This window comes from Hordeum vulgare, chromosome 6H (genome assembly GCF_904849725.1).
Source record: "Hordeum vulgare subsp. vulgare chromosome 6H, MorexV3_pseudomolecules_assembly, whole genome shotgun sequence".
Lineage (NCBI taxonomy): Eukaryota > Viridiplantae > Streptophyta > Magnoliopsida > Poales > Poaceae > Hordeum > Hordeum vulgare.
The window spans coordinates 2,236,872-2,308,960 of record NC_058523.1 but is presented as its reverse complement, the minus strand read 5'-3'; positions in this window follow the sequence as shown (position 1 = coordinate 2,308,960).

Below are 72,089 nucleotides of genomic sequence, written 5' to 3'. Positions count from 1 at the left end.
AGATTTTGTTTGGTTATCGTGCGTTGCACGTGCAAGCTTACTAGTGAAGATAAATTGGTGAAACAGTTGCATGAAAACATATATTTTGCTAAGTTAAATTCTTGTTACTAGCAGGTGTTGAGCTATGGATCCCCAAGAGCCACATGATCAGCACGCCGATCAGCTCGCGGGAATGGGTGAGGCGGAGAAGGAAAGATACATGTGCCAGATGATTTTTAAAGATGCAACGGCCATATATCATGATGACGACGGTGGAGAGGCGTTTAGCAATCAATTTCTGAACGACTCCGGTGACGGAGCTGAGAATATAGAACATGTAGTAGATGCAGAAGTGCCCTCCGGAACAAACTCTGCCAATGTATATCTCAAGTCACTGTTGACGCAACAATTAATTTGTATTGCACTTACTAACGAATCATTATTTCTCCGTTTAGGCGCCCTCCGGAACAGCTAGCGCAAGTACTGAGACAAAGTCGAAACAAGGCCCGGCCGCAAGGTTGAAAGATACTGCAAGGTACTCGATCGATAAAGTTGCTGCTGATGGCAAACCACTGGAACCCCCAGAAACTTATCGCAAATTTGTAAATCAGTGCGGAGTTGTTGTAAGAGACCTGGTCCCGATCAACTTAATAGAATGGAATAAGCCGAAGACTGGCGCCAACGTTGGAGCTACTTATGTCGATGACAGATTGAAAAGAGTGCTTTGCGACACGGTCTGGCTAAATTTCAGCGTAGCGGAAGATAAGAAGAAGAAAGTCGAGGAGTGGGCTTTGAAGAAGATGGTCACACAATTCCAGAGGTGGAAGAAAGACTTGTGGAAGAAATATAAGGAGGAAGATCCAGTTTTCACTGGGAACCTAGTGAAGATAAGAGACGCTTGGCCTGATTTTAAGGCGTACAAGAAATCGGGTGTCTTTACATCCCGATCAGCCACAAATACGGAGAATGCGAAGAAGAAGAAATATCACCATATTTTGGGGTCAGGTGGCTACATGACTGCCCTACCTAGGTGGCGAAGCTATGAAGATGCTCTTCTGAAAAGAAATATCATTCCACAGACACATGACTGGCCCGATAGGTCCAAGTTCTGGTTGTTCGCGCATGGGGCAACATTGGACGCTGAGACTGGGATGATTGTTCCGGAGGGACCATGGGCGGAAAAAATAAGACAAGTCGTATTAGATCTAGAGAAGGCAATAGAAGCTGTTCGAAAAGGAACTTTTGTTCCCGATAGAGAGAACGACGAGTTGACGAAGGCACTCGCGAACCCCGAAAAGTGGGGACGAACACGAGGCTTTGGAGCCACTACCCCGTGGAACCAAGGGTTTCCGGCGGACCTTGGCACTTACAGAAGCCGTAGTAGAAGCAAGAGGAAGGCGCTGGAACGGATATCGACATTAGAAGAAAAGGTGGCGTTTCTCTTGAAGAAAGGGGGACACCCTGTACCTGACACTGAAGAGGAGGAAGAAGATCCTGCACCTGACGCTGATCACCAGCAATTAGAAGACGATCCTGTAGCAGATCCCGTCCCATCTCAGCATAGAAGCAGCGTGGGTTCCACGCAGCTGCAGCTAGAAGACGGTCCTGCAGTCGAACCGTCGGCGCCTCACTACCCCGTGGATGATGTCACGGAGAAGACAAACTGTGAGATACATATGCCAATGGGGAACATATCCTTCATGGTGGCGTCAGGCTATGCTTTACCGAATCAACCTGGAGCAACCTACCATGGTGGTCAGATTCCAGCATCCCATGCTCGTGTCGGGTTATCAACAATTACGCCGGGATGCCAGTCAATTGAGCTTGATATTCCTGGAGGTGAAGGCGAGAAGACACTGGGAGAAATGGAGCTTGGTATCATCTTGTGGAAGAAGAAACACATCGTGTTTCCTAACGCGGCGCCAAGGCCACCGACTCCTCCAGGTACAAATGCACCACCTCCAACAATTACTGAATGTTGCACCACATGTAAGCCTATTTTTAATAGTTTTTTCACTTTCGTACAGAGAATGCAAGACCTCCAAGTCCACCCCCCAACGCACCTCCAAGTCCACCCCCCAACGCACCTCCAAGTCCACCCCACAACGAAGATTGGGAGCCCGAGGCCGAGAGTCCATCGCCCGTGCACTCCAGTGAGCCGACGGATGCGCCCACTACGGGTACGGCAAAGCGGAAGCTGCAGTTCAGAAGAAACGGGTCTCCTCCCAAGAAGAGAGAAAGGAAACCCAAGAAAGTCAAGACTCCCCCGAAGTTACCAGGCCTGATGACTCCGGAGGAACTAGACGAGGCCGTGAAAGCCAAAAACAAAGCATGGTTCGCACGGTTTCCCCTGAAGCCCCCTCCAGACATCTGGAAAGAAACTCTGAAGAACATACCAAAGTGGAAAGTTGAGCGCACCATCGACAACTTATATTATCCTGAACCGCCGCCACCGCCGGAACTTTCAGACTATGAACGGTACATTGAAAAGATGCACACCGCACAGATGAACGAGGCGGAGCAGATGAAGCAGGCGGAGCAGATGAAGCAGGCGGAGCAGACGAAATGCGGGAAACAAGTTCCCCAGCTCGGACAACAAGAAGCACAGTCAATTGCCCCGCTCAAGGTGTTATCTGACCAGGCTTCAGTGTCCGGTCCACGCATGTGCGACGTAGGTTACGCTATTGCTGATGTGGTATATAAATATAAGCCCGAGCACCCTCTGGTCGAAAATCCTAGTGCTCTAACAACCCAACTATGGAATTTACATGTTTGGTACTTGGTGGCCGCAAGGCAAAAGAGAGACTGTATCATGGCGGCAGTTCAGGATCAACACTACTTCGGAGAGTACGGTGTGGAGATTGGGTTCGATGATTTTTTCCAGATGTACAATCAACGTGCCCTCGACAAAGCTATCATCAGCTGCTACTGTTTGTAAGTGATTTATTTGTGTAATTTAATTATTTAGTTAAGCTCGTGTTCATTGCCCGTATAATTATCACTCACGAGACATTCTTTTTGTACGCTACTATGCAGAATGAAGATTCGTGAATGCAGGCTGGCAGGAATCTGGGACTTTAGGTTCATTGACCCGTATTCGTTTCATCAAGAGACAATAGAAAAGTTCAACAAGGATACACCGGATGATTTGCTAAGGTTTTTGAAGCGACAAAGTACCAAAAAAGAAATACTTTGGCCCTTCGGATTCAAGTGAGTGTTACTCTCTTGTACACATTCCATTTTGCTTACCTGATGTTAAGTGTAATTGATGAGTATGCATGACTGCGTGTGTACACGTGCGCAGGTCCCACTTCATATTGTTCATCATTAGAATCGATCAAGGACAAGTTGAAGTCTGGGACCCGTTAACCTGGGATGCTGACACATGAAAGAGCGCGCGTCAGATGCTTCAAAGGTATATATATATCGGCCTCTTTCGTTCATCGGCCTCTTTTTCGTTCATTTCCTGATATCAAGTAAGTAATAATTAACTCTTGTATTCATTTTTCTTTGTCGGCCAGGGTTTGGCAAATGTTCATCAAGGAAGAACCCGGTACATGGGCAGACAAGCTTCACTTTCAGATTAACAAAGTAAGTAGTACTACGTACCCTGGTTTCAATACCATTACCATTCTCTTGATTATTATTAATTTGACTGAATTATGTTCTCGTATATAGAGCGTCCCGCAACAACCACGGGGCACTGATTATTGTGGATACTACGTTAACGAATACATTCACAGGATTATCAATGAGAAATCCCGTACTTCCAGAAATCTAGAGGTACGTAACCGGATTTTCACAACTTTATTTATGTTGCCATCAATTATGTTTAGTTTTGTTCATAACTTAATTGTTTTCATCTACTTGTTTTAAAGCTGCAACGAAAGCGGGCGATGCTCAGACCAATCCAACGTTGCAAGGCAGTTGCAGAGGAATTGGCAGGATTTCTCTACACGCAAGTCATAGATAAAGGCGGAGAATTTTTCCATCCTATGAACCAATAGCCAGCTCCCTTCTCTATGCAAGTATACAGCTATAGGAAACGAACTTCAAATTATGTAATGATAATCGGTCGAGTACTTCGTGTTACATGTATATATGAAATTTTATTTGGTGCATCAACATTTAACCGCAAACACGGAATCGGAAACACTTAACCGCAAACATGGAATCGGTGTTTCCGGATACGTGTTTCCGATTACGTGTTTCCGATTCCGTGTTCGTAAAAAACGGAACACGGACACACGGAATCGGAAAGACGTAAACGGAAATACGGAACCGGAAACACGTAAACGGAAATACGGAAAATACGGAACACGGAAACACCGAAATATGGAATCGGAAACCCTGAAAAGAAAAGGAAAAAAAGAAAAGAAAAAAAAGCATTAGGACCGGTTGGTGTTACCAACCGGTTCTAAAGGTCCTCCCCTGCGCGCACTCTTCGGCGCCCACGTGGATGCCTTTACCACCGGTTTGTAAGAGACCGGTGCTAAAGTGGGGGGCCTTTAGTCCCGGATACGTAGCACCGGATGTGTATCCGGGTCCAAAGGCCCTTACCAACCGGTTCTAATGCCCTGTTTTCTACTAGTGCTCTTGGTGAAGGAAACCATTAAGGAACGCTCTATTGACATCCATCCGACAGATTTCATAATTGAAAAATGCAGCTATCGCTAACATGATTCTAACGAACTTAAGCATCACTACGGATGAGAGTCTCATCGTAGTGAACTTCTTGAACTTGTGAAAACCCCTTTGCAACAAGTCGAGATTTATAGGAAGTAACATTGTCGTCCGCGTCCCTCTTCTTCTTAAATATCCATTTGTCCTGAAGAGCCTTTTGACCTTCGGGTAATACTTCCAAATTCCACACTTCGTTTTCAAAGATGGACCCTATCTCGGATTTCATGGCCTCTAGCCATTTGTTTGCATCCAAGCCCACCATCGCTTCTCCATAGGTCGTGAGTTAATCGTTGTACAACAACATGACCTCTAAGATAGGATTACCGTACAACTTAGGAGCTATATGCGTCCTTGTCGACCTACGAGGTTCGGTATTAGCTTGATATGAAGCTTCATGATAATCATCATTAGCTTCCTCTTCGACTAGTGTTGACGCCGCAGGAACATCTTCTTTCGAGAGAAACTCTTTTTCGAGAAAGGACCTGTTCTTAGCAAAAACACTTTGCCCTTGAATATTTCCTTTGGGTATCCTATGAAGACGCATTTGCCTGCTTTGGGTTCGAGCTTATTGATACGACAATTTTGCATCATGATTTGTTACAGTTATTTATAATGTTCTTATGCATTTTTCCACTTGGTGGAGAAATTCTAATGCCTTTTCTCTCGCGATATGCAAGGTTTACATCAAGTGTGAGAATGTCGGCAGATGGGATTCTGGATCTAAAAAATCTACGCGAGAGAAACCTATTATGCACATCTCCAATTGAGCTGAAAATTTATGGAGATTTATTTTATAATAAATAAAAAATACTGCAGCGAAGAAGTGCCGGAGGGGGACAACTAGGCGCCCACTAGACATTAGGGCCCACCAAGCCCCCCTAGCGCGGCCTGATGTCTAGTGGGCCCTGCTACCTCTTGAGCTTCTGTTGGTTTTCCCTTGAATAGGAAAGGGTGACGCAGAGAAATAGATAAGTATTTCTCTCAGTTTGTTGAGAACCAAGTTATCAATCCAGCCGGAGGAACAAGCAAGGCTCCAATGGTAGTACCTACACAAAGAATCAAAAACTCGCACCCAACGCTATAAAGGGGTTGTCAATCCCTTCAGAGTTATTTGTAAGGATGAGATCCGATAGAGATAGGTATAAAATATTGATAGATCTGAAAGTAAAACTAAAGTAAATAAATTGCAGCAAAGTATTTTTGGTATTTTTGGTTTATAGATCTGAAAATATAATATGGAAAATAGACCCGGGGGCCATATGTTTCACTAGAGGCTTGTCTCATAAAGGAAAATAATACGATGGGTGAACAAATTACTTTCGAGCAATTGATAGAAAAGCAAATAATTATGAAGATATCTAAGGTAATGATTATGCATATAGGCATCACATCAGTGTCAAGTAGACTAAAACGATTCTGCATCTAGTACTATTAGTCCACACATCGACAGACTCCTGCCTGCATCTACAGTATTAAGTTCATGAAGAACAGAGTAACGCATTAAGTAGGATGACATGATGTAGAGGGATAAACTCAAGCAATATGATGAAAACCCCATCTTTTTACCCTTGATGGCAACAATACAATATGTGCCTCGCTACCCCTACTGTCACTCAGTGAGGACACCGCAAGATTGAACATAAAACTAAGCACTTCTCCCATTGCTCAAATTACCAATCTAGTTAGCCAAACCAAACAAATAATTCGAAGAGACTTGCAAAGATATGAAATCATGCTTATAAGAATTCATAAGAGACTCAAATAATATTCATAGATAACCTAAACATAAACACACAATTCATTGGATCTCGACAAACACACCGCAAAAGAGTATTACATCGGATAGATCTCCATGAAGATCATGAAGAACATGGTATTGAAAATCAAAGAGAGAGAAGAAGCCATCTAGCTACTAGCTATGGACCCGTAGGTCTATGGTGAACTACTGGCACATCATCGGAGGGGCAATGGAGTTTTATGTAGATGCCCTCCATGATCAATTCCCTCTCCGACAGATTATCGAAAAACGCTCCCAGATTGGATCTCTCGGGAACAGAGGCTTCAGGCAGTGGAAAAGTATTTTCGTTGCCCTTTTTCGCGATACCGGAATATTTGGGAATTTATAGGCCAAGAATTAGGGTTAGGAGACCTGTAGGGGCCCCACAAGCTAGGGGTGCGGCCACCCCCAGGGCGCACCCTACAGGCTTGTGGGCTCCTGACAATTGCCTTGCCCCCTACTCCAAGTCTGTTGCGTGTCTTCTAGTCCAAGAAAAATCTTTCCGGAGATTTTGTTCCGTTTGGACTCCGTTTAATATTCCTTATCTACAATATTCAAAAACATGGAAAAACATAAACGTCACTAGGCTCTAGATTAATAGGTTAGTCCCAAAAATAATATAAAACAACATATAAATGCATATAAAACATCCAAAACATATAATATAATAGCATGGAACAATGAAAAATTATAGATACATTGGAGACGTATCAAGCATCCCTGAGCTTAATTCCTGCTCGTCCTCGAGTAGGTAAATGATAAAAACAGAATTTTGGATGCTGAATGCTACCTAGCATATTTATCCATGTAATATTCTCTAATGTGGCATGAACATTCAGATCCATAAGACTCAAAACAAAAGTCTATATTGACATAAAAACAATAATACTTCAAGCATACTGATGAGGTAATTGCTTCCTTTCAAAATAGCATGGTCTTAACAAGTTTTCCCTACAAAATCACATGGTCTGGCTGTGCTCCATCTTCACCAAACAAAGTATCTAAATCCTACACAACCCCGATGAAAATCAAGTACAATACATGAGCGTGAGCCATGGATGTAGCACTATAGGTGGAATAGAATGTGGTGGACGTTGCAAAAAGAAAGGAAGACGATAGTCTCACATCAACTAGGCATACCAACGGGCTATGGAGATGCCCATAAATATATATTAATGTGAGTGAGTAGGGATTGCCATGCAACAAATGCACAAGGGCTATAAGTGTATGAAAGCTTAAAAAGAAAAATAAGTGGTTGTGCAAAAGATGTAATTCCACTAGTTATATGAAAGTGACAAAATAGGAGACTCTCTATGAACAACATGGTGCTACTTTGAAGCACAAGTGTGCAAAAAGATAGTAGCATTGTCCCTTCTCTCTTTCTCTCTCTTTTTTGGATGGTCTTCTATGGCCTCTTTTACTTATTTTTTGTAAAGTCCGGAGACTCATACTGAGGGAATCATCTCTTCCATCATCCTTTTTCTCACACGGGACAATGATCTAATAATGCAAATCATCACACTTTTATTTACTTACAACTCAAAAGATTACAACTTGATATCTATAACAAAGTATGACTCTACAAGCAATATGGAAGTGATGGTGCGTGTCATAAAAACGAGTCGGTGGTGTTGCATGGAAATATATCTCGGAATGGCTACAAAAATGCCATAATAGGTAGGTATGGTGGTTGTTTTGAGGAAACTATATGGTGGTTGTTTTGAGGAAGGTGGGTTTAATGTACCGGCGAGAGTTGTGCGGTACAAGAGAGGCTAGCAAACGTGGAAGGGTGAGAGTGCATATAATCCATGAACTCAACATTAGTCATAAAGAACTCACATACTTATTGCAAAAGCCTATTAGTTATCGAAGCAAAGTATTAGATGCATGATCCTAGGGGAAGGGTTGGTAGGAGTTAACCATCGCGTGATCCTGACTTCCACACAAAGGTTGACAATCATTAAACAAGTCATGCTCCGACTTCATTACATAATGGTTCACCATACGTGCATGCTACGGGAATCACAAGCTTTAACACAAGTATTTTTTCTAATTCACAATTAATTCTTAGCATGACTCTCATATTACCATCTTCTTATCTCAAAACTATATGCGAGGAATCAAACTTCTCATCATATTCAATGCACTTAATATAAAAGTTCTATTATATCCCTCTTGGATGCCTATTATATTGGGACTAAATTCATAACCTAAACCAATTACCATGTTGTTTAAAGAACTCGCAAAATAATAGGAGTGATGTACGAGAGTTCAATAACTTCATAACACCACCGTGCTCTAAAAGATACAAGTGAAGTACTAGAGCAAAAATGAATACCTCAAAACATATAAGTGAAGCATAATGAGTATTCTAATAAATTAACGATTCAGTGTGTCTCTCTTTCTCAAAAGATGTGTGCAGCAACGATGATTGTGGCAAACTAAAAAGTAACGACGCATATCATACAAGGCGCTCCAAGCAAAACACATAACATGTGGCGAATAAAAATATAGCCTCAAGTAAATTTATCGATGGATTGAAGACGAAAGAGGGGATGCCTTCCGGAGCATCCCCAAGCTTTGGCTCTTTGGTATCCTTGAATATGGCTTAGGTTGCCTTGGGCATCACCAAGCTTAGGCTCTTGGTACTCCTTATTCCATAGTCCACCAAATCTTTACTCAAAACTAGAAAACTTCACAACACAAAACTCAACAGAAAAGTCATGAGATCCGTTACTATAAGAAAGATAAATCACCACTTAGGTATTGTTGTGAACTCATTATTTATTTATATTGATGTAATATTTAATGTATTCTAACTTTGCCATGGTTCATACCCCCCCCCCCCGATACAACCCATAGATTCATCAAAATAAGCAAACAACACAAAGAAAACAAAATCTATCAAAAACATAATAGTCTATAGCAATCTGTTTACTTCGAATACATATGTAACTCGAAAATTTCTGAAGAATGAGGACGATCTGGGAAATTTGTAAACAAATCGTGTGTAAAAAATTCAGATCAAAAGTACGTTCCAATGAATTTATAAAATTCCTCGACTGAGAGAGAAAGTTTCTGTTTTTTAGCAAAATCAACTTGCAACACCATAGACCGTCCCAAAGGTCTTACTTGGCTCAAACACTAATTAAAAAAATAAAACTCAGTTATTACAGAGGTAATAATGTGTGCAGCACACAAAAACAGAAACAAAAACAAAATGAAAAACAAATAAAATTGGGTTGGCGCCCAGCAAGCGCTATTGTTTAACGCCCCTAGCTAGGCATAATGTAATAGATATATGTTTTATCATCTTCGGTATGCAATCCATAGGTAGCTATCATTATAGATTCATAAGGTAATCTTATTTTATTTCTAGGAAAGTGCTCCATGCCTTTCCTTGATGGGAATTGGAATCTAATATTACCTTCCTTCATATCAATAATTGCACCAATCATTCTACGGAAGGGTCTTCCAAGAATAATAGGACATGTAGGATTGCATTCTATATCAAGAACAATGAAATCTACGGGCACATAATTCCTATTAGAAACACTAAGAACATCATTAGTCCTTCTCCAAGGTTTATTAATTGTAAAATCCGCTAGATACGAATTTGGAGAACAATCATCAAATTCACGGCATCCTAACACATCACATAATGTTTTTGGAATTGTGGAAACACTAGCACCGAAATCACACAAAGCATAAAGTTTCTGTTTTTTATTTTAATATTAATGGTAGGTTCCCACTCATCATAAAGTATTCTAGGTATAGACACCTCCAACTCCAGTTTCTCTTCAAAAGATTTCATCATGGTATCCACAATATGTTTAGTAAAAACTTTATTTTGACTATAAGCATGCGGAGAATTTAACATGGATTGAAACAAGGAAACACAATAAATTAAAGAGCAATTATCATAATTAAAATCAAGGGAGCAACACAAACAAGGAAACACAACCAATTACCTACACCTGTCCCGGGATCGCAACAGTTTTCGAGTGTAGAGTATGCAACCCAAATTTATTGATTCGACTCAAAGGGAGCCAAAGAATATTCTCGAGTATTAGTAGCTGAGTTGTCAATTCAACCAAGCCTGAGAGACTTATATCTGCAGCAAAGTATTTAGTAGCAAAGTACTATGGAAGTGACAGTAATGGTGGCAAACGTGACAGTAGTAGTTTTGTAGTGATTGTGACAATATCTGCAGCAAAGATCAATATGTAAAGATCGTAGGCAATGGATCAGTGATGGATAATTATGTCAGATGGCATTCATAATGCAAGAGTCATAACAAAGGGTGATACAGAACTAGCTCCAATTTATCAATGAATAGAAATATACCTCCAAGAAATATATACCGACAGTGTTGGAGACGAAAGAGGGGATGCCTTCCGGGGTGTCGCTAAGCTTAGACGCTTGAGTCTTCATTGGATATTACCATAGGGGTGCCTTGGGCATCCCCAAGATTAGGTTTTTTCTGCTCCTTATTCTCATCATATCGGTATCTAATCCAAAACATGAAAATTTCAATGACACAAAACTTAATAGAACTTGGTGAGATGGGTTAGTGTAATAAATATAGATCATTCACTTAGGTATTGTCAGGACAAGATTCATAATTGTCCTCACATAATACCCACTATATTCAGTCGTTCCCATAATTTATAGCGCCGAATATAAGCTATGGAAACACTCAAATAAGTTAACTATGCGTGTATAATAGAATCTGAATGAACACAATACTTCCCCGACGCTTAAAATCCTGAAACATTACGACAACATAGATAATTTTCATACAAAATCTTTGTTAAACATTGGATGTTTTATATGCCTTTTATCTTTTTTGGGACTAACTTATTAACTCAGTGCCAAGTGCCAGTTCCTGTTTTTCCGTCTTTTTGACCCTCTTCAGAGGAAGATTTGAAACGGAGTCCAAACGAAATAAAATCCCCGACAAGATTTTTTCCGAAAGAGAAGAAGATCGGAAGACTTGAGAACCAAGGCAAGGGGTCCCTAGGGACCCCACAAGCCCCCCAGCCCCTGCCAGGGGGGAGGCCGGGCCTCATAGGCTTGTGGGCCCCCTGGACATCCTCTGCCCTAGGTTTTGCGCCTATATATTCCCTAAAATCCCAGAAAAAATCAGGAGTTCATCGAAGATACTTTTCCGCCGCCACAAGCTTCTGTCTCCACAAGATCCCATCTGGGGCACGTCCTGGTGCCCTGCCGAAGGGGGATTCGGACACGGAAGGCTTCTCCATCAACACCATGACCTCTCCGATGATGCGTGAGTAGTTCACCATAGACCTACGGGTCCATAGGTAGTAGCTAGATGACTTCTTCTCTCTCTTGGATCTTCAATACAAAGTTCTCCATGATCTTCATGGAGATCTATCCGAGTTTCTTCTGATCTCTCTTATGCATGATTTCATATCCTTATAATTCTCTTCGAGTTGTGGGTTTTGTTTGGCCAACTAGATCTATGATTCTTGCAATGGGAGAAGTGCTTGGTTTTGGGTTCATACCGTGCGGTGACCTCACCCAGTGCTAGAAGGGGTAGCGAGGCAGGTATTGTGTTGTTGCCATCAAGGGTAAAAAGATGGTGTTTTCATCATTGGTTTGAGATTATCCCTCTACATCATGTCATCTTGCTTAAAGCGTTACTCTGTTCATCATGAACTCAATACACTAGATGCATGCTGGATAGCGGTCGATGTGTGGAGTAATAGTAGTAGATGCAGAAAGTATCGGTCTACTTGTCTCGGACGTGATGCCTATATGCTAGATCATTTCCTTAGATATCGTCATAACTTTGCGCGGTTCTATCAATTGCTCGACAGTAATTTGTTCACCCACCGTGATATTTGCTATTTTGAGATAAGCCTCTAGTGAACACTATGGCCCCCAGGGTCTACTCCACACCATATTTTCAGCCTTACACTTTTCACTTCGTTGCACATTCCTCCTTCAGATCTCACTTTTGCAAACAATCTTGAAGGGATTGACAACCCCTTCGAAGCGTTGGGTGCAAGTTTGTTTGTGTTTGCGCAGGTACTTTGGACTTGACGAGGCCCTCCTTCTGGATTGATACCTTGGTTCTCAAACTAAGGGAAATGCTTACTGCTCCTGTGCTGCATCACCCTTTCCTCTTCAAGGGAAAAACCAACGCAAATCACAGAAGTAACAAGAAGAATTCCTAAGCGCCAGGGAAGGACTCTTGTTGCCGCAACAATTGTCATCCTTTGTGTTGATGTCGGGATCGCGCGATAGTTAACACCTACCAACGGTTCCCCTAGGAGTATGCGTTTAGCACTTTGTTTCGATTACTAATAAAAACTTCCGCAACAAGTATGTGAGTTCTTCATGACTAATGTGAGTCCATGGTATAGATGCACTTTCAACTTCCACCATTGCTAGCCTCTCTAGTGCCGCGCAATTCTCGCCGGTACACAAACCCACCATATGCCTTCCTCAAAACAGCCACCATACCTACCTACTATGGCATTTTCATAGTCATTCCGAGATATATTGCCATGCAACTCCCACCGTTCCATCTCATGACTTGTGTCGTTACTCTTATATTTCCATCGCATGATTGTAAAATAGCTAGCGAGATGTTTCAACGTCATACACCAAGCTAGATCGTTGCACTTCCGGGTACACTGCCGGAGGTATTTCCTATAGAGTTATCATCATCTTGAGCTGTGAGTAAATAAAACTGTGATGATCATCATTATTAGAGCATTGTGCCGTGTGAGGAAAAAAAAAGAGGCCGAAGATCCCAAATAAAAAAAATAAAAATAAAAAAAAGAGGCCCAAGAGCCCAAATAAAATAAAAAAAAAGAGAGAAAAAGAGAGAAGGGACAATGCTACTATCTTTTTCCACACTTGTGCTTCATAATAGCACCATGTTCTTCATGATTGAGAGCTTCTTGCTTTGTCACTACCATATTCTAGTGGGAATCTTCATTATATAACTTGGCTTGTATATTCCAATGATGGGCTTCCTCAAATTGCCCTAGGTCTTCATGAGCAAGCAACTTGGATGCACACCCACTAGTTCTCCTTTTGAGAGTTCACATACATATAGCTCTAGTGCATCCCTTGTATGGAAATTCCTACTCATTCACATTGATATCTATTAATGGGCATCTCCATAGCCTTTTGATACGTCGAGTCAATGTGTCCATCTCCTCCTTTTTGTCTCACAACCACCGCCACACTCTATTCCACTTATAGTGCTATATCCATGGCTCACGCTCATGTATTGCGCGATAGTTATAAAAAGTTTGAGAAAGTAAGAGTGCGAAAACAATTACTTGGATCATAATTGATCTATTGATTGTCATCCTTTGTGTTGAGGTCGGGATCGCGCGACGGTTTACACCTACCAACCCTTCCCCTCGGAGTATGTGGTTAGCACTTTGTTTCGATTACTAATAAAAACTTTCGCAATAAGTATGTGAGTTCTTCATGACTAATGTTGAGTCCATGGTATAGATGCACTTTTACCTTCCACCATTGCTAGCCTCTCTAGCAGTGCGCAATTCTTGCCGGTGCACAAACCCACCAAATTCCTTCCTCAAACAGCCACCATACCTACCTACTATGGCATCTTCATAGCCATTCCGAGATATATTGCCATGCAACTACCACCGTTCCGTCTCATGACTTGTGCCGTCACTTTCATGTTGCCATTGCATGATCATACTAGATCGTTGCACATCTCGGTACACTGTGGAGGTATTTCCTATGGAGTCATCATCATTGTGATTTTTGAGCTTTGAGTAACTAAAAGTGTGATGATCATCATTATTAGAGCATTGTCCCATGTGAGGAAATAAATAATAAAAAATAAATAAAGAGGCCAAAGAGCCCAAAAACAAAAAAAAGAAAAATAAATAAAAAAGAGTCCTAAGAGCCCAAATAAAAAAAATGGGAGAAAAAGAGAGAACGACAATGCTACTATCTTTTTCAACACTTGTGCTTCATAATAGCACCATGTTCTCCATGATTGAGAGCTTCTTGCCTTGTCACTACCATATGCTAGTGGGAATCTTTGTTTTAGAACTTGGCTTGTATATTCCAATGATGGGTTTCCTCAAAATTGCCCTAGGTCTTCGTGCGCAAGCAAGTTGGATGCACACCCACTAGTTTTCCGTTGAGCTTTCACATACTTATAGCTCTAGTGCATCTCTTGTATGGCAATCCCTACTCATTCACGTTGATATCTATTAATGGGCATCTCCATAGCCTATTGATACGCCGAGTCAATGTGACCATCTCCTCCTTGTCTCACAACCACCACCACACTCTGTTCCACCTATAGTGCTATATCCATGGCTCGCGTTCATGTATTGCGTGATAGTTATAAAATGTTTGAGAAAGTAAGAGTGCGAAAACAATTACTTGGCCAATACTGGGGTTGTGCATGATTTAAATTAGTTGTGTGAGGATGATGGAGCATAGCCAGACTATATGATTTTGTAGGGATAACTTTCTTTGGCCTTGTTATTTTGAAACTTCATGATTACTTTGCTAGTGTGCTTGAAGTATTATTGTTTTCATGTCAATAGCAAACTATTGTTTTGAATCTAACGGATCTGAACATCCATGTCACATGAAAGAAGTTGAAAAGGACAACTATGCTAGGTAGCATTCAACATCAAAAATTCAGTCTTTATCACTTCCCTACTCGAGGACGAGCAGGAGTTAAGCTTGGGGATGCTTGATACGTCTCCAACGTATCTATATTTTTTGATGGTTTCATGCTATTATCTTGTAAAACTTTGGATGTTTTATATGTCTTTTATATCTTTTTTGGGACTAACTTATTAACTCAGTGCCAAGTGCCAGTTCCTGTTTTTCCCGTGTTTTTAACCCTTTTCAGAGGAAGATTTGAAACGGAGTCCAAACAGAATAAAATCCCCGAAAAGTTTTTTTCCGAAATAGAAGAAGATCGGGAGACTTCAGAACCAAGGCAGGGTGTCCCCAGGGACCCCACAAGCCCCCCAGCCCCGGCCAGGGGGGAGGTCGGGCCTCACGGGCTAGTGGGCCCCCTGGACATCCTCTGCCCTAGGTTTTGCGCCTATATATTCCCTAAAATCCCAGAAAAAATCAGGAGATCATCGAAAATACTTTTCCGCCGCCGCAAGCTTCTGTCTCTGCAAGATCCCATCTGGGGCACGTGCTGGTGCCCTGCCGGAGGGGGGATTCGGACACGGAGGGCTTCTTCATCAACACCATGACCTCTCCGATGATGCGTGAGTAGTTCACCATAGACCTAGGGGTCCATAGATAGTAGTTAGATGGCTTCTTCTCTCTCTTTGATCTTCAATACAAAGTTCTCCATGATCTTCATGGAGATCTATCCGATGTAATCTTTTTTTGCAGTGTGTTTGTCGAGATCCGATGAATTATGGATTTATGATCAGATTATCTATGAATCTTATTTGAGTTTCTTCTGATCTCTCTTATGCATGATTTCATATCCTTGTAATTCTCTTTGAGTTGTTGGTTTTGTTTGGCCAACTAGATGTATGATTCTTGCAATGGGAGAAGTGCTTGGTTTTGGGTTCATACCGTGCGGTGACCTCACCCAGTGACAGAAGGGGTAGCGAGGCACGCATCGTGTTGTTGCCATCAAGGGTAAAAAGATGGGGTTTTCATCATTGGTTTGAGATTATCCCTCTACATCATGTCATCTTGATTAAAGCGTTACTCTGCTTGTCATGAACTCAAAACACTAGATGCATGCTGGATAGCGGTCGATATGTGGAGTAATAGTAGTAGATGCAGAAAGTATCGGTTTACTTGTCTCGGACGTGATGCCTATATGTATGATCATTGCCTTAGATATCGTCATGACTTTGTGCGGTTCTATCAATTGCTCGACAGTAATTTGTTCACCCACCGTAATACTTGCTATTTTGAGAGAAGCCTCTAGTGAACACTATGGCCACCGAGTCTAGTCCACACCATATTTACAGCCTTACACTTTTACTTCGTTGCACTTTCCACCTTTAGATCTCACTTTGCAATCAATCTTGAAGGGATTGACAACCCCTTTATAGCGTTGGGTGCAAGCTCTTTTCTGTTTGCGCAGGTACTCTGGACTTGACGAGATTCTCCTACTAGATTGATATCTTGGTTCTCAAACTGAGGGAAATACTTACTGCTCCTATGCTGCATCACCCTTTGCTCTTCGAGGGAAAAAACAAACGCAAGCTCAAGAGACGACAGAAGGATTTGTGGCACCATTGCCGGGAAAGGACTTTTGTTGTCGTAGCACATCATTAAGGAATTCAACAATATAACTATCACATAAATGATTATCTTCATGATCCATGAGCATAGAAAATTCATCACTCTCCAAATAAGAAAAAAATTCTCCTTCATAATAGTGGTGGGAGCAAAGTGAACAAAATAACTATCATGTGATACTTGATTGGAATAATCCAATTAATCAATAAAATCATGATGACAATTTTCATGGTTATTATTACTATTCATAGCATATATGTCATCCCCATAATCATTATATATAGAAACTTTGTCTTCATAATCAATTAAAATCTCCTCCAAAATAGTGGACTCATCATTAAATAGAGTCATGACCTATCCAAATCCACTTTCATCATTATTTGAATAAGATTCGACACCCTCCAAAATAGTGGGATCATTAGTACCTAGAGTTGACACTCTTCCAAACCCACTTTCATCAATATAATCATCATAAATAGGATTCGTGCTTTCATCATAATACATTTTCTCATCAAAACTTGAGGCCTAAAAATATCATCTTCATCAAAACAACATCCCCAAGCTTGAGGCTTTGCATATATTTAGCATCATCGATACTGAGAGAACTCACACTAACAATATTTCTACCATGCTCATCATTCAAGGATTTGACATTAATCATTTCTATAAATTCTTCCTCTAACAACTGAGCACAATTTTTTGAACCATCATTTTCACGAAAGATATTAAAAAGGCGAAGCAATTGAGGCAACCTAAATTCCATTTTTTCTATAGTTCTTTTTGTAAAACCAAACTGCTAAAAAACAATAAACTAAAATATTTAATTGCAAGATCTAAAGATATACCTTCAAGCACTAACCTCACCAGCAACAGCGCTAGAAAAGAGCTTGATCTCTACTATGCTACTTTAATCTTGTAGACGTTGTTGGGCCTCAAAATGTAGAGTTTTGTAGGACAACAAATTTTTTCCCTCAAGTGGAGACCTAAGGTTTAGCAATCCGAGGGGGTGAAGAGGTTCTCTCTCAAGAAATCCTGCAATCAAATACAAAAAATATCTTGTGTCCCCAACGCACCCAATATAATGGAAAAATGTATAGGTGCACTAGTTCGGCTAAGAGATTGTGATACAAGTGTAGTATGGATAGTAGAAGTAGATTTTCATAATATGAATAAATAAAAACAGCAAGGTTACAAGTAGTAAACTGCGAGCAAAGCGTTACATAAATGTTTGGAAATAAGATCTAGGGTTCATACTTTCAGTAGTGCAATTTCTGAGCAATGCTAAAAAAGTAGAATCATATGGTTATCGGTCAACATGCACCAAATAATTACTCCAAAGTTCCTATGGGCGGAGAACATAATAAGAAGTTGTTGTAGGCAGTGAACTACCTCAAAGTTATTAAACTCTGATCAATCTTTTGGTCTATTCCTATAGGTGTCACAAACAACCTTGTAGCTCGTACTAGAATAACACCTATGATACATATCAAACAACCCCAATGTCACCTAGATACTCCAATGTCACCTCAAGTATCCATGGGTTCATTATTCGACATGCATCAAACAATTTCAGATTCATCATATTCAATCCAAGACAAAGAACTTCAAATAGTACCCCAAGATTTCTATCGGAGAGTGTGGGATGAAAACTTGCAATCAATTACTATGCATAGATCCCCAAGGTCACCAGAATCCACAAGTTGATGCCATAACATATATCAAGTGAATCAATAGAATATCCCCTTTTCACCATGGGTATCCACATGCAAGACATATATCAAGTGTTCTCAAACCGAAAATATTCAATCCAAAATAGCAGATTAAACACATAGCTACTAGTACATACCCTCAACCCCGAGGGTGAACTACTCCCTCCTCATCATGGCCTCCGGCGGGATGATGAAGGGAGTTGCTGCGGAGGAGCATAAGTTCTAGGTTAACTTTGGGGTGTTTCGGGATTTATAGGAATTTTTAGTGTTGGAATCACGTCAGGTAGAGCCACGTGGTCCCCCCATGCTAACGGGGTGTGCCGGGGGGGGGGGGGGGGCTGGGTGCGCCTTGTTGGCTCATGGCCCGTAGGTGCCGACCTTCCGGTGTTTCTTCTATACGGTATTTCTTATTTTCCCGAGAAAAAATCATAAAAAAAGTTTGGGGTGATTCCGCGATCTTTTATTTCCTGCACAAAAACAACACCGCGGAAATTCTGGTCAAAATAGCACCAGTCCGGGTTAGTTGTAAATAAATCATATAAAGTGCATCAAAACCATATAAAGTGTTGTAAACATAGGCAAATATGGAATGAATAGTTCATAAATTATTGTTACGTTGGAGAGGTATCAAGCTTCAATTTATCAAGATTGACTGCCCTCGTAAGGTTCGTTCCATACCCATCAGGGAACAACAATGTTTTGAACCACACCCCTTGGCATCCCTTCTTTTGTTCCCTTTTAAGAACAAACCTATCCCTTGGCAGCCTCCAATTTTTCATGCGCTCAGGTTGTCGCAAGTTTTGTTCGGGTCTATCACATAGCTTCATCACATAAAGTCTAGCCTTAGTATTATCCTTCGCCTTCGAAGCAATATTGAACAACGTGCGAAAAATGGCCTTGGTGATATTCTTTTCAGTGTGGATTACATCAATGTTATGTGGAAGCTCGAGCTGGTGAAAGTATGGGGGAACCCATAAGCATGACTTATGAGTCCAGGCGTGTTCTTCGTTATATCCCAAGAAATACCCTTGACGGTTGGGATCAGGTTGGAGAGCATTTAGTTGATCACCAAATTGTTCACCCGTCATCTCAGATTGTGCCGAGTGTTCGACGACTACACCTTTCATGAAGTTGTTCTTGTCTTGTCTGAATGGATGGTCAGGAGGCCAATGTTGTCGATGGAAATCGATGCAAGAATACTTGTCACCATGCTGCGACCAATGGCACTGCATGTTTGTCTTGCACCTTGGGCATGGGAACCTCACATACACAGACAATCCCATCAAAAGTCAATAAGCTGGTAGGTCATAAAATGAGTACTAGTACGAAACATGCATTGTTACGTTTTTTCTGCTAGAAGCATCGTATGTTCGTATCCCATTAACCCAAGCTTCTTTCAACTCATCTATCAGTGGTTGCATGTACACACTTATATTCTTCCCGTGATACTTAGGCCCTGGAATTGTCTATGACAGGATCATGTACTTATGTTGCATTATGACGTCGGAAGGAGGTTGTGGGGAACAAAAAACATGGGCCAACAACTATATGTCTTTGGCACCATACCAAACGGATTGAACCCATCGACTCCAATGACAGTTTGTGGACTTCTTGCCTATGTTGCTTTCTTCATGATGTATTCGGTCGAAACTCTTCCATGCTTGGGCACAGGACGGATGTATCAGCATCTGTCTTCCATGATCACCCTTGTCGTGTCTCATCCCATATTTTTTACATCGCATCTGTTTGGTTGTATCTTTGTTCAAGTAAAGTCGTTCAAGTCTTGACAAGATTTTAAAATATCGAAGAACACTTGCGGGGACTTTGCTCTGCTTCTTTGCACCATTACCATCGTCTCTTTCGACGTATCTAGAGGCTTTGCATTTGGCACAATGCTTGACGTCTGCATACTCTTTCGTAAACAATACATATCCGTTTGGATAGGCATATATATCCTCATAGGGCATCTTAAGTGCACGAAGTGTTTTCTTCACTTCGTACCAGCTTTTAGCCAGTTTATGACATTCCGGGAGAGAGCGAACCCAAGACGTCACTATCGCATTAAAGCCATCTTTGTTCATGTTGAAGTGGGTGTTTATAGACATTGCTTGTGCGATGGCATGTAGCTGACATTGCTTTGTGTGGACGTTGCTGTGTTTAATTCAACGTTTCTAAGTAGGCCCTCACAGCCTTCTCCGGTTCTTCCTTCAATCCCTCTCCATGTGTTGAAGTCATCTACCATGTCAATGAGTCTGGTACCATTATTGTCGGCGACGTCGGTTCGCTGATGCATCACCTCCGCTCTGCTACGTTCAGGCGCGCTATGAAGAGTCCACTCGGTATACCCACACTTAAACCCATGCTTCTGCAGGTGTGCACCCATCATCTTCTTAGATTGTTCTCTGTTGTTGCCGCACTTCAAGCAGGGGCACTAACTTTTTCTTTGGCCCCTAGCAAATGCTGCCTTCATGAATTCATTGGTCCTCGTCAACCATTCAGGGGTCATGTCAGCCTGACTATGGTGGCTAGTGTACATCCACGTACGATAACTCATACTGGTACTTGCGCTGACAGTAGGTGCACCAAATTCATATTCATCAAGTTATATAGAATGTAATTGCGACTAGATACAAAACTAATTACTTTTGTCATATTATTTACGTCACAGTTATATTTTTTCTCGTACAAAAGGGAAGCCAACATTGATGGATTGAATATATCTCTAATACGCAAATACATGGCTGCAAGTTCTGGCAGCAAGTTGGACTTATTGGTTCCTCTGGATACGCAAATACATGATGATCTTTGTGGCCTGCATCCAATGGTGTGGTCATGATGATCTTTGTGGCCTGTATCCAATGGTATGGTCATGGAGGCTGCAAGGCTGTGTATCGATCGGCCCTAGATGGAGAGTGTAAGCGGCCACCTCTCCGGAAGTCTGGATTCTACAAGACCACCATTACAAAGAAATGATTAGATCGATGGTAGATATGTTTAAAAAAGTGGAAGATAAGTTATTTTGAAAAAAGAGGAGATAAGTTTTACGTTTTTCTATAACATAAGGATATATGTTATAAGTGATAGCAAGGAGGGGAGATATTTCTTATGATTTCAAAGGTGGGTAATTTTTCCATAATTGAATATAATGGATACGAATTTTAAGTCCAGCAAATCAATTATCCGTATATCATGCGCTCTTCTAGCATATTTATCCATCTTTTGACCTGTATTTTGCTTTTAGTGTATAATAGAAAGTATATCAGTTTCTACTTACTAGTCGTGTGCTATTAGCCGCATGCCACCGGTAGTGATCTATTAATGGTGTGTGCCTTCTTTTTCCGATACCACTGTCATGCTACTTTATGGGCACGCTAATAATTTTACGGTATCGAAATAAAAATCAAGTGATACTCTTTCATGAGGGATGTTTTGAATTCCCCGTCGGTGGGCGTCAGTTGTGTGTCGTTGCGGATTGCCGAGTTGGGTGGTCAACCTACGAAGTAACAGGGTTAAGTGGCAAACGTCACCGCAGACATTTTGTCCAACGTAAACGTTTACAGCCGATGCGTCGGTCGAAGGCTCAGGCCGGTGGCTTCGTCATGCTGGCGCTTCAACTATTAGGAAGACAACACGTGTAAGTTATCCTTTTCCTAAACGCCCACGTCCGCTCTTTTTCTTCTTCCTCGCGACTTTTGCGGTCAGCAAACTTCATGGATCCAGGAAGCCTCGGCTTCTGCCTCATATGTCATTCGTGCGCCTCTTGAGCACTGCTGACGTGCCGTTTTCATGGTCCCGCTCGTCGCCATGGCCGCGCTATTCGTGATGACCGCGCCGTCGTCCTCGATTTTTGCTACAAACATGCAAGCGGGGAGATGCAACCATCGGTACAAGAGCTGGTACCGTAGTCGAGTGGAGGTGCAACGGCGGTCCGATGAAGTTGCATGGTCATCACGGTCCCATCGAGTTTTGCTACAACTACCATCCAAGTTACATCCAAGTTCGTCAGAGTTGCAAACCCGAGTTCGTCGGATTTTTTTCCTACAATCGGTGTCGATTTTTGCTACAGCCGGTATCAATTTTTTCTACAACTGTACATTAAAAATGCTGCATCCACGATCATCTGAGTTGCACCCCGAGTTCTTTCAATTTTTTTACTACAACCGATATCGATTTTTGCTACAATGACTGCAGTTGGCGTGAAACGTGGCACGCGCCGCCGTGGGGGAGTAGGCCGTGCTGAGTGCGTGCAGACGGCTGAAGGAGTTGACCTTGAGGAGCATCCCGGTGGCCGCCGCGGGCGACGACGCGAAGGGAAGGCGGAAGACGGTGTCCCAACCTCGGAGGAGCGAGCGTCGCGTCAAGCTCGAAGTTGTAATGCGAAGGACAGGGAAGGAGCGAGGAAGACACGGCTCAGGGAAGGAGCAAGGAAGAAGACACGCTAATAGTTAGTTAGCTTATTATTTTAATAAATTAAAATAATTATAAAAAGATTAAAAGCGTGTGGTATTTCTTTCTTCCGTTGCAATGCACGAACCCTTTTGCTAGTATGAATAAAGGCATCACGTATACACGTGGCTAGATAGGCCTGCTTAAAAAAAGTAGAACGGAGTTGGTACTCACGTTCATAAAAAAAAACGTTGGCTACACAGCATACGAGTCGGAATCATAGAAAAAAAAACGTTGGCAACGCAGCATACGAGTCGGAATTATGCCCAAAGCACAAGTTCAACCGGACATCTATCTCCCCTAATAATAAAGCGCGGAGCGCTTCTGTCGTCCGTCGCGACGTTTTTGCGAAAATATCCCTGTCGTTTCGGGTAATTAACCCGCAGTCCTGTTTTAAGTGGATACTTTGAGAAAACGTTTCATTCTTACACAAAACTCCCTGTAGTTTTACCTACTCAACCCGCGATCCTTTTTACCTGAATCTGGATCGGGTCAACGCGGCGGCTCGAGCGGCTGGGGCGATGCGGCGGCTCGAGCTCCCCCTCCCTTCCCGATCCCAGCCGCCACCGGGCGGACGACCCCGGCAACGCTCGATCCGGTACTGCCCCGGCCGGCGCCCTTGCCTCCCGATCCCAGCCACCAAGAGGCGACCGAACCCGATGACCATGGATCCGACATTACGCCGGCCGCCGGTTGACTCGACGGCAGGCGGCGGAGCAACCTCGGCGACGCTATCTCCCCTAATAATAAAGCGCGGAGCGCTTCTGTCGTCCGTCGCGGCGTTTTTGGGAAAACATCCCTGTCGTTTCGGGTAATTAACCCGCAGTCCTGTTTTAAGTGGATACTTTGAGAAGACGTTTCGTTCTTAGACAAAACCCCCCTGTAGTTTTACATACTCAACCCGCGATCCTTTTTACCTGAATCTGGATCGGGTCAACGCGGCGGCTCGAGCGGCTGGGACGATGCTGCGGCTCGAGCTCCCCCTCCCTTCCCGATCCCAGCCGCCACCGGGCGGACGACCCCGGCAACGCTCGATCCGGTACTGCCCCGGCCGGCGCCCTTGCCTCCTGATCCCAGCCGCCAAGAGGCGACCGAACCCGATGACCCTGGATCCGACATTACGCCGGCCGCCGGTCGACGCGATGGAAGGCGGCGGAGCAACCTCGGCGACGGAGGGCGGCGCTGGTCAGTCCATTATCCTCTCCATGCCCTCACTCCTCCCTATCTCCCCTCCATGGCTCCATGTGCGGCACCCCTCATCCTCATTCTCCGTTCATTACTTTCAAGAGAATCAACATGCATAGCCCCACAAGCCTCAGCAGCAATGTCGTCCCCCGCGACATCCCCAAGCCCGCCTCCGCCGACGAGCACGCTAAGAATGGCAATAAGAAGAAGTCCTTCATGTCCAACATCTTCCGCAAGAAGGGCCGCAGCGGCGCCGGCGCCGGCACCTCCAACAAGCGCCCGCCGTCCCGCCGGGACCGGGACTTCCTCTTCGGTGCGTGCGTTGCCGTCATCATTTTTCGACGGTCATCGTTCTCCTTTGTTTCTGATGGGCGCGCGGTTTCCTTGCCATGGCAGATTTGGAAGAGAAATGCGGCGAGAGGGCGGAGTTCCTCGACGCGACCCCCACCGTCCGCAAGAGCGTCTCAGGTGAGCTCTCGTCGTTTGTTTGGGGGGGGGGGGGGGGAGAAATGTGCGTGTGTGTACGCTCATCCTGATCCCATGGATGACATCGTGTTTCTTTCTAATAATCTGTGTCATGTCAGATCGGCATTGCGCGTTGCGAATCGAGAGCCTGGCCCTCAACTGCCTGGACTCGCCCAACAGGCAGGACGTCGACACACGGGAGTACAGGTAAAACAAACAAGAGAACACGGTCTTCAGCCCTCATCTTATTGATTTTGTTGGATCGAAAGAGAAGAGGTTGACATTCTACTTTCATGGCCCCTGATATGCAGCTTGTGGGGCTATGCATGCTACTTTCAAGAGATGTGGATACTTCCATGCTTTGTCTACTATAATTCTATTGCTGAAAAAAATGTCCACGAATATACATGAAGTTTGTTATTCATTTTTTCAACTGTTTTGCAATAGATACTATTCTTGAAGGTAGGTAACACCCAATAGATAACCCTGCAGCAGCCCTCTCTCTAGCACATCAGCTATCATGCATCCATTGATTCACATAGTAGAAGTGTTAGGGTCACTATATACATGAATGGAGCTAGATCTTATGGAATTTAGGATGGTAAAAAGTTAATTACCAGTTTACTTTATTCGATACATTGAACTTCTTTTTGGTTTACGTTTATGATGAAAAATGGTTTCTTCACAATTTAGTGTACGGTAAAGTAAATTATGTGCCATGCTTAACTGCTTAGTGCTTTATATCTATGAGATCCGAATGTGTTCCTTAACTGCACCTCTCCTCATGTTCTTCTAATTGCAAATTGTTAGTTTCGGTGTTATGTGCCCATTATTGTTAAAATCGGTAGTGTCTATATTGCCTGAACATGCAATGTTTATTGAAATTTGAAATGCAGAGATGGGCCGTGGCCTCACGGGTGTATACATGTTGCTCATGCCAATATTATTACCACTCAATATAAAATAAAATTATTATTAAAAAAGGAATCCAATTTTTAAGTAAGCATTATATTTCAAAAACTTAAAAAGAAACTCTTTCCGTCCAAAAATAGATGTAGGTTCTGCATTTTTTTCTAGCCCGATGCAACACACGGGCATTTGTACTAGTTTAAAAAAACGTTGTCAACGTGGAAGTTACTATGTAAAAAGAAGATGCCATTTTGTCTTTGATTTCCGAGTGAGCTAAATTTGTCAAGTCATACAATTACATAATGTCTATTTTTCTGCACGCCTGTTTGCATTGTGCATGTCATGTGTACATGATGAAGAGCCTGATAAGATGGGTCACGTATATATACTATGAGAATATAAAACAGTGGTGCATGTTTTTCTAGGGTCACAACTTTAGTGCAAAACTGTTTTTTCTAGGTTACCATTTTAATGTAGAATACTGTAATGGTGCAATGGTGCAAACAAAAAAGAAAAACCAAACTTTGTCAGTTTTTGGGAAAGTTTGCGAAATACCGTAATGGTGCAATGGTGCAATAGTAACTTCCACGCTGATGGGTTAAAAAAAACTTCCACGTTGACAACGTTTTTTTTAAATAGATGCCCGGTTGGACTTGTGCTTTGGGCATAATTCCGACTCGTATGCCGCGTTGCCAACTTTTTTTTCCGATGATTCCGACTCATATGCTCCGTAGCCAACGTTTTTTTTTTCTATGACCAGCCGTGTTAATCTAGTCCGTTCATTTTTCTTACCTTTTGAGCGGTCAATCTTTATTGTTTATAAGTATATAATAGATAGATAGATAGATGGGAAATTCTATCTCTAAGCACCGCACCGTGGACATCCGGTGCGACGGCTTGTGTGTTCTGTTGCAGCATGCATGCATGCACAAACTTCTATCTCTTGATCCGTTTTCATCGTTGACTTTGTTTTACCAAAATCTTCTAAACTAGATTCCATGTCGACATGTTTTAACAACTTTTCTTTTCTCATAATTACCATATTTGTTGCACTTACTTGTCATATTAGTAAGTACTTACTTGTCTGATAAAAGATAACTTGATCGCTAAATTTTTGAAAATTGCGTATAAATATGACATCTTGACATAATCAAAATGGCAAGCACAAACAACTTTTTTAGGAAATTACACGCAAAAATATGACAACTCAACATATTCAAAACCGGTGACCACAAAAAAAATCCTTTGTAAATATGACAACTCTGCATAGTTAAACTAGCATCTTGACAACTAAGTTTTTGTAAAATTGACAACTATGCAATTTTAAACTATTACTAGCAGCACTAGTACTAACCAAATGCATTTAGCTAGTGAATAAGGTCTGTCAACACATGTTTTGTGTGAGACACTTTTTTTACCGATTTTCTGTGTGACGCTTTGCATGTAATGCATATTTTTGTGATGTCATCTGCATATCCTTCTAGCCCATGCTGTTGTGTGCTGCAATATGGATACATGCGGCACATTGATTCAAATCAAGAAAAAAATGGCAATTAAGTTTTTTTTGACAAGTAAGTGGCTAATAATACGAAAGTAAGTCTAAAAATGTGGCAATTATGGATGGAGAAAAAAAGTTCTCGAAACATGTCGATATGGGGTCTAGTTTTGAAGATCTCGTCGCGACAAAGGCAACGGTGAAAACGGAATGTCAATTAAATTAATGGTTTTAGACATAAAACTTTTAAATTTCAAGTCAATAGAGAAACTTGATGACGTCATTGCATGCATGCATGGTAGGGAGATGGAATTAGCCGCCGCATGGGATGGCTTGCATGCGGTAGTTAAGTCCTAAAAAGATAGATGGTGTGGGATTACAATTGGATAATGAAGTACTATCAATAGTTGTTTTACATGAGATTACATTATTAGGACAGAGCCTAGTAATAGCGTTGGTTTTACCCTTACCAGTAGCGCTGTTGGCCTGTTAGCAATAGCGTCGGAATTCCAGCACTACTAGTACTTACGTTAGTAGTACCGTTGGGCTAAACAAAGCGTTGTTGCTAAGCCAGCGCTACTTCTAAGCAAGCGCTACCGTTAATATTCCTTCTTTCAAAATAAACATGAATTATTCTCATCATATGATACACATAAAATAGTCTCTTCATTTATACCCTCATTATCATTATCCAACACAGATATCATCAAATCTCAAAAATAGCGATAGACACAAGTCATGACACATCCACAAGTTTCATCATCCCTAACTAAACCATCATCCCTAACTAAACCATGATGTAGTACTTCTTGAGGCAACGGTTTCGCTCCGTCTCTTGCCGTAGCATCCAACTCAAGTAAATCTTTTGTGCTTCGGCTCTGGTGTCGAACCCTCAGTGGCTAGCACCCGGATACCTGTCCACCTGGGTGTGAGCGTTTGGCCATTCGTCGTACACTCCTGAAATCCTCCCAATGAATACGACATAGCAGTCTTTCGCCATCTCCGATCTGTGTACCTGCATCGTAAGTTGATGAATTGAACGACATATAATATACAAGATAATGTACTTGAGAAACACAAAGAGGCATATTAGCAGAATGCAAGCAACCTATGGTAAACATAAATAACAAAGTTTCTCATACACGAACTAATTAACTAGAGGGATTACGCTAGTTCCTAGAAAGACAGTAGTACTAATTAAATATAAACACACGTTATCATCGTCAATCACTACTCCATCTCGACGCTCCAATCTTCATTGACAGGGATGAACGACGCGAGCTTCTTGAAAGGATTCAGGTCCAGACGCTGAGCGAGTAGCATCTGTCGTACATTCTCCCACCTCATTGGTCCATGGAAGAACATCCCTCCTTGTTCGACGACCTGCTCCATGATCAACTGGGCAAGTTCACACCGAATGTGATAGAACTCAGCTCAGATTCGATGATCCCGTGTGCTTCCTATGCTTGTGGCCCAGTTGACAATCTCGGCATCGCCAGAATTAGCTGACATGCGAAGGTGTTGTCTATCCGTTCTGTACTCGATCATGTGATGCATCATGTGGAATCCATCAGCCTTACTATCGTTGGGTTGCTAGATGTAGTAGAAGTCGATCATATGGCCGAAAGCCGACACTTTATTACTGTACTTTTCACCTGCATATTTCCACCAGTAAGGCTGATGGTTTAAATGGCACTATCGTGAACACTCTTTATGTGCTTGTAATCATTCTTCTTGATGTTCTTCACTGAGTCCAAGTACATAGCATTGGAGTATATTGGGTACACACAGATGAGGATGGTGCACCCCTCCCCCTACGAAAAATAAGTACACCTCAACTTAGCCTCCATGCTTGTAGAGGAATTGTCAAAACTTACGAAAGGATATCCGTCGATAACTTACGTGGGATGATAAGGCAGGACAATCGTTTCCTAGTTCTTATTAGCGATCATGAAATCCCTGATGTAATCGCTCGTAGAGTCACGGTGCTCTTTGCAGGCTGCCAAAAATCTCTTGTCCATATAGTACGAGTCCGCGACGCAGATATATTATATGATCTCGCGGCTGCTGATGTAGTTGAGATACAGCCCATACAGACAGATGAACTGAAAATCCAACCAGGTCATGTGGAACATGTTGTAGATGTAGTTAAATCGTAGGACGAACCTCTCCGTGGGCCATGTGTCGACGTATGAACTCGCAACCGGAACCTGAACCGCCTAAAGCGGGTATCCTGGTTTTTCTGAGATGATGAGTGTTTTCTCTCTGGCCATCACATCATCATGAAGTCTCCTTACATCATTGTTCATTATGCTCTCTAGCACGTTCTCAGGTAGTATTGGGTGGCCGGCGACATGGAAAAGCTCTGCACCTATGACAGGTATTATGTCTACCTCCTGGGGCTTCAGAGGGGGCTGGCTGCTTGAAGCAGCTCTGGCGCCTTTAGAACCTTTCTTGTCCCGTCTCCTCCTTTGCTTCTTGGCGGGTGGCGGTATTGAGTCCGCCATACCTTCCGTAACCACCACCCCCAGCGTCGTCGGGCTAATTATCAGTGGACGGCCCCCGTGTTGTTCTTGCTGGGTAGAGGCAGCATGTGGAGGCGTCTCCTGCGAGGATAGCATGAAGAGAGAGTTTTTGCAATCAGTCGTCGAACGTTCCGGCTACGGCAAATCAGGCATCATCAAGTCATCTCCACGCTCATGGCCCGAGTCATAGTCTCGAGCATCGCCACAGCTGGTATTGATATACTGGTTAGGGTCATCAACATCCTCCTCCATGACATCATCATCATTTGCTTCTTCGAGGGGGCGACGTCATCTCGCACTAATGGAGGCTCTCCCTCGCCGCGTCGTCCACTATCACTCGCCACGACATGTGAATGTAATTGGGTAGGTGGGGTGGTGTTCATAACTTGTTGAGGAGTTCCCGTTGGTGTGCTACCGGGCGCCTTGACACGAAGGTGAGTCTTCGGCGAAGGCAAGAACCAGCTCTTGCATTCGCCAATCCGTTTAGGGGTCTCATCGTCATCGACTGCTGCCTCGAAGACCTCTTTGACACTGGCCACGCAAGCTTTGAAGACGCCATGGGGCATTTATGATTTGTGGAGCATGCGGTCCTTCGGCTTCATGATCGTTGCATTTCCCACATCCACCTTCTGGCCTATGATATCGTAAAGTAGGGTGCATAGAGTTTCGTCGGCCTGCGAATACATGACTACGATGTCAGACATCCGAAAAGACTATATAGATATGCTGGTGAAGAGTGTGTCATGCGTAATTACCGGGATGGCGTCGAGCTCAGCCAAAGATGAAGCCCCGTCGAGCACGCCAGAGACGGAGGACGGGCTGCTGTGAAATGGAGCGATACCACGTACGGGAGCATGTGCGGTTGCGTGAACAGGTGCTGGTGGTGTGATGTTTGAGGAATTGCTCCCGACAAAGCCGATAAGGGGAAAGTTCTCCAGCCCTATTTCTAGATTCCTCTTCACAAAATCAAAAACTGCCGGAACCAATTGTCCCAAGAAAGCTCCCCACAGCTGCATTGACCTTATCATCGAGTACCTTGACCACCTCTTCTTTGGTCTCAGCTTTGTTTTGATCAACCGCCCGCGCGACCTTCTCGTTGATGGTCAGTTGAGTAAGGACGTGTCTCTTCTTTTTTTCCTCTGGCTTCTCGTCGTAGCACTTCTTCCACGAGGCGCCATCTTCGAAGCCGTGCACACGTCCATATGACAAAGTTTTGTCCATCGAAACATTTTTTAGTATGTTCAGGGCCCGGTTGAACGAGTTGTCCCACTTGGGTCTCGCCGACGCCTGAGACGACTCGTCTCTTTCGGCTGCCTTTTGGTGTTGCTCTTTCTACAAAAGGAATGACCATGGTTTCCAAATATGACTAAACTTGTTGTCGAATTGATGGGAAGCTAATTAATATAAGGTGGTAATACAACAATTACCAGTAGTATCATGAACTCCCTCGTATTCGGGTCCGTGTAAAAGATCTTCTTGACGGGGCCCACTTTTGTTGGGCCATGATCCAGTCATGCTCCCGCGGGTCGGTGAACTCCGCAAAGGGGTGTGGGATTCCGTGACATTCACATTCGGCGTCCTCCTTGGCCCATATGTGCCTCTTCCCCTCGTAACCACAGCTTCCGAGGCGGTGGGAAGGCGTGTTCATGCCCTAGAGCTCCTTCATTTTCTCTGACTTTTTCTCGGCTTGTTCTATAGTGCAAGTCTCCTTGAATTTTTTGAAGTCCTCTTCTGTTAGTGATGGATTGTTATCATGAATCTTGGACCACGGTTCATTCTTCAGAATCGCTTTTTTCACCCGTACTTTCCAGGTGGACAAGGCGTTGGTGAACGTCACCAGTGACTTGCTGTTTATCTTTGTCATGGGTTCGTCAGCCTACGGAAGTTTATCTTCATCCCGCCAGGGAACAAAAACCTGCTATCGTTGGTGGGCTCATTGGGCCCCGTTTAGCAGTAGCGTTTTTTACATATCCAGCTCTACTGCTAAGGTCATTATCAGTAGTGCTTGGCTGGGCTAGCGCTACTACTAAGTAGCGTAGCGCATGCTATATTCCAGCGCTACTACTAGGGTTCTACCTATAAGGTTTTTCCTACTAGAGATGGGCATGAGAACCCCTAGCCTATCGTTATATACACAGTGGAGGCTAGGATGTTGCAAGGAGCGATGCGATCTAAGGCGTGCCATCCTACAAATTCTATATTAAGGTGATCCCATGACATCTAGCCCTTCGTCCGAGCTCCCTCCAATCGTTGTGGATATGGTGAGCCTTCTGGACCAACCGGAAGGCCGACTGTCGGGCTCCCTACTCATGAGACACACCCAATGTATAGGTTGTAGCAGTTGTTCTTTCAGATGGTCCATGGGGTCTTCTCTATAGTGCTTCACTTCTGAAAAATGCTTTCTGGAGCGGCCTTTAAGAGTACATGTGCTATGAGTGACTATTCTGCGCTGGACCCGCAAGAAACTGGAGCCCAGCCATTGCTCAGACCAAAGAGTCATGTCATTGCTTCTCCATGTCTTCTAATTGTAGGTTAGTAGATTGCATGTTCTCCTTCTTCTTGATAAAGGCACCTCTTGTTATGGGCCGGCATCTCAGAAAATGGAAACCACGGATGGGATGTGTTCGACACTTACTACGTTAACCAAAAAAACGGGTAATGGATGTGGCAAAAGTTTTTCCTCCGTTTCAAAAAAAGTGTAACTTTCACACTATGCTTCCTTCAACATCCTTGCAACTCTTGTTGAGCCTTCTGACCTCTACTTCCGACATTGCTATGTCTAAGATCCTCGCGGGGCTGGATTTCAACCCCGAGCCCAAGAATATGATAATGCCGAAGACGGATGCAACCTGAGGACACGGGAAGACTATTATTCGGGCGACTCTGTAGAACAAGAAAAGCAAACTGACGTCACTTTTCATCCTACTGCAGCAAACAAAAAGTCTAAAACAATTCTAGACAGTGCACTATGTTATTCACACACACATGAACGTAATAATCATAAGAACATAGGAGTAGATTTGCAGACCATACCAGAAGATCATTCCGAGATATATTGCAACCCAACTTCACCATCATTCATGATATAGATATATTTATTATCATAGTGCCTTGCATGATTGTAAGATAACTACGATGATATTTGCATGGCTTGTCTGATTTTTTATGTCTTTGCTACACTCGATCATTGCACATACTAGTACACTATGAGAGGCACTCAGTAGAAGTTTTTGTATCATGTTTACTACTTGTTGAGTTATGAGAAGAATAGTTGCATTGTTCTTTATTATAGAGTGGTTCACCTAACGACGACGATAATAGAAAACCCAAGATAAAGCTCCAAGATGGTGCCAAAAAAGAGAGAGGCACATTACTATCCTTCTTGCATGCGTATGTGTTTCAAAGTAGCGCATTCATATAGACAGTTTTCATATGCTTCATGATTATATATCAGTAGGTTATTATCACATTATAGAACTTGTTTTGCATACTCCTATGATGAGCGTCCTCAAAATGCTCTATTTCTTCGCGAGCAAACAATATATCCTTTAGGACGGATTTCATACACTTATAGATCTCGTGCATCTGTTGCATGACAAGCCTACTCCTCAACCTACCTTTGATTATATGGCCTCTATGTTGCCTAATGATCAGCCGCATTTGAGTTAGACTTTGTTCCAAGTTTAGTATTCTTTTAAATTGCCATTAGCATTCTCTTTTTTGTTCATTTAACTTCAAACATCAATTCTCATGCTTATACATTACATGAGTATTTGTTGGAAATATGCCCTAGAGGCAATAATAAAATGGTTATTATCTTATTTCCTTGTTCATGATAATCGTCTATTGTTCATGCTATAATTGTATTAACAGGAAACAATAATACATGTGTGAATAAATAGATCACAATTCATCCCTAGCAAGCCTCTAGTTGGCTAGCTCATTAGTCAATAGATGATCATGGTTTCCTGGTGATGGGCATTAGATGTCATTGATAACGGGATCACATCATTGGGAGAATGATGTGATGGACAACACCCAATCCTAAGAATAGCACTAGATCATATTGTTCGTATGCTAAAACTTTTCTAATGTCAAGTGTCTTTTCCTTCGACCGTGAGATTGTGCAACTCCCGGATACCGTAGGAGTGCTCTGCTATATCAAACGTCACAACGTAACTGGGTGACTATAAATATGCACTACGGGTACCACTGAAAGTGTCTGTTGGGTTGGTACGAATCGAGATCGGGATTTGTCACTCCGTGTGACGGAGAGGTATCTCTGGGCCCACTCGGTAGAACATCATCATGAGCTCAATGTGACTAAGGAGTTAGTCACACGATGACGTGCTACGGAACGAGTAAAGAGACTTACCGGTAATGAGATTGAACAAGGTATAGGTATACCGACGATCGAATCTCGGGCAAGTTCTATACCGACAGACAAAGGAAATTCTATACGGGATTGATTGAATCCTTGACATCATGGTTCGTCCGATGAGATCATTGTGGAACGTGTGGGAGCCACCATGGGTATCCAGATCCCGCTGATAGTTATTGGCCGGAGAGCGTCTCGGTCATGTCTACATGCTTCCCGAACCCATAGGGTCTACACACTTAAGGTTCGATGACGCTAGGGTTATAGGGAATTGTTATACGAGGTTACCGAAGGATGTTCGGAGTCCCGATGAGATCACGGACGTCACGAGGATCTCCGGAATGGTCCGGAGGTAAAGATTGATATATAGGATGGATGCGTTTGGACGCCGGAAATGTTTCGGGCACCACCGGCAAAGTGCCGGGACCACCGGAAGGGTTCCGGAGGCCCACCGGGATGGGACACAAGCCCCGGAGGGCTACATGGGCCAAGTGCGGGAGGGAACCAGCCCTACGTGGGCTGGTGCGCCCCCCACACCCAGCACATGCGCACCAGAGAGGGAGGGAGCGGAAAAGCCTAGGCGCAGGGGAGGCCCAAGGCCCACCTAGGGCGCCGCCCCCCCCCCTTTCCCTGCCCTGGCCGCCGCCCCCCTCTCCCATCTGGGCTGCCGCACCACCTAGGGTGGGAACCCTAGGGGTGGCGCACCCCCCTCCCCTCCTCCTATAAATAGTGGGGGTTTTGTGGCTGTTTAACACACGGTTTCCCATCTTCCTCGGCGCAGCCCTGCCCCCTTCTTCCTCCTCTCTGCCGGTGCTTGGCGAAGCCCTGCTGGGAGACCTCGTCTCTCCATTGACACCACGCAGTCGTGCTTCCGGAGATCTTCCCCAACCTCTCTCTCCTCCTTGCTGGATCAAGGTGCGGGAGACGTCACCGGGCTACACGTGTGTTGAACGCGGAGGTGCCGTTGTTCGGCACTAGATCGGAATCACACCGCGATCTGAATCGCCGTGAGTACGACTCCATCAACCGCGTTCTAGCAACGCTTCCGCTTAGCGAACTTCAAAGGTATGAAGATGCACTCACCCTCTCTCGTTGCTGGTCTCTCCATAGGAAGATCTGAATATGCGTAGGAAATTTTTTGAATTTATGCTACGTTCCCCAACAGTGGCATCCGAGCCAGGTTTTCTATGCGTAGATTCTATGCACGAGTAGAACACAAAAGGTTGTGGGCGATGATTTGTCAATTTCTTTTCGCTACTAGTCTTATTCTTTTCCAGCGGTATTGTGGGATGAAGCGGCCCGGACCGACCTTACACGTACGCTTATGTGAGACTAGTTCCACCGACAGACATGCACACCGTGCATAAAGCTGGCAAGCGGGTGTCTGTCGCTCCCACTCTAGTCGGATTGGATTTGATGGAAAGGGTCCTTACGAAGGGTAAATAGCTTTGGCATATCATCGTTGTGGCTGTCACGTAGGTAAGACGGCGTTCTTGCTAGAAATCCAAATCAGCCAGGTAAAACTTGCAACAACAATTAGAGGACGTCTAACTTGTTTTTGCAGGGTTTGACATGTGATGTGATATGGCCAAAGTTGTGATGTTGATGTATGATGTATGAGATGATCATGTTATTGTAATAGGTTTCACGACTTGCATGTCGATGAGTATGACAACCGGCAGGAGCCATAGGAGTTGTCTTAATTTATTGTATGAGATGCAACGCCATGTGCTTACTACTTTTACTTCATTGCTAACGGTTAGCTATAGTAGTAGTAATAGTAGTAGTTGGCGTGACGACTTCACGGAGACACGATGATGGAGATCATGATGATGCAGATCATGGTGTCACGCCGGTGATGATGATGATCATGCGATGCCTGAAGATGGAGATCCAAAAGAGCAAAGATTATAATGGCCATATCATGTCACTATATGATTGCATTGTGATGTTTATCATGTTTTTAATCTTATTGCTTAGAACGACGGTAGCATAATAAGATGATCCCTGTTAAAATTTCGAGAACGTATTCCCCTAATTGTGCACCGTTGCGAAGGATTGTTGTCGCAAAGCACCACGTGATGATCCGGTGTGATAGATTCTAACGTTCGCATACAACGGGTGTAAGCCAGATTTACACACGCAGAATACCTAGGTTGACTCGACGAGGTTAGCATGTACAAACATGACCTCGAATACAAGAGACTGAAAGGTCGAACATGAGTCGTGTGCTTGAATACGATCAGCAAGAAGTTGCTCACCATGGTGACTAGTCCGTCTCACGTGATGATCGGACACGGGTTAGTCAACATGGATCATGTATCACTTAGATGACTAGAGGGATGTCGATTTAAGTGGGAGTTCATACTTAATTTGATTAAATGAACTTAATTGTCATGAACTTAGTCTAAAAGTTGTCTTTATAAATATTGTAGATGGCCAACGTCAACCTCAATTTCAACGCATTACTAGAGAAAAACAAGCTGAAAGATGATGGTAGCAACTATGCGGACTCGGTTCGCAACATGAAGCTCATCCTTGAAGCGGCTAAAAAGGCGTATGTCCTTGATGCGCCGCTAGGTGGCCCTCCCGCCCCCGCAGCAGCCCAGGACATTCTGAACGTCTGGCAAACGCGGAGTGATGACTACTCTCTGGTTAGGTGTGGCATGTTATACAGTTTAGAAACGGGCCTCCAAAGGCGTTTTGAGCAACACGGTGCATATGAGATGTTCCAAGAGCTGAAGCTAGTTTTTCAAGCTCATGCCCATGTCGAGAGATATGAAGTCTCCGACAAGTTCTTTAGCTGTAAGATGGAGGAGAACAGTTCTGTCAGTGAGCACAAAATGAAAATGTCTGGGTTACACGGTCGTCTAACTTCACTTGGAGTCAAACTTCCGCATGATGCTATAATTGACAGAATCCTCCAGTCTCTCCCACCAAGCTACAAACGTTTTGTGCTGAACTATAACATGCAAGGGATGGAGAAGACCATTCCCGAGTTTTACTCGATGCTCAAGTGTGCAGAAGTAGAAATCAATAAAGAGCATCAAGTGTTGATGGTCAACAAGACCACTAGTTTCAAGAAGGGGAAGGGTAAGAAGAACTTCAAGAAAGACGGCAAAGTCGTTGCCTCGCCCGGTAAGCCAGATGCCGGGAAGAAGAAAAAGAATGGACCCAAGCCTGAAACTGAGTGCTTCTATTGCATGGGAAAGGGTCACTCGAAGCGGAACTGCCCCAAATACTTAGCGGACAAGAAAGCCGGCAACGTTAAAGGTATATGTGATATACATGTTTTTGATGTGTACCTTACCTGCACCCGTAGTAGCTCCTGGGTATTTGATACCGGTGTTGTTGCTCACATTTGCAACTCAAAGCAGGAACTGCGGAATAAGCGGAGACTGGCCAAGGACGAGGTTACGATGCGCGTCGGGAATGGCTCCAAGGTCGATGTGATCGCCGTCGGCACGCTACCTCTATATCTACCATCGGGATTAGTTTTAAACCTTAATAATTTTTATTTAGTACCAACTTTGAGCATGAATATTGTATCAGGGTCTTGCTTAATGCGAGACGGCTACTCATTTAAGTCAGAGAATAATGGTTGTTCTATTTATATGAGTGATATGTTTTATGGTCATGCTCCGCTGGTGAATGGTTTATTCTTGATGAATCTCGATCGTGATGTTACGCATATTCATAGTGTGAGTACCAAAAGATGTAAAGTTGATAATGATAGTCCCACATACTTGTGGCACTGCCGCCTTGGTCATATCGGCGTTAAGCGCATGAAGAAGCTCCATACTGATGGACTATTAGAGTCTCTTGACTTTGAATCATTTGACACATGCGAACCGTGCCTCATGGGCAAAATGAGTAAGACTCCATTCTCAAGAATAATGGAGAGAGCAACCGACTTATTGGAAATAATACATACTGATATGTGTGGTCCAATGAACGTTGAAGCTCGCGGTGGCTATCGTTATGTTCTCACTCTCACCGATGATTTGAGTAGGTATGGGTATATCTACTTGATGAAGCACAAATCTGAGACGTTTGAAAAGTTCAAGGAATTTCAGAGTGAGGTTGAGAATCAACGTGACCGAAAAATTAAATGTCTACGATCTGATCGTGGAGGAGAATATTTGAGTCACGAGATTGGCACACACCTAAGGAAGTGTGGAATCGTTTCACAACTGACGCCGCCTGGCACACCGCAATGCAACGGAGTGTCTGAATGTCGTAATCGCACTTTATTAGATATGGTACGATCTATGATGTGTCTTACCGACTTACCGCTGTCATTTTGGGGGTACGCATTAGAAACTGCAGCATTCACTTTAAATAGGGCACCGTCTAAATCCGTTGAGACGACACCGTATGAACTATGGTTTGGCAAGAAACCTAAGTTGTCGTTTCTTAAAGTTTTGGGCTGCGATGCTTATGTGAAGAAACTTCAACCAGAAAAGCTCGAACCCAAAGCCGAGAAATGCGTATTCATAGGATAACCTAAGGAAACTATTGGGTATACCTTCTATCTTAGATCCGAAGGTAATACCTTTGTTGCCAAGAACGGATCCTTTATAGAGAAAGAGTTTCTCTCGAAAGAAGTAAGTGGGAGGAAGGTAGAACTTGATGAGGTAATCACACCCCCTCTCGTGGGAAGTTGTTCATGTGGCACCTACACCAACTGAAGAGGAAGTTAATGATAATGATCATGAAGCTTCGGATCAAGTTACTACACAGCCGCGAAGGTCCACAAGGGTACGCTCCGCACCAGAGAGGTACGGCAACCCTGTGATGGAAATCATGTTGTTGGACAACGGTGAACCTTCAAACTATGAAGAAGCAATGGGGGGCCCGTATTCCAACAAATGGTTTGAAGCTATGAAATCCGAGATAGGATCCATGTATGAGAACAAAGTATGGACTTGCCCGATGACCGGCGAGCCATAGAAAATAAATGGATCTTCAAGAAGAAGACCGATGCAAAGGGTAATGTAACCGTTTATAAAGCTCGACTTATCGCAAAGGGTTTTCGACAAATTCAAGGAATTGACTACGAAGAGACTTTCTCTCCCGTAGCGAACCTGAAATTGGTCTGAATCATGTTAGCAATTGCCGCCTTTTATGATTATGAAATTTGGCAAATGGACGTCAAAACAGCGTTCCTTAACGGGAACCTTAACGAAGAGTTGTATATGATGCAACCAGAAGGTTTTGTCGACCCTATGGGTGCTAACAAAGTGTGCAAGCTCCAGCGCTCCATCTATGGGCTGGTGCAAGCATCTCGGAGTTGGAACATTCGCTTTAATGAGGTGATTAAAGCGTTTGGGTTCATACATGTTTACGGAGAAGTCTGACTGTACAAGAAAGTGAGTAGGAGCTCTGTAGCTTTCCTCATACTGTATGTGGATGACATATTATTGATGGGGAATAATATAGAGATGTTGGAGAGCATAAAGGCCTAGTTGAACATGAGTTTTTCAATGAAGGACCTTGGAGAAGCTACATACATATTAGGCATCAAGATCTATAGAGATAGATCGAGACGCCTCATAGGTCTTTCGCAAAGTACTTACCTTGACAAGATATTGAAGAAGTTTAATTTGGAAAACTCAAAGAAAGGGTTCTTGCCAGTTTTACAAGGTATGAGATTGACTAAGACTCAGTCGCCGACCACGGCAGCAGATAGAGAGAAGATGAGTTCTGTCCCCTACGCTTCAGCCATAGGCTCTCTTATGTATGACATGCTGTGTACCAGACCTGATATAAACCTTGCCATAAGTTTGGTAGGGAGGTACCAAAGTGATCCCGTTATGGAACACTGGACAGCGGTCAAGAATATCCTTAAGTACGTGAAAAGGACTAAGGAAATGTTTCTCGTTTATGGAGGTGACGAAGAGCTCGTCGTAAAGGGTTACGTCGATGTTAGCTTCGACACAGATCCGGATGACTCTAAGTCACAGACCGGATATGTATATGTGTTGAATGGTGGGGCAGTGAGCTGGTGCAGCAGCAAGTAAGAAGTCGTGGCAACATCTACAGGCGAAGCGGAGTACATAGCTGTTCAGAAGCAGCTCATGAAGGAATTTGGATGAAGGAGCTCATCACCGACATTGGAGTGGTTCCAAGCGCGTTGGGTCCAATGACACTCTTCTATGATAACACTGGGGACATTGCCATAGCTAAGGAGCCCAGGTTTCACCGGAAGACGAAGCACATCAAACGCCGCTACAACTCCATCCAGGACCATGTCCAGAGTGGAGTTATAGAGATTTGTAAAATACACACGGATCTGAATGTCGCAGACCCGTTGACTAAACCTCTTCCTCGAGCAAAACATGATCAACACCATAATGCTATGGGTGTTCGATACATCACAATGTGACTAGATTATTGACACTAGTGCAAGTGGGAGACTGTTGGAAATATGCCCTACAGGCAATAATAAAATGGTTATTATCATATTTCCTTGTTCATGATAATCGTATACTGTTCATGCTATAATTGTATTAACAGGAAACAGTAATACATGTGTGAATAAATAGATCACAATGTGTCCCTAGCAAGCCTCTAGTTGGCTAGCTCGTTAGTCAATAGATGATCATGGTTTCCTGATCATGGGCATTAGATGTCATTGATAACGGGATCACATCATTGGGAGAATGATGTAATGGACAAGACCCAATCCTAAGCATAGCACTAGATCGTATTGTTCGTATGCTAAAGCTTTTCTAATGTCAAGTCTCTTTTCCTTCGACCGTGAGATTGTGCAACTACCGGATAACGTAGGAGTGCTTTGGGCGTATCAAACGTCACAACGTAACCGGCCGAAACGATTGGGCTGGCCCGACGGCGCAGAGTACTGTCCTTTATCCAATTAGTTCACACAAGACGTGCTACTTTTTTTCGGGTACACAAGGCCTGGTGCCATACAGTACAACTACAATTACTACTCCCTCCGTTTCTAAATACTAGTAGGATGCCCGTGCGTTGCCACGGGCTTCTTTCTTTCCTGATTTTACATATATAAAGATGATGCATATAGCTTAAGTAGATGGAAGCTCGTCGTAGTACCCATCAAAATAATAAATAATGTATATAAAGATATCAATACCAAAATTTGACATGTATATAAAAATTGAATTTCAGTCCATTTGCAATGTAATCAACAATGTACATAAAGAGATCAATGATAATTATCTGTTACAAACTAAGACATACTTATGCGTTGGAGATATTGATGAACACAAACGTCAGGAATGTTTTCTTTCGCTTCATTCGCATGGTAATCATATTGCTTGCTGGGTCATATCCAACGGTACAAGGAATGTTCATATGGGAGAGCTTGATTTCTCACGTTCACATACTCGTACAGTTTTTACAACAATCTCCTGAAGCTTACCAAGATCAAGTGGCCTTTGTGCATGAAAGCAAATAAAAAGAGGGAATCAGAATACCTGCTTCATTCAAGTCAAATTAACTATGAATGAGTCTATTGTTTTGAAAACAAAAGATGCCTAGTCTCACGATAAAACTTATAACAAAAACCATTTATTAATATCGATAACATGAGATGTGTCAGCAAATCACATAATGGTGGAATTAGTTTGTTAAGGATTTTCCATAACAATATTGTATCTTGTTGACATTATCAATAGGTGTTGGATAAGGTAGACAGCACCAGGTGTATCTGTCTCGCTACAAAATAATTAAGAACTATTTATCCGTATTCTTCAAGTAATCCAACATCTTTTCAGTAACAATGTGTTGTTCAACTTTTCAAATGCTGGAATTCAGACATTCTGAGATATCAAGCAAAACATGGCAATCAACACAATGGTTCAGAGGCCCAAAAACATCATTAGTGGTTTTTACAAATAATGAATCAAGAAGTTGGAGAATCATATGCATGAAGGAAAAAAATGGTTATGTATAGATTTCTGGGGAGACGCTCCCACCATAAAATTGCAATACTGATGAACTGTGAGAATTAATTCACTTGGCTTGGTCAATCACCCTATGGTCCATCAACACGATGATGTTTCTTGAATCGCCATTCCAAGGAACCAAGACATGGGAACCGGCAACACCCACAGCAACTGCAAGCACCATCCTCTGTTATTAAGTTGGTAAAGCTCTACTCGCCTAACACAAAATTCTCCATTCAAACCACATAGCACACACGGCTAATGCGGATAATCAACAAAATCCCAATCTGCTACAAATAATTACAGCCGAAGTGTAGAAAAATAGTTACGATGAGATTGTTGATGGGATGGTGGATGCTTACGGTGGAGAATAACTTGGTCACGACCTTAGGAGAGGGACAGTGGAAGTTGACGTTCGCCTACGCCCGCTGGTGCACACTAACTCGATGCCGGCAAATCAATCCAATTTGAGAAATCATACATGCGTTCAAGATCAACACAATTTGTGGCATACTTATTGACCCCACAAACCTCATTAGTCCAAAATAGCTCATCAAAATTTACTATGTACAGCCAGAGAACAAACATCCAATCTAATGGTAGGTAACAACCAACAAAATATGAGGAGAATAAGAAAGGAAGTCAAGCGCAGGTTTACCTTGGGTGATGAAGGACCCCACGAGTGCCATTGGCGCCGCGCTATGCAGGGGCATCCGCATCTCCAGACCCACCGCCATCGACCTGCAACAATGCCACATCATCAAGTCAGGCATGAAGTCATAAATTACTTTTTCCATTAATTTCTTCATACAAAACATACCACCTCATGCATTATTTTTTCCCAGGGAATTAAGTCATCTAAGAAATTTTTATATTTGTTTTTGCATTAATTTTAGTCTTCTATCAATTATCCATACATTTTTAACAAGGTTCCTGCCGCAACGCGCGGGGCATCGTCTAGTCAAGACAACATGAATGGATAATGTCAGAGGATTGGTCCTTTGCAAAGAAGAACCGGGAAGGGAGTACAAATCTAACCTTGGAATGAGGATTGATTATTCCTGTCTATCATCTCAACAAAGCATTCTCTCAACGTTTTCTCCGCAATGTAGCGTGCTAGCACTCTACAATGCAAAATACTCATGAATATATTAGTATGTGAATATGATAAATAATATAAACTCATGTATATGCATTAGATACTTGCTAGAGCCTTTTCCACCATCCTCAGAATACTTTAATTAGGTTCAGGTAGAAAAGTCTTCACTTTGAGTTGTAGCAGTCATCATCATCTATGCATAAACCTAGTTTTGAAAGTTGAATTTAGGAAAAAAGAGAAGATAAAACAACAATCAGAACCGATACACATAATCTTTAGAATAAAATAAGATTTATTGAATAGTATATGCAACCAGGTAAATGCACACGAGCATCCTCCCATGGCTAGCGACGGCGTGAGCCCCCTGGAACCACCATCGTTGGCGTCCTCCTTGACGCGTCCATTCGCGTCATCCAGCGTGCTCACGATGCCTGGGAAAAATATTAAGCTAGCTACAAATTTTTTAGGCATTCAATTACATTACTAAAGTTTGAACCAGAATTATTAGGCATTGCATTTCATTACTAAAGTTTATTCCCGAGTTACATGAACTTACCAAGCAACGGAGAAAAAATCTATTGCCGTCGTCTGATCATATATCTTTGGTGTGTTTCAGCATTTCATGAGATTTGTTCGTCTCGTTCAGCATAACTGTGTACCTCCGGCATTGACTCCTTGCGCCGCTGGTCGTAGCCTGCCCTGAACTGTTAACACCTAAATGATTCGAATAGTTCAAGAATCTCCGAATGATACTTAATTCACAAAAAGAGTCTATTCACCATTTAGTCATTACAAAGGAGATACAAAAATTATACGTAAAATAACATGATGGAAAATTATATGCGAACTTTTTCTGTAATATTCGAACTTAATATACAATCCAAATTGCAAAAGAAAGAACTTTAGACAAAAGCCTGCACGATTAACGTCTAGATCTCATATAGAAATTTATTCAGAATCCTACATTAGTGATTACTGAAAAGTACTAATGCTAGTAGAACGCCCGTCCGTTGCCACGGGCCTTTTATTATACTATAAAACTCGATGATTTTTTGACCTCTTTCAACGACATCGTCTCAACACCCTTGTTTGGTGCATTCTTTTATAACGTCAACATAATCAATCTTTATCTCCCTCATATAGTACAAAAATAAATAACTTAATAAATAAATAATATATAAACATACCTTTTGTATTATCATGCGCAACAAATATATTAGGAACCATTATTTGTATGCATCTCTTATGATTGTTAAAACTCAATGATTTTTTGGTCCACTCCATTATAAATGTGACTTGTTAAGGTATCTGATATTTTTAACTATATAGAAGTTTGTGACATTTCTCTCATAGCAAACAACTGTTTTCTTACATTACTATATAAAGTATGTGCATTTCTCTCATAGCAAACAACCGCTACATCACTATATAAAACTATGTGGCACTTCTCTCATGGCAATCAACCGTTTTTCCTATATCACTATATAAAAGTATGTGACATTTCTGTCATAGCAATCAAATACTTGCACGCACCTCATAGTCATCTGAGAAGACGAAACAGGCAATTGTATGAGTTGATGACAAATATTCAGTGAGATAAATAAAAGGGAAGCATGTCATGGTCCACATGTGTATCAGCCACGCAAAACTGAACGTTCCATCACCATTCCCAACAGCGCTTCCATAGAAACACATATGTGAAAATCATTTAGAGGATTGGAGGATAAACTGAAGATACAAAAAGGAAATCATGTACACATGGTTTAGAACAGATGGACCTCCTAACAATAGTACTTTGGATTCGGTCAAGAAAAACATAATAAATCGCTAGTTCGCTACATCCTGAGGAGGAGCATATACAATATTATATTGCTAGGATCTCTATCACCTTACCATATTTGTCATCACAATTTTTAGAAAACATGCACTTTTTAAGATAAAATAAAACAATTTAGCAGCTTGCATGAAAGTAGTATTATCTCAGTCTGAGGTGTTTCATCAATTCTTCTCGTGTGCCGTTAAGAAAAAGAAATATGCAAAGAGAGAAGGATATTACAAAGGTATACATAAATCAAAAGGAAGCCCTTAAAACTGTGAATCATGGGCCTAAAGAGGAGGAGGTTTAATAAAAAAATCAACAAAAATTGTTCGTTTTTATAAGCAAATGGCAATGTGCAAAGTGTGAAGGGGTTCAACTATGTAGTATTATATAGTGCTAATTGCTAATAGATATCTCAGGCTCCATGTGACTTTTTAAGTTTGAAAATATTCTGAAAAATTACACATGTATATAGAGATGTATACTACATATTTGTAAATTTTCGTGATGATATCCATTTTGATGTGAGATACAAAAAAGTATGATCTTCGAACACATGTATTGGTCACTATAAAAGTTTATGATTTTTTGTAAGCAAACCACATCAAAACATGATTAATCATGAAAATTTATAGATCACATACATCACTATACAAGCTAAACTATAAATGTTAAAAGAAATGGTACAGTATTAAAACTTTGTCAGAATAAAAGCATTTCTATATGCTGAGCTAGTCAAGTCATAACAAATGAGATTTACATAACAATGATAAATGAACTCTTAATAAAATGAACGCCTAAAAAGATTCTTAATAAATCAAAGATGTTTTATATGCATCATCTCGAATTACTTCGCATGGTTCTTCAAATAAAATTTCATAGGTGCACATAACAGAACATTGGGACATGAAATAAATCTAAACAAAATGAAGAAAAAAGAATAGCAAATGTGGCCCGATGAGTAATGATAACCTGATAATATCATGTTATGACTTTCTAACACATTATTATTCACTATGAAATTTCATGATTTTTTGTTGTTGTTCAAACCACATCAAAACATGATTCATCATGAAAATTTACATAGACAAGCATACATCACTATAAAAGCTACACTATAAGTTAAACAAATACTACAGTATAAAAACATTGTGAGAATAAAAGCATTGCTACATTCTAAAGCTAGTCGAGCCATAACAAATGAGATTTCCATAACAATGATAAATGAACTCTTAATAAATTGAACACTTAAAAAACTCATAATAAATCAATGTTTCTTTATATGCATCATCTCAAATTTCTTTGCATGGTTCTTCATATAAAATTACATAGATGCACATAACAGAATATTGGGACATGAAATAAATATGACCACATGAAAAAGTACAACAAAAAGTGGCCTCGTGAGTAGTGAGTGGTGAGTAATTGTAACCTCATAATATCATGTCGTTTAGCTTTGCCATCACGCACATGAGGACTGGAGGAGTATTTGCTTTATAGCCAGCCATGACAGACGGATGGATATAAGGTAACTCTGTTTTCCAATAGGAGGGGAGCAGCCTAGTGTGATACAAATCTGTCTACCATAGGAAAATCACATAAACAGAGATAGCCAGGAAGCCATATTCATCATCGTCAACAACCTCCTTTGCCATGTCAAACTATGGTGTCGAGCTTGGAGGCCTAGTGGCGAATGGCGAGAGTGGAGCCCTCCTCCAAGAACAGGAACGACACAAGCAACAACTCTCTGAATACATTTGTGAATGATGGAAAATATATCACTGAATTTTATCTAAACTTCCCCTCGGTACTAATAACAACATATGTGTTCAAGGAGGTGTTGCTTGTACCGTCCCTGTTCCTGGAACGACACAAGCAAGAACTCTCTCAACATATTTGTGAATGATGGAAAATATATCATATTGAATTTCTAAACACCCCCTTGGAAGTAAAAAAAATCAAGCAAGCACATCATCTATGGGTCTATGGGAAAGAAGCTATCAAGCAATACTAACCCCAGACTGGGCCAGCAGGATGAGTTGCCCAAATATAGAGCGAACCAGTTGTGTGTTATCAAACATAAAACAAAAAAGTTCAAATAAGAGCACGTCAGCCGTGATCAGAATCTAAGAGTCTTTTCCACTTAATATGACACAAGTTATACCGCAGAAATACAGAAAAGCAGTACATTTAAGATTCAGTAAATGTGGCACATATATTGCCACTTGAGAGTCAGAACTAAATAGCAAGAATTTGTATACCAACTGTATCATTTTGACTGACCAAACCAAACTAAATGCTATAAGCAACGGATAACAAAGCACCAAAATTCAATCACATACCGGGTTGTTTCTTGAATCTAGGAAGGTTTGTGCTTACAGGGAAGGAGGACAAATCTCAGACATGGCAATGCAAACAAACCAGGTGAAGAAGGAGACGATGACCCAGCCCCACACGAGGTTGGCCGGCCCTTACTGGAGGATGCTACTGTACAACGGCGTGATCTCCGTGAAGAGCATCATCGTGGAGAAAGAGATGCTCATCTGCAACACCTGCAACAAAAGAACTCCATCTCTTGAGATCCGGAAAAATAAGACTGGCAAAACGAAACACAGTTCGCAAGCCAGTCAAGCATGATCGCATCACGCTTCTACACACGAAGAAAATAGCAAACGCCGTCACAGTTTTACCAAAACACACAATGTAACCAGCATCTCCACAAGTGTCAAATTCTCATTGCCGTTGCTGGTTAGTACATCTTTCCACAAATACGACCTATATATACACAGCTAATACAAAGTCACTTTACAACATAGAAAAATGGAAGGAAATGATAACGTACATACCATCTCCCCTCCATAGTTCTTACTTGTAGCCAAACTTGTTGAGGTGCTTCTCACCGGAGTCCACCTCAATCTGGCACATTGCTACTCTCCAGGATCGGACCAGCACATCGAAATCCTTCTCCTCTGTCCCACCATGGCGCCACCGTTGCTCTATATCACTATATAAAAGTATGTGTCATTTCTCTCATAGCAATCAAACACCTTCCCTAAAAAAGTGTCGCTCCTTTTATTTTTATTTAAAAATAGTAATCCACTCTCTCATTCTGTCAACGCATGGCACAACTCTTACACTCATATCGCATTCCCAGCAACGCTTACACTCATATCGCATTTCCCAGCAACGCTCACACTCATATCACATGCCCCCAACTTCTCTCCTCATTGACGTTGATGGCATCAAAGCACGCCACGACATTCCAACATCGTCTCCCCTTCCCTTCACAGCGACACCTTACCCCTCCTCTCCCCTCTAAGGCATTCCAAGGTGATTCCCAGTGCAAGGAATGTACGTCGTCAACCGATCAAGAAAGCCATGGATCTTAATTTGGTTATTATCATTTTGGGTCTAATCAAAGAGAATAAAATTGATTGGTCGGGTGAGGGAAATACCCACCCACTGGTTGCTCGCGACCTCAGTCATCTCGTCCAAATCAACAACAAGAAATGAGTTGTTGATGTCGGCATGGGCATATCCTGATGGAAACTTGCACTGAAAATCTTATAAAACTACAGATAACCAGTACTCAACTGTAAGAACTTGAAATTGCAACAAATAAGGTGGAACAGAGCATTATACTAATTATTTTTAATTATTTGAGTGAAATGAGCAAGTTGTGCTGGAGCTAACATCGCAAGCTAGGTCATGCTTAGATCAGATGGTATTTCACAAGAATATCATCAGTTAATACATCTATGAGCCTAGGGTGTTCTAGATGCAAATTCTTATTCAAAACATGTAGTTTGCTACATCCATTTACAGCTGGTTCGGCTTCATGCTGCTCTTCTTTTGAAGCTGGCTTATCGAGTAGCAAACTCGAGGCACTCGCCTAGTTGACTTTATGTATTTGACTCCCCCCAAAGACATATATCAGTCCATATCTTTTGCAGTTTGTTCATATATGAAATGACTATTAGGACATCTGCTGGAGTGCTTTAAGAAGTCATTGCACTCTTCAAGGAAATTACTCAAAATGGTTCTCATATGCGCAATCAGTTTAATCAAGCAAGGAAATTACCAAGGAAAATAATATATAAGTTGAATGACAATATTTTGCAAATTTAGTCAAACATAAATAGGAGGCCCAATGTAGAAAACATACTTGTCTGTATATTGTTTGTTTTACCTCCTTGTCTGCAGTCACCAAAAGGAAGATTTGTCCGCTGAACAGATTTCCACCTAAATCGAAAGAAAGCCTTAAAACCACATTATTTACCACTGGTTGTCCCTGCTAGCCTTTAAAACCAACATCTTCCACCGCTGGCAAATCTGAGCAACAATTTCCTCGTGTGACAGGCCTTCTACTCTAGAATTCATAACATCTACTATATATATCCCAGTTCGAATCATTTTGTCAGAGTATGTCCTTTCATTGGAATTGGTTGAACTTCATGTACCTGGTTAAGAAAATAACATAAAAATGTACGTAGCATAAAATATTTTGCATTCTTTAAGCTGCCTAAGTCTGACCGGAAATATCAGGTATGCCTCCGGTAAAATAGGTGCACCTTTATCTATATGTTTTATCAGAATAAATGAAAATGCCCCCAAGAGTATCCAATGATATCGGAGTTCTTAGAACCTTAAAAATGCAAAAAAGAAAAGATGTTAATGAACCAGAATTTAGACTAAGTTAAAAAAAATAGAACAAAGACCACTCAATCGAAGTTTATTAAACAAAACAGATATGAATGATCCGAACAATTAAGATGGCCACCACAACCACTACCGTCCGAAGAACGAAGGGGAGAACAACATCGGATTAATCAAACTGAACTGAAAAGTTGCATAATGTCTATGATCTATCCAAGTGAATCATCGATGGACAAAAAACTGCTACATTGATGGGGGTGCATTTCCTCAATTCCGCTCCGCCTGCAGTCAAATGACGAAACAAACATGATGAATGGCTCCATGCATCCATGTGTACCTAGGACCACACTATTTGTTTACTCGTTGGTACTTCAATGAATGGATAGTCATCGATCTTGTGAGTGCTAGAGGGACAACAGTAATGTGCGTGTGCATCTAGGAGGAGGTGTCTATGTCACTGTCGGCGAAGTCGGGCTGTCGAAGATGCTCGTGACCTCCGAACCTCCTCTACAGGGACGAAAAATTAATATCTTCTATTTTTGAACTCTCCTTCCGCGTCGCCGCGGGTCAGTTGGCAACGTAGGGAAACTCTCCCTTGTATAATCAGTTGAACAAAATATACAACAAATGGTATAAATTTGGTTGTGTCCCCTATCATAAATCTGAATCCTACACAATATGAAAAAAGAAAGACAGATTTGTTAATACAACTTAATGATAGTACATGCACTGAGAGGATCAATTTATGTTATTTAAGTGCTGGATTTAAAGAGGAATCACCGCTATAATATGAACTACAGTATGATATTTGCAGTATAATAATATGAACTAATCTAACGAAGAGTTTAATGTCCGTTCTTCTAATCCGCAATGCGCTGCTCCCTCCCCGCGCTAAACTAACTATTGGGCACCCACCATCTGCCGGGTTGCTGCTGCTCCGCCGACGTGTCGGCTCTACGGCGAGTCCCTCGGCCTGATCTATCCAAAACGAACACCAGAGTGGCAAGGCCTTGCCCTCTCTCCATCGGATTTGGTAGGGGAGGGGAGCTCCTGGCCTTGGAGAAAGGGAGGAGATCGAGTAGGGTAGCTCCCAAACTTGGACCAAGGGAGGAGATCCGGTAAGGGAGGGGAGTTCCTTGCCTTGGACGAAGGGAGAAGGGAGGCCAAGACCTACCTAGGCTGGGAAGGGTGTGGCGGCGGCCGGCTGGGGAAGAAGGTCGTGGTGGCCGGCTCCTCTCGGACCTCAGCGGCGGCGGCTCCTCTTGGATCTCGGCGGCAGCGAAGGGTGCCTTGGACGAAGGGAGAAGGGAGGCCGAGACCTACCTAGGCTGGGGAGGGGGTGGCGGCAGCCGGCTGGGGAAGAAGGTCGTGGTAGCCGGCTCCTCTCGGACCTCAGCGGTGGCGGCTCCTCTTGAATCTCGGCGGCGGCGAAGGGCTTTTTTTAAAAAAACTTCTTCCCACTTTGTTCAGCAATAAGGGTAATCATATCGGCGGCGGCGAAGGGCTTTGTTGTCTGTTTTTCTTCGTTACGTGTGAGGTGGAGAGACAAAAAAACCAATGATGGGAGGAGTGACGAAAAAAAAACCAACGAGAGGAGAGACGAAAATTAACCGGTGAGATCCGGCTACCAACTGCCCCTTTATTAATAGAGATAAGTCTTTTAAGATATTTCACTAATGGTCTACATACGGAGTAAAATGAATGAATGTACACTCTAAAATGTGTCTATATACATCTGTATGTAGTTCACTAGTGAAACCTGATGGAGTAGATAGTTGGTGCCAGCCTCCAACGGCGGCACAGCCATTATCTCTCGTCCCTTCCTTGATTTGTCTCTTGGCAATCAGCGGATAAAACAGGAGCTCAATCACTGCACTTCTTTTCGTAAAAAAAAAAGGAGAGTGCAGCAGCGGAAGATGCTCTCGGAGATCATCGTTGCGGCTGAGGTTCTATTGCGTGCCCTGATAGGCGCTGTCTCGGTGGCAGGTACTACTTGTTAGCACGCACCATTTCATTAGCACATTCGCATGATCTTACAACGATGGAATGCATGCCTCGGTGCAGCTGGTACATTGATTGGCGCCGTGGGTGGCTTCCTTTCAGGCATTATAGACGAGAACGGCATGATGAAGGGGACGCTCATGGGAGCGATCACTGGTGGTATCGTTTCTGCGGAGCTCGCCGAGTCCACCATAACTATATGGTGCTGCAACGACTACTCCCTGGAAGTGCGGATCAGACGCACGGTAAGCCATGCAAGTTGCGCCAAAAATACAACATCAATTCATGACCAGCCGAGTTCTTGATTTCTTTTGCTGCAGCTCGAGCTCCAGAGCCTCTTGCTCCTGCACCGCAGCTTCATGTGTGGCGGTGCGTTCGTAACCGTAAGCAGTGCGTTAGAGAGCGAGATGGACGTGCTGCTTGAGGACGAGCTCTTCGAGCCGAGGAGCCCGGTAATGGCGACGCCAAGGGCTATCTTTGACAGCCTCCTGGTGAGGGAGATAATAACCAAGGAAACCGCAGAACAGCAGAACACTTGCACCATCTGTCTCTATGTCAGTACAAACACTTGCCTCTATCTATCTCTCTCTCTCTCCGTCTCTCGTTCTGTCCCCGCTGCCACGGAACAGCGGACCTCCTGCACGACCAGGATTGAAGAACAAACGACGGAAGTATTCAATGCTTTAGGAACTGCGGTTTAGTTCTATGCTTGGTGTTTGTTTGGTTCTTCCTGATGTCCGCTTAGGACTCGTTTGTCATGCATATGTCTACTCTTAGTGGTTTAGTGGTGTTACCATAGCATGTTTCCTAGCAATGCTCCAACTCATTCTATACTTTTCTGCCTCCTGTTTGTGACTGGAGAATGGAGATACTTGGTGTATGGAAAGAGAATGCCAGAACAAAAAGAAAATCTCTCCTTCTCCTTGCTATCAGCTAGCTTGTTCTGTTATTCAAAGGTAGCAGTGTAATACAGTCTTCGAAGAAGTTGTGATTAACTCACAGGTGACGTGAACTTTTTTTCATCAGGAGTTTCAAGCTGGTGACAGTGCTACGATGCTGCCTAACTGCTGCCACATGTTCCATTTGGCATGCATTGATAACTGGTTAATGTGCAAGTCGGTGTGCCCGATGTGCCGTCGTCCCCTCTATACTGGTGAAAAGAATCTGAAATAGTTTTGTTTCTTAGGTTTTATGTATCAAACAACAATCTGTTATAAAAATTTGTACTCGGCTCACCAATAAGAGATAAGGGACTATAAGAAAGTTATATCTCTCTTTTCACCTTACAACTTACTCCAGCGTGGGTTTTATTTGTAATATTTCATACTCTTCTACATCTGAATTATTCGCCCATGCTACTTGATTTCTCTTCAAATACGTGCTTTCAAATCATTTCAATAATGGATAGCTGTTCAAATAATGGTAACAGTGTAATAATGCATATGTGACAACAGAAGTCATGCTTGTATTCATAAGTTACTTATTATTCAAACCTTGTACCTAGTTGTTTAGTCCTACTATTATTAGCCATGTGGATTAATACCTCCCCAGTGCTTAGATACACGTTAGTCTGCTTTTATTTCCACAATGGGTGACTTGTTCATTACATATCTCGGTAACTTTCATGTAAATACATGGTAAGACACGCACACCGTGGCTGATAACTCATGCGCGAATATCATGATAACTTTTGACAGAGGAAAAAAGTTGTTGACAAACATACATAGGTAAATTTTATGAAAAATTAACATGGTAATATACACAAAATAGACGTGATAATTTAATTATCTGAAGTGTGGTAATTTTTTGACCAGGGGAAAAAGTTGTTGAACCGCCCTTGCTGGTAATTTTTGTCTACTACCATGGTAATCTACGCACATTAGGGTTCATAACTTACTTAGCCGAGAGATGGAAACTATTTATTCACTTGAGGAGGGGGGGGGGTTGTTGAAAAATTACATGTTAAATGATGTATAAAAAGCATGATAACATGCGCACAACCAAACTGATATCTGACCCACATACAGCATGGTAACTTTGATCCGGAGTGGATTGTTTGGAAACATACTCCTAATAACATTTGTGTTAACAGCAAGGTGCTACACACATAGTATACACACAATAGAGCTGGTAATTTACTTAGCCGACATGTGGTAATTTTTTGACTAGGGGAAAAAGTCAGTCTCCGACACTGGGAATCATCTTAGGTTCTGATATATCATTTGTCCATCGCCATCTTCTATCAGTTATAAGTGTGCGGCTCCTCTGGCTCACTTCGATGCCGGCCCTCCCTCAGCTCTCCGCCACCGGTCGGCCAACCTCCCGTCCAAGATTTGCAGTTACGGTGCAGATGTCCATCAGTACCTTTGATAGGGTTCCTTGCATAATTCGAAGTCACAAATTAGAAGTCATACTGGGAATTTACCATTATTTGGGGCCCCATTGTGGAGTAACACCCTACGTCCTGTTTGTTGTATTTATCAACTAGTAGGGTGACCCGCGCATTTGCGCGGCTAGATCATATACATGTTCGACAAACACCGTTGTTTTGAATTTCAACAATTTTATCACGCTTTCGGACAGACAACTTTGGTCATTATTTATTTGTCTTTTTCAACCAATTAGAGTGTTTGATATAATATACAATCGCAAATTAGATATCAATTGAAAATGCATACATTTATTTGACGGAGATGTGGTTATTTAATTTTTATTCCATGAAAAAATTGTACGTAAAATACAGATGTACTATGCATCCACGCAATAATTACTATTATGCATAATTTATTCGAAATTAGTTATTGAGGTTTTGAGATGGTGTTTATACAAAGCCAAATTGCTAAATTTATAGTTAAGGTTTTAATATTCATATGTAGATAGTTACATTCTTCAAATTAAAGAGCTATTTCCAGTGATGTGTGTGTGTCTGGGCGCGTCTATGTTTGTGTCTGTGTGTGCGCATGCTTGCATGTGTTTGCTTATGTGTGTATTTATGCTTGTTGTTTTAGCATTTTAGGCTGGTCTCAAGCACAATAGTTTTAGAATTCTTTTTCAGCTGAATATGCTTGGATAAAATTATAAATTTTAATACTTCACAAAATCACTGATGTTATACAGGTTTGGGTACATATATACGTTCTTTTGAATCAATGTGTTTGTGATTCTTTGTCGATATCACCCCCAAAGATAATGTGATTTCTTGTCGATCGATAGTCACACAACAATAACACGGGGTCTGTTGCATTGTAAATATCTTATTTAAAAATTTCAACCCAAAATTTGAAAATACAATAAGAATGTTTGATATAGTGTACATTTCGACGTTAGATTTCTTGTATAAACACCGCTAAAAAACAACAAATATATGTTTCCGCTAAAAGCACTAAATATATGTTTTTCTTTCTCTGGTTCTTTTTTTCCAATTTCTTGTTTGCGTGGGGACGGTAGATTTCATAATTACTAAATGCCAGATTATTTGGATGGGAACCAAGTGGTCGGCTTGATAAGTTATCAATAAAAAATACAATCAAAGATTATTGGGGTGGAACGCTATTTCTATTTGTACCAGGGCAAAACCTATACTTCTTCCTTCTATACCTAATAATAAAGAGGCTATTGCTTTCGTCGGAAAACCCATCGAGACATTTTTATTAAAAAGCCCTGTAATTTTTGTTATTCAACCCGCGCTCCATCATTTATCTACAACGTAAAAGAAAAAAATGATTCGCTGCAAAATTTATACCCGTACGCATCACCTCCTCCCGTCGACCCTGGTCCACCCTGGGTTGTGCGCAGGCCGCTGCCACACCACTCGCCACCGCCGCCGACCTCAACCGCCACCGCTGCCGATCTCAACCCACCCGCCTCCACAGCCGTACCTCTGCCCGCTTGCTGCCCCCGTTTCGGCGCTCGAGCACAATTTCTGGATCAAATCAACGCGACAGCTACAGTGACTGGGGATGATGCGTCTGCTCGATGCAGAACGGCAGCTGCGCGGCGGAGCGAATTACTTGCAGGTGGAGGCGGGCCTCCATGGCTCACACTGGGAACTCCGAGGTTATGGCGTGGCAACGGCGACTCCTTATGGCCAGATAGAGGCACCGAACCCTTGCTCCCATCATCGTATCCCCTCCTCCGGCAGGAACTTATCATCTGGTGAGATCCCCTCCTCATGCCTCCAACCATGTGCCAAGCACCGGCAAGATATTTGTTTTGTGGGATTTGTTTGCTGATGAATGTATGTATTTAATGTAAGATTGTATTGTTGTAGAGACAGAGAATGGAACACCACCTTCAGTTTGTCATCTGATCCCACATTTTCTACCCCATGAGTGAAATAAGATAACAGTCCATTGATCAATTCACGTAGCCTCTTTATTTTGTTTTGCTTGTCCTGCTCAATTTCTCATCATGGTGGAGTTAACAGTGGACGGATTGATTTCTCAACAAAATAGGATAGGACTAACTACATTAGTTAGTTAGACTTATTATTTTGATAAATTAAAATGATTATAAAAAGATTAAAAGCGTGTGATATTTTTTTCTCCGTTACAACGCAGGTACTCATGTTCATAGAAAAAAAAACGTTGGCTACGCAGCATACGAGTCGGAATCAAAGAAAAAAACGTTGGCAACGCAGCATACGAGTCGGAATTATGCCCAAAGCACAAGCCCAACCGGACATCTATTTTAAAAAAACGTTGTCAACGTGGAAGTTTTTTTTAACCAATCAACGTGGAAGTTACCAACGTTGACTTCCACGTTGACAAAAAAATTTACCTTTTGAGCGGTCAATCTTTATTGTTTATAAGTATATAATAGATAGATAGATAGATGGGAAATTCTATCTCTAAGGGCCGCACCGTGGACATCCGGTGCGACGGTTTGTGTGTTCTCTTGCAGCATGCATGCATGCAAAAACTTCTATCTCTTGATCCGTTTTCATCGTTGACTTTGTTTTATCAAAAATCTTCAAAACTAGATTCCTTGTCGACATGTTTCAACAACTTATTTTTCTCATAATTACCACATTTGTTGCACTTACTTGTCATATTAGTAAGTACTTACTTGTCTGATAAAAAATAGCTTGATCGTCAAATTTTTAAAAATTGCGTATAAATATGACATCTTGACATAATCAAAATGGCAAGCACAGACAACTTTTTAGGAAATTACACGCAAAAATATGACAACTCAACATATTCAAAACCGGTGACCACAAAAAAATCCTTTTTGGTCATCGTTTGTAAATATAACAACTCTGCATAGTTAAACTAGCATATTGACAACTAAGTTTTTGTAAAATTGGCAACTATGCAATTTTAAACTATTACTAGCAGTACTAGTACTAACCAAATGCATTTACCTAGTGAATAAGGTCTGCGAACACATGTTTTGTGTGAGACACTTTTTCTACCGATTTTCTGTGTGACGCTTTGCATGTAATGCATATTTTTGTGATGCCATCTGCATATCCTTCTAGCCCACGCTGTTGTGTGCTGCAATATGGATACATGCGGCACATTGATTCACATCAAGAAAAAAATGGCAATTAAGTTATTTTTTTTGACAAGTAAGTGGCTAATAATACGACAAGTAAGTCTAAAAATGTGGCAATTATGGTTGGAGAAAAAAAGTTCTCGAAACATGTAGATAAGGGGTCTAGTTTTGAAGATCTCGTCGCGACAAAGGCAACGGTGAAAACGGAATGTCAATTAAATTAACGGTTTTAGAGATAAAACTTTTTAAATTTCAAGTCAATAGAGAGAAACTTGATGACGTCATTGCATGCATGCATGGTAGGGAGATGGAATTAGCCGCCGTATGGGACGACTTGCATGCGGTAGTTAAGTCCTAAAAAGATAGATGGTGTGGGATTACAATTGGATGAGGAAGTACTATCAATAGTTGTTTTACATGAGATTAGACATTAGTAGGACAGAGCCTAGTAGTAGCGTTGGATTTACCCTTACCAGTCTACAGCTAACCTCTTAGCAATAGCGCCGGAATTCCAGCACTACTAGTACTCACGTTAGTAGTAGCGCTGGGCTAAATAAAGTGTTGCTACTAAGCCAGCACTACTTCTAAGCCAGCACTACCGTTAATATTCCTTCTTTCGAAATTTAATTCCCGTCGTATTTATGTTCCCTCTACGTATTTGTACATACTCTATACAGTAGTTTCATCATATCATAATAAACATGCATTATTCTCATCATACCATACACATAAAATAGTCTCTTTATTTATACCCTCATTATCATTATCCAACACAAATGTCATCAAATCTCAAAAATAGCGATACACACAAGTCATGACACATGCACAAGTTTCATCATCCCTAACTAAACCATCATCCCTAACTAAACCATGATGTAGTACTTCTTGAGGCAACGGTTTCGCTCCGTCTCTTGCCGTAGCATCCACCTCAAGTAAATCTTTTCTGCTTCGGCTCTGGTGTCGAACTCTCAGTTGCTAGCACCTGGATACCTTTCCACCTGGGTGTGAGTGTCTGGCCAGTCGTCGTACACTCCTAAAATCCTCCCAATGAATATGACATAGCAGTCCTTCGCCATCTCCGATCTATGTACCTGCATCGTAAGTTGATGAATTGAATGATATATAATATACAAGATAATGTACTTGAGAAACACAAAGAGGCATATTAGCATAATACAAGCAACCTATAGTAAACATAAATAACAAAGTTCCTCATACACGAACTAAATAACTAGAGCGATTACGCTAGTTCCTAGAAAGACAGTAGTACTAGTTAAATATAAACACACGTTGTCATCGTCAATCACTACTCCATCTCGACGCTCCAATCTTCATTGACAGGGATGAAGGACGCGAGCTTCTTGAAAGGATTCAGGTCCAGAGGCTGAGCGAGTACCATCTCTCGTACATTCTCCCGCCTCATTGGTCCATGGAAGAACATCCCTCCTTGTTCGACGACCTGCTCCATGATCACCTGGGCAAGTTCACACTGAATGTGATAAAACTCGGCTCAGATTGGATGATCTCGTGTGCTTCCTATGCTTGTGGCCCAGTTGACAATCTCGGCATCGCCAGAATTAGCTGACATGCGAAGCTGTTGTCTATCCGTTCTATACTCGATCATGTGATGCATCATGTGGAATCCATCAGCCTTACTATCGTTGGGTTGCTGGATGCAGCAGAAGTCGGTCATATGGCCGAAAGCCGACACTTTATTACTGTACTTTTTCACCTGGATATTTCAACCAGTAAAGCTGAAGGTTTAAATGGCACTATCGAGAACACTCTTTATGTGCTTGTAATCCTTCTTCTTGATGTTCTTCACTGAGTCCAAGTACATAGCATTGGAGTATATTGGGTACACACAGATGAGGATGGCGCACCCCTCCCCCTACGAAAAATAAGTACACCTTAAATTAGCCTCCATGCTTGTAGAGGAATGGTCAAAACTTATGAAAGGATATCCGTGGATAACTTACGTTGGATGATAAGGCAGGACAATCGTTTCCTTGTTCTTATTAGCGATCATGAAATCCCTGATGTAATGGCTCGTAGAGTCACGGTGCTCTTTGCAGGCTGCCAAAAAGCTCTTGTCCATATAGTACGAGTCCGCGACGCAGATATATTATATGATCTCGCTGCTGATGATGTAGTTGAGGTACAGCCCATACAGACGGATGAACTGAAAATCCAACCAGGTCATGTGGAACATGTTGTAGATGTAGTTAAATCGCAGGATGAACTTCTCCGTGGGCCATGTGTCGACGTATGAACTCACAACCGGAACCTGAACCACCTAAAGCGCGTATCCTGGTTTTTCTGAGTTGACGAGTCTTTTCTCTCTAGCCATCACATCATCATGAAGTGTCCTTACATCATTGTTCATTATGCTCTCTAGCACGTTCTCAGGTAGTATCGGGTGGCCGGCGACATGGAAAAGCTCCGCACCTATGACAGGTACTATGTCTACCTCCCGGGGCTTCAGAGGGGGCTGGCTGCTTGAAGCAGCTCTGGCACCTTTAGAACCTTTCTTGTCCCGTCTCCTCCTTTGCTTCTTGGCGGGTGGTGGTATTGAGTCCGCCATACCTTCCCTAACCACCACCCTCAGCGTCGTCGGGCTAATTATCAGTGGACGGCCCCCGTGTTGTTCTTGCTGGGTAGAGGCGGCATCTGGAGGCATCTCCTGCGAGGATCGCATGAAGAGAGACTTTTTGCAATCAGCCGTCGAACGTTCTGGCTACGGCAAATCAGGCATCATTAAGCCATCTCCACGCTCATAGCCTGAGTCATAGTCTCGAGCATCGTCACAGCTGGTATTGATATACTGGTTAGGGTCATCAACATCCTCCTCCATGACATCATCATCATTTGCTTCTTCGAGGGGGCGACGTCATCTGGCACTAATGGAGGCTCTCCCTCGCCGCTTCGTCCTCTATCACTCGCCACGACAGGTGAATGTAATTGGGTAGGTGGGGTGGTGTTCATAACTTGTTGAGGAGTTCCCGTTGGAGTTCTACCGGGCGCCTTGACACGAAGGTGAGTCTTCGGCGAAGGCAAGAACCAGCTCTTGCATTCGCCAATCCGTTTAGGGGTCTCATCACTACTAGGAAAAGGCTTGCTAATGGCGCACCATTTTTTGCTACTAATGGCGCACTATAGGTGCGCCACTAGCATCACGCCATTAGATTTTTTTACTAATGGCGCACTACAAGTGCGCCATTAGTATCTGGTATACTAATGGCGCACCAGGTAGTGCGCCATTAGTATTGCTCACGGTGCGCCATTAGTATCTGGTATACTAATGGCGCACCAGGTAGTGCGCCATTAGTATATATGTTGGTGCGCCATTAGTATAGATCCCGGTGCGCCATTAGTATAGATACTGGTGCGCCATTAGTATATATCCTGGTGCGCCATTAATATAGCTTATGGTGCGCCATTAGTATGTTGGGGAACGTCGCATGGGAAACAAAAAATTTCCTACGCGCACGAAGACCTATCATGGTGATGTCCATCTACGAGAGGGGATGAGTGATCTACGTACCCTTGTAGATCGTACAGCAGAAGCGTTAGTGAACGCGGTTGATGTAGTGGAACGTCCTCACGTGCCTCGATCCGCCCCGCGAACAATCCCGCGATCAGTCCCACGATCTAGTACCGAACGGACGGCACCTCCGCGTTCAGCACACGTACAGCTCGACGATGATCTCGGCCTTCTTGATCCAGCAAGAGAGATGGAGAGGTAGAAGAGTTCTCCGACAGCGTGACGGCGCTCCGGAGGTTGGTGATGACCTTGTCTCAGCAAGGCTCCGCCCGAGCTCCGCAGAAACGCGATCTAGAGGAAAAACCGTGGAGGTATGTGGTCGGGCTGCCGTGGAAAAGTCGTCTCAAATCAGCCCTAAAACCTCCGTATATATAGGTGGGAGGGAGGGGAGGAGGCAGCCTCAAAACCTAAAGGTTTGGCCGAAATTGGAGGTGGAGGAGTCCTACTCCAATCCTACTTGGAGTAGGATTCCACCTTCCCACTTGGAAACTCTTTCCACCTTGTGTTTTTTCCTTCTCAAACTTTATGGGCCTTAGTGGGAACTTATTCCAGCCCACTAGGGGCTGGTTTATCTCTTCCCATAGCCCATGAGACCCCTTGGGGCGTGACACCCCTCCCGATGGTCCCCGGCACTCCCGGTACACTACCAATGAGCCCGAAACTTTTCCGGTAATGCACGAAAACCTTCCGGTAACCAAATGAGGTCATCCTATATATCAATTTTCATTTCCGGACCATTCCGGAAACCCTCGTGACGTCCGTGATCTCATCCGGGACTCCGAACAACATTCGGTAACCAACCATATAACTCAAATACGCATAAAACAACGTCGAACCTTAAGTGTGCAGACCCTGCGGGTTCGAGAACTATGTAGACATGACCCGAGAGACTCCTCGGTCAATATCCAATAGCGGGACCTGGATGCCCATATTGGATCCTACATATTCTACGAAGATCTTATCGTTTGAACCTCAGTGCCAAGGATTCATATAATCCCGTATGTCATTCCCTTTGTCCTTCGGTATGTTACTTGCCCGAGATTCGATCGTTAGTATCCGCATACCTATTTCAATCTCGTTTACCGGCAAGTCTCTTTACTCGTTCCGTAATACAAGATCCCGCAACTTACATTAAGTTACATTGCTTGCAAGGCTTGTGTGTGATGTTGTATTACCGAGTGGGCCCCGAGATACCTCTCCGTCACACGGAGTGACAAATCCCAGTCTCGATCCATACTAACTCAACGAACACCTTCGGAGATACCTGTAGAGCATCTTTATAGTCACCCAGTTACGTTGCGACGTTTGATACACACAAAGCATTCCTCCGGTGTCCGTGAGTTATATGATCTCATGGTCATAGGAACAAATACTTGACACGCAGAAAACAGTAGCAACAAAATGACACGATCAACATGCTACGTCTATTAGTTTGGGTCTAGTCCATCACATGATTCTCCTAATGATGTGATCCCGTTATCAAGTGACAACACTTGCCTATGGCCAGGAAACCTTGACCATCTTTGATCAACGAGCTAGTCAACTAGAGGCTTACTAGGGACAGTGTTTTGTCTATGTATCCACACAAGTATTGTGTTCCCAATCAATACAATTATAGCATGGATAATAAACGATTATCATGAACTAAGAAATATAACAATAACTAATTTATTATTGCCTCTAGGGCGTATTTCCAACAGTCTCCCACTTGCACTAGAGTCAATAATCTAGTTCACATCACCATGTGATTCCAACGAATCCAACACCCATATAGTTATGGGGTCTGATCACGTCTTGCTCGTGAGAGAGGTTTTAGTCAACGGTTCTGAAACTTTCAGATCCGTGCGTTCTTTACAAATCTTTATGTCATCTTATAGATGCTGCTACTACGTGCTATTCGGAAATGCTCCAAATATCTACTCTACTATACGATTCCGTTTCACTACTCATAGTTATTCGGATTAGTGTCAAAGCTTGCATTGACGTAACCCTTTACGACAAACTCTTTAACCACCTCCACAACCGAGAAAAATTCCTTAGTCCATTAGTTACTAAGGATAAATTTCGACCGCTGCTAGTGATTCAATCATGGATCACTCTCTGTACCTCTCAACATACTTTGAGTCAAGGCACACATCAGGTGCGGTACACAGCATGGCATACTTTAGATTCTACGGCTAAGGCATAGAAGACGACCTTCGTCTATTCTCTTTATTCTGCCGTGGTCGGGTTTTGAGTCTTACTCAAATTCACACCTCACAACGCAACCAAGAACTCCTTCTTTGCTGATCTATTTTGAACTCTTTCAAAAACTTGTCAAGGCATGCATCTTGTTGAAACTTCTATTAAGCGCTTTCGATCTATCTCCATAGATCTTTGATGCTCAACGTTCAAGTAGCGTAATCCATGTACTCCTTTGAAAACTTCTTTCAAACAACCTTGTATGCTTTACAGAAATTCTATATTACTTCTGATCCACAATATGTCAACCACATATACCTATCAAAAATTCTATAGTGCTCCCACTCACTTCTTTGGAAATACAAGTTTCTCATAAACCTTGTACAAACCCAAAATCTTTGATCATCTCATCAAAGTGTATATTCCAACTCCGAGATGCTTGCACCAGTCCATTGAAGGATCACTGGAGCTTGCATACTTGCCAGTATCTTTAGGATCGACAAAACCTTCTGGTTGTATCACATACAATGTTTTCTCAAGGAAACCGTCGAGAAAACAATGTTTTGACATCCTACGTGCAATATTTCATAAATAATGCATCAACAACTAACATAATTCTAACAGACCTTTAGCATCGCTACGAGTGAGAAAGTCTCATCATAGTCAACTGTTTGATCTTGTCGAAAACATCTTTGCGACAAGTCGAGCTTTTCTTAATAGTGACTTATCACCATCATCGTCTGTCTTCTTTTAAAGATCCATTTTTACTCAATAGTCCTATGACCATCAAGTAGTTCTACCAAAGTCTAAACTTTGTTTTCATACATGGATCCTCTCTCGGATTTCATGGCTTCCAGGCATTTGTCGAAATCTGGGCCCACCATCGCTTTCTCCATAACTCGTAGGTTCACTGTTGCTCAACAACATGACTTCCAAGATAGGGTTACCGTACTACTCTGCAGCAGTACGCGACCTTGTCGACCTACGAGGTTTGTAGTAACTTGATTCGAAGCTCAATGATCATCATCATCAGCTTCCACTTCAATTGGTGTAGGCGCCACATGAACAACTTCCTGCGCCCTGCTACACACTGGTTGAAGTGATGGTTCAATAACCTCATGAAGTTCTACTACCCTCCCACTCAATTCTTTCGAGAGAAACCTTTCCTCGAGAAAGGATCCGTTTCTAGAAACAAACACTTTGCTTTCGGATCTGAGATAGGAGATGTACCCAACTGTTTTGGATATCCTATGAAGATGCATTTATCCGCTTTGGGTTCGAGCTTATCAGACTGAAACTTTTTCACATAAGTGTCGAAACCCCAAACTTTCAAGAAACGACAGTTTAGATTTCTCTAAACCTCAGTCTATACTGTGTCATCTCAACGGAAATACGCGGTGCCCTATTTAAAGTGAGTGCGGTTGTCTCTAATGCATAACCCATAAACGATAGTGGTAATTCGATAAGAGACATCATAGTATGCACCATACCAAATAGTGCGTGGCTATGACGTTCAGACACATCATCACACTATGATGTTCCAGGTGGCATGAACTGCGAAACAATTTCCACATTGTCTTAACTGCGTACCAAAACTCGTAACTCAGATATTCATTTCTATGATCATATCGTAGACAGTTTATCCTTTTGTTACGACGAACTTCACTCTGAAACAGAATTGAACTTTTCAATATTTCAGACTTGTGATTCATTAAGTAAATACTCTTGCATCTACTTAAATCGTCATTGAAGTAAGAACATAATGATATCCACTGCGTGCCTCAGCACCCATTGGACTGCATACATCAAAATGTATCACTTCCAACAAGTTACTATCTTGTTTCATCTCAATGAAAACTAGGCCTTGCTCATGTGGTATGATTTGCATGTCACTGGTGATTCAAAATCAGGTGAGTACAAAGATCCATCAGCATGGAGCCTCTTCATGCAATTTATACTAACATGACTCAAGTGGCAGTGCCACAAGTAAGTGGTACTATCATCATTAACTCGTATCTTTTGGCACCAATATTATGAACATGTGTAACACTATGATCGAGATTCAATAAACCATTGAAGGTGAATATTCAAGAAAATAGAGTAACCATTATTCTCTTTAAATGAATAATCGTATTGCAATAAACACGATCCAATCATGTTCATGCTTAACGCAAGCACCAAATAACAATTATTTAGGTTTAACACCAATCCCGATGGTAGAGGGAGCGTGCGACGTTTGATCATATCAACCTTGGAAACACTTCCAACACGTATCGTCACCTCGCCTTTAGCTAGTCTCCGTTTATGCCGTAGCTTTCATTTCGTGTTACTAATCACTTAGCAACCGAACCGGTATCCAATACCCTTATGCTACTAGGAGTACTAGTAAAGTACACATCAACATCATGCATATCTAACATATTTCTCTTGACTTTTGCCAGCCTTCTTATCTACCAAGTATCTAGAGTTGCTCCGCCTCAGTGACTGTTCCCCTCATTACAGAAGCACTTAGTCTCGGGTTTGGGTTTAATCTTGGGTCTCTTCATTAGTGCAGCAACTGCTTTGCCGTTTCACAAAGTATCCCTTCTAGCCCTTGCCTTTCTTGAAACTTCGTGGTTTTACAAACCATCAACTATTGATGCTCCTTCTTGATTTCTACTTTCGCAGTGTCAAACATCGCAAATCGCTCAAGGATCATTGTATCTATCCTTGGTATGTTATAGTTCATCACTAAGCTCTCAAAGCTTGGTGGCAGTGACTTTTGGAGAACCATCACTATCTCATCTGGAAGATTAACTCCCACTTGATTCAAGTGATTGTCGTACTCAGACAATCTGAGCACACGCTCAACGATTGAGCTTTTCTCCTTTACTTTGTGGACAAAGAATCTTGTTGGAGGTCCCATACCTCTTAACAAGGGCACAGGTATGAAATCACAATTTCATCTCTTTAGAACATCACTTATGTTCCGTGACGTTTTACAACGTTTTCAGCGTCTTGCTTCTAAGCCATTAAGTATTTTGCACTGAACTATCGTGTAGTCATCAGAAACGTGTATGTCGGATGTTCATAGCATCCACAGACGACGCTCGAGGTGCAGCACACTGAGTGGTGCATTAAGGACATAAGCCTTCTGCGCAGCAACGAGGACAATCCTCGGTTTTACAGACTTAGTCTGCAAAGTTTGCTACTATCAATTTTCAACTAAATTTTCTCTAGGAACATATAAAACAGTAGAGCTATAGCGCAAGCTACATCGTAATTCGCAAAGACCATTAGACTATGTTCATGAAAATTAGTTCAATTAATCATATTACTTAAGAACTCCCACTCAAAAAGTACATCTCTCTAGTCATTTGAGTGGTACATGATCCAAATTCACTATCTCAAGTCCGATCATCACGTGAGTCGAGAATAGTTTCAGTGGTAAGCATCTCTATGCTAATCATATCAACTATACGATTCATGCTCGACCTTTCGGTCTCATGTGTTCCGAGGCCATGTCTGCACATGCTAGGCTCGTCAAGCTTAACCCGAGTGTTCTGCGTGCGCAACTGTTTTGCACCCGTTGTATGTGAACGTTGAGTCTACCACACCCGATCATCACGTGGTGTCTCGAAACGACAAACTGTAGCAACGGTGCACAGTCGGGGAGAACACAATTTCGTCTTGAAATTTTAGTGAGAGATCACCTCATAATGCTACCGTCGTTCTAAGCAAAATAAGGTGCATAAAAGGATTAACATCACATGCAATTCATAAGTGACATGATATGGCCATCATCACGTGCTTCTTGATCTCCATCACCAAAGCACCGGCACGATCTTCTTGTCACCGGCGCCACGCCATGATCTCCATCAACGTGTTGCCATCGGGGTTGTCGTGCTACTCATGCTATTACTACTAAAGCTACATCCTAGCAAAATAGTAAACGCATCTGCAAGCACAAACGTTAGTATAAAGACAACCCTATGGCTCCTGCCGGTTGCCGTACCATCGACGTGCAAGTCGATATTTCTATTACAATATGATCATCTCATACATCCAATATATCACATCACATCGTTGGCCATATCACATCACAAGCATACCCTGCAAAAACAAGTTAGACGTCCTCTAATTTTGTTGTTGCATGTTTTACGTGGTGACCAAGGGTATCTAGTAGGATCGCATCTTACTTACGCAAACACCACAACGGAGATATATGAGTTGCTATTTAACCTTATCCAAGGACCTCCTCGGTCAAATCCGATTCAACTAAAGTTGGAGAAACCGACACTTGCCAGTCATCTTTGAGCAATCGAGTTACTCGTAACGATGAAACCAGTCTCTCGTAAGCGTACGAGTAATGTCGGTCCAAGCCGCTTCAATCCAACAATACCGCGGAATCAAGAAAAGATTAAGGAGGGCAGCAAAACGCACATCACCGCCCACAAAAACTTTTGTGTTCTACTCGAGAAGACATCTACGCATGAACCTAGCTCTGATACCACTGTTGGGGAACGTCGCATGGGAAACAAAAAATTTCCTACGCGCACGAAGACCTATCATGGTGATGTCCATCTACGAGAGGGGATGAGTGATCTACGTACCCTTGTAGATCGTACAGCAGAAGCGTTAGTGAACGCGGTTGATGTAGTGGAACGTCCTCACGTGCCTCGATCCGCCCCGCGAACAATCCCGCGATCAGTCCCACGATCTAGTACCGAACGGACGGCACCTCCGCGTTCAGCACACGTACAGCTCGACGATGATCTCGGCCTTCTTGATCCAGCAAGAGAGATGGAGAGGTAGAAGAGTTCTCCGACAGCGTGACGGCGCTCCGGAGGTTGGTGATGACCTTGTCTCAGCAAGGCTCCGCCCGAGCTCCGCAGAAACGCGATCTAGAGGAAAAACCGTGGAGGTATGTGGTCGGGCTGCCGTGGAAAAGTCGTCTCAAATCAGCCCTAAAACCTCCGTATATATAGGTGGGAGGGAGGGGAGGAGGCAGCCTCAAAACCTAAAGGTTTGGCCGAAATTGGAGGTGGAGGAGTCCTACTCCAATCCTACTTGGAGTAGGATTCCACCTTCCCACTTGGAAACTCTTTCCACCTTGTGTTTTTTCCTTCTCAAACTTTATGGGCCTTAGTGGGAACTTATTCCAGCCCACTAGGGGCTGGTTTATCTCTTCCCATAGCCCATGAGACCCCTTGGGGCGTGACACCCCTCCCGATGGTCCCCGGCACTCCCGGTACACTACCAATGAGCCCGAAACTTTTCCGGTAATGCACGAAAACCTTCCGGTAACCAAATGAGGTCATCCTATATATCAATCTTCATTTCCGGACCATTCCGGAAACCCTCGTGACGTCTGTGATCTCATCCGGGACTCCGAACAACATTCGGTAACCAACCATATAACTCAAATACGCATAAAACAACGTCGAACCTTAAGTGTGCAGACCCTGCGGGTTCGAGAACTATGTAGACATGACCCGAGAGACTCCTCGGTCAATATCCAATAGCGGGACCTGGATGCCCATATTGGATCCTACATATTCTACGAAGATCTTATCGTTTGAACCTCAGTGCCAAGGATTCATATAATCCCGTATGTCATTCCCTTTGTCCTTCGGTATGTTACTTGCCCGAGATTCGATCGTTAGTATCCGCATACCTATTTCAATCTCGTTTACCGGCAAGTCTCTTTACTCGTTCCGTAATACAAGATCCCGCAACTTACATTAAGTTACATTGCTTGCAAGGCTTGTGTGTGATGTTGTATTACCGAGTGGGCCCCGAGATACCTCTCCGTCACACGGAGTGACAAATCCCAGTCTCGATCCATACTAACTCAACGAACACCTTCGGAGATACCTGTAGAGCATATTTATAGTCACCCAGTTACGTTGCGACGTTTGATACACACAAAGCATTCCTCCGGTGTCCGTGAGTTATATGATCTCATGGTCATAGGAACAAATACTTGACACGCAGAAAACAGTAGCAACAAAATGACACGATCAACATGCTACGTCTATTAGTTTGGGTCTAGTCCATCACATGATTCTCCTAATGATGTGATCCCGTTATCAAGTGACAACACTTGCCTATGGCCAGGAAACCTTGACCATCTTTGATCAACGAGCTAGTCAACTAGAGGCTTACTAGGGACAGTGTTTTGTCTATGTATCCACACAAGTATTGTGTTTCCAATCAATACAATTATAGCATGGATAATAAACGATTATCATGAACTAAGAAATATAACAATAACTAATTTATTATTGCCTCTAGGGCGTATTTCCAACATAGTATGCCTCCCAGGGCCATATTTACCCATATGCTCTGGCTTACTAATGGCGCACTAGTGTGCTGAGTGATGCGTCACTAGTATGAATATTAGGTATTTATTTTATTTTTTCTGATATTTGCACAGATTACAAAATATATTATTGCACAGAATATATATAGCACAACATATAAACAACAGATTTATCGAATACAATAGAAGATTAGTCTCCGAATACAGTTCATCATATTAGTCTCCGAATTTAAAATACCGAACAAAGTTAGAACACTACAAGTCTCGAGACCGCGAGTAGCGAGTTTGTCTTCACATTACAAGTCGATATATCGACCATCTAAACTACCATCACATATAGAAGAGAGCTGCGGTCATCACGATGAGCATAATCGCAATGAAACTGGTCTTCATCCGGTTCCTCTAACGCTCCCTCCTCTCTCCCGCTAGATAGCGCGTGTATCTAACTTCCGCCTCCGCCCTTGTGGTGTACCCTTTGTAATTGTTACCGCTGAATCGGTGAACCTGTCTCCGACACTCCTCCCAGTCGTCGTAGACTCCGGGAACCTTACCCTTGTACACGACATACGACGGCATCTCTATGCACTAGCCAAACAAAACGTTAGTAGCAATTCACAGAGACATACAAGTTCATTAAAGTTTAATATTACAACTATAACAGCACGATTCATGGTCCTACTAATAAATAGCATCGATTATATATAAGTTGAGCGACTGTCCAAACTAAAGAGACATACCAGTTCATTAAAGTTTAATATTGCAACATGAATTAGTAGCGATTCACGGGAACATGGATGAAGCCGCCGTCTTTCGTGATGGTCATGAAATTGCGGTCGTTGTCAGCCTGCATTTATAGCATTGTATTTATCTCACTATTTGACAGCGGAGATCTGAGATAGAACTGCCCCGAGGTACGAAGGACATCTTGATGGATGATTTCCGCAAACTCCGACTGGATGCGAAAGAATTCTTGTCTGATGTCCGCATCCTGGATTGCCGACAAGCGTGCGGCCCTATCTTTGAGATTATTTGGTAGCTGAAGGTGATTACTGTCCCATATGATCTCCCGCATGTGATGGAGGGCGTAGTGGGCATCCTTCTGACTGCCAGGCGGCTGCTTGACGCAGGCGAACGTCGTATTGTGGGTGAACACGTGCTTGCCGTGCCTGAGACTTGTCCTGCCGAAGGTGCCTCCAGATATGGCGTAGCCGGGAAGAGCTTCATCAAGAACATTCTTGATATTTGTGTAGTCTTTTTTTGACTGACGGTCCGAGTCGAAATACGTGGCCATGGAATATTTCAGGCTCAAGAGGATGAGTGTGCAACGTGTGTCACTGCACAAAACACGGAATGTTAGAAAAAAAAGGACGATCAAAATCTAAGAAATCATATGTTACGTGGCGATGAGGGGATAACTTACCAGGGAAAGTAAGGCACGAGGAAGTTATCCTTTTTTGAGTTTGCTAGAATGACGCCTTCGAGGTATGAACTCGCGACTTGCCGGTCCCCAGCGCTGCCCAAGATCTTGGCACGCATATAGAAGGGGTCGACTATCACTAGGTCCGGGGTCTTGTCTCTAATGATCCGCATCTCCATACTCAGTGAAAATAGCCGAATGAAGGTGTAGTGCAGCGGATGAAGGTTAAACATAGCGAATATGTCAGCAAACCGTAGGACGATCATACCCCCGATGGCGCTATCGACAAAGCCCTTGCCCTCTGGCACCTTGGCCACGAAAACCGGGTATGCCACATTATTCTCGGAGAGACGCCGCTTCTCCAAACAAAGAACACTGTCATGCAGACTCCGCATAGCACCGGTTGCAGCATTGAGCAGATTAGTCGGTAGCATCGGCCTACCCGCCACATGCACCCTCCTCGAGATATCCTTAGGTGAAGGTGGCCCGTCCAGAGCACGGATCGTACTCAGTGCCGGCTGGCTCGCACCCTTGTTAGTCTTTCTTTTTCGTCCCTTCTTCTGCTGATGTAATGGGATCCAGTTCATCTGCTCAGAGACCACCTTCTTGAGTGTGTTGGGGCTGATAATATTTCACACCTCGGCTAGCTGAGGCTCGGTGAAGTCGGCAGCTGGAGGCGTCTCCTCAAAACTAAACGCCAGACAATGCCTGTTGCAATTGGGTTTCTCCGCGGTACCAGCTAGATCGCGGTGGTCTTTTGCAGGGTTGGGTTCTTGAGAAGGAGGCCCCAAGAATTCCTCACCGTACCCATGTTCGGAAAAGTTCTTATCGACCTTGGTAAATGTACCATCGTCGTCATCGTCGTCATCGTCGTCGTCCGGAACCTGTGCCATATGCACATCCGGATCCTGTGCCATATGCATGTCCGGTAGCGTTGCGGCGGTCTTGCCATGGCTTGGCGCCGGCACGACTGGCGGTGTTGTCTGTGGGGTGGTGTCCCCCGCCCCCAAACGAATCTGGCTCTTCGGCCAAAGCAAGGGCCAGCTTAAGCAGGCGTTGAGGGTCATCACATCATCTATGTCGCCCCCAGCGGGGTGGAACGGAGGTAAAAAGTCGTCGCAGCCTGGCAGCACCCGAACTAGTTGATCCCTATACGTGGTGGGTGGCATCGGTTTACCGTGGAACATGTGGTTGCCCGGTTGAACGATTCTGCCCTTAGCGACATCGATCAACTCGCCGCCCATGAAGTGAAGGAGAGTGCATGGAACGTCGGCGCCGGCGCCCTGCGAAAACATGTACGGCGTCAGGGGATGCCCAGTCAAAGGCAAGGAGATGAACTCATTGGCCGAGAGAGGCTTAGTTACCGTGATGGCGTCGAGCTTGGCTAATGCCGAGGCACCGACAACGGCGGGCGTGCAAGTGACGGAGGGGTCGCTTGCTGCCGAGGTGTCGGCCGGCGTCGGAGACACCAATGGCGCGTGCGCCGGAGACACCAATGGCGTCGCCTGCGCGTTGTGCGAGTTGCTGGCCGTGAAGCTGGGAATCGGGGGCGGCCCCTGTTGGCCGCCCGCAATCCACGCCTGCAGCCCCTCAATCAAGGTAGGCACAATGACGGTGATCACCCCTCCCACTTGGTGTTGCACTAGCTCTTGGACCATCTCCGGAATCCGCACCACTTTTGACTTGAGTTCTTCAACCTCGCGCGACTTGCTTACCAAGTTGGTATTTCTCTCCTTTCGCCCACCAGCGTTATAGTATGACGACCATTTCGTGGACAAGCCTTTGCCGGCCACACGACCAGTTGACGACGGCTTACTGGGT